The 71,072-nt window shown below is 39.1% G+C and overlaps 1 protein-coding gene across 1 annotated transcript; it reads left to right on the top strand.

The window, feature by feature from the left end:
* The first annotated feature begins 13,813 nt into the window (after window positions 1–13,813).
* TXNRD1 (thioredoxin reductase 1) lies at window positions 13,814–49,199 on the top strand. The gene is made up of 14 exons (XM_070947708.1): window positions 13,814–13,924; window positions 20,099–20,218; window positions 25,602–25,674; window positions 26,934–27,053; window positions 27,648–27,793; window positions 29,982–30,097; window positions 32,324–32,549; window positions 34,288–34,380; window positions 35,422–35,498; window positions 38,724–38,880; window positions 39,259–39,366; window positions 41,237–41,332; window positions 43,671–43,805; window positions 48,479–49,199. Exons 1-14 carry the CDS (start codon window positions 13,856–13,858, stop codon window positions 48,539–48,541), a joined length of 1,599 nt encoding a protein of 532 aa, XP_070803809.1. The 5' UTR covers window positions 13,814–13,855; the 3' UTR covers window positions 48,542–49,199.
* Window positions 49,200–71,072: the final 21,873 nt, after the last annotated feature.

The raw sequence follows: 71,072 nt of genomic DNA, 5'->3' as shown, positions 1-71,072 counted from the left end.
TCCACGATTTCAATGTCACTGCAAAGGCAAAAGGCCACTCCCCTCTTTGTGAGTCTATGATAATTCGCCACGGCCAACTCACTGCAGGACAAAAGTTACAATAATATTAAAGAACGAATGGAATAGAATCATTAAAGAAAGGATGCAAAAAGAGGGAAGGAATGAAATGTGAATGGCAAAAATTAAAATATTTTTAAATTTTATTTTAAATAATTAAATAGAATTGTTAAATTTCCCCACAGCAGGTTGCCCCACAGTGAATTGGCTATGGCGAATTGTCCTGCAGCAAGTTGGCCATGGTGAGTTGGCCATAGCAAGTTGGCCATGGCACTTTGGCCACAGTGAGTTGGCTGTGGCGAGTTGTCCCATTCCACCTCTTTCCATATGGCATTCAATTGATGGGCTACCTACATGTGGCTCTGAGTGCCCTTACTTGGAGGGCCCTGTGTGGCATTCAAAAATGTTAGATATGGCCACTAAAAGTTGTTTCCATTTGTGAGGTTTTGTGAAAGGAGAGAAACCTTCTGAAGTATAGAGCCAGAGAGGAACATACAGTAACTGTATTTGATTTATCTATTTACTTAAAGTACTGTATTTTTCGAAGTATAAGATGCACCGGACTATAAGACGCACCTATCTTTTTTGGTGAGGAAAAGAAGAAAAAGAAATCTCCCTCTGCCTCTGAGCAATTTTGCCTCGTTGCAGCAAGGGAAAGCTTGATTTGCACAAGGGAAAAAAAATCTGCTCCAGCAATTTTCTTCCTTTCAGCAAGCAGCAGAGCCCTACAGAAAACAGCTGAGAGCAAATCAGCTGAGAGTCAGGAGGCCGATCCAATCAACTTGTGCTAATTAGGCTAAACTGAAGCTGAAAGGAGCTGTTTTTTCTTGCTGTTTACTGTAAAGAGATAACTGCTGGGGGACAGAGGCTAAAGGATGGGGGCCAGTGGGTGGGTGGGGCTACATTTGGTGTATAAGACACACCTAAATTTTCATCCTCTTTTAGCAGTGGTGGGATTCAGCCAGTTCGCATCACTTCGGGAGAATCGGTTGTTAACTTTCTGAGCAGTTTGGTGAACTGGTTGTTGGAAGAAATCATTCCAACACCATCACCCTATTGGGGGTTCCAACACCTTGTGACCCAAAGGAGTGGGGAAAGAGTATTTAATGTTAATTAAATATGAATTTCATGAAACTTATGCAGTACCATCCTTAACATACAACTAAGAAGCCAAACACGATCCCTAGTAAAAGTTGTGGATTTTGTTATTCTAAACAGCAGGCTCACACAATTTTCTTTATAAAACCTATGCCACAATATCTTACAATATCAAAACATGTTTTAAAAGAAAGGCAACTATGTTCATCATTTCCAAAGCTATATTTAAGCAATAGCTTTAGTTAGTAAACTTGCATGGCATTCAGACTTTTGAGTTCTGTTTAAGACTTCATCAAGAAAAATGGTGCAAGAGAAGAAGAAATTGCTGTTGTTCTCATTGTATATTGATTATAATATTAACCCGCAAAAAGGGAGGGTATGTTTTAAAAATTCTAGTTGCTAATCTTAATGAAATGTTGTGCTTTATGTAGGTGAAGGATCTGTTCAAGTCCATGGGTGTTTCTTATTTCGTTCTTGAACTTGACCAAATTGGTAAGATTATTCATATTCAAGTATCATTATACTTAAATAAAAATTTCTATCCTAATGTCCTTCATATATGTTAGGTCATCTTCTTCCATAAAAAAATCTTGTTTAACATGTTTTGAAGGCCATCACATGGAAAAATGAATGTAAATGCAACACTAAGAGCCTTGGTAGTACAGTGGTCTAAGGCACCCTGTTATTAAGCTGGTTATTAAGACCAGCTGCCTGCAATTACTGCAGGTTCGAATCTCGCCAAGGCTCAAGGTTGACTCAGCCTTCCATCCTTTCTAAGGTAGGTAAATTGAGGACCCAGTTGTGGGGGCAATAAGATGACTTTGTATAAATATACAAAAGGATGAAGGCTATTGCTGAGCACATTGTAAGCCACCCTGAGTCTCTGGAGAAGGGCGGCATATAAATCAAATTTAAAAAAAACAAACAACAACAAAAAAAACTAAGGCCAGACTGCCCATTTTCTCAAACTGAAGGATTATTTTTCATTCAAAGTGAGAATGATGAGCACTCAAGACATACAGACTTGAGTTATGCATCATGGTAGGTCATCTGACTTAAAAAATGGTTAGTGGAACAAGATGCATTCATCTGGATTCATATAAAAGGCAAGCTATTAAGTATAATAACTGGGTTTATACAACACGTTAAGTCAAAATTAAACACAGTAAATCACTATGATTTAGCCTGATAAGCCAGCGTAAATATATGGGAGAAGCTAATTTTCTAGTTGTTGCTGTACTACAACATTCAGACGTCAGCCAAAAGGGCCATTAGTGAGAAATGCTGAAAGTTGTACTTCAGCATCATCTGTTGAGCCAATATGTTTATACAAAGAGGTAATCTTTTTCAAGATTTTTTTGATAAAGAGATGGTGTTATTCCTCTTGTAACTGTTTATAGTTAAAAAGATTAATTTAAAGAAGTGAAGTTTAACATCTATACTAAAATCAAGACAGTATAATAATATTCTTTTTTGGGTGATTTGAAGCCAAAAGAGAAAAGGGGAGAAAGAGAAGGAGAGAGAGAAAGCAATATCCAGGGGCGTGTGATGCAGTTATACAAGCAGTTAAGGAAAACAGTTTTTTTGGTTGCTTCTGAGAGGGAATTAGAATGAACACTCAGACAGTGTAATGGTATGTGGGAATGACCTTGGAGAGAGAAGGAAGAGCCATAGACCAGGCCAGGGGTGTCAAACTCAAGGCCCGTGGGCCAGATCCGGCCTGTAGGGTGCTTAGATCTGGCCCGTGGGGCTGCCCTGGGAACAGCGAATGATTGACCGGTGGTGCCTCTGCCAGGAAAAACGGAGCTCGGGAGAACCGCATGTGCCCCCTGAGCTCCGTTTTTGCTGGCAGAGGGCTGCAGGAGGCCATTGTGGTAAAAAAACGGAGCTTGGGGGGGCCATGCGTCGTCCCCTGAGCTCCATTTTTACTGGCCGAGGGCTGCAGGAGGCTGTCATGGCCAAAAATGGAGCTTGGGGAGAGCCAGCTGGCTGGAGAATTCTGGGAGTTGAAGTCCACAAGTCTTAAAGCTGCCAAGTTTGAAGACCTCTGATTTAAGCAGACTCAGGTGACATGACTGCCTTGTTGAACTCTTCCGGCATAGCAGTTTTGGTGGCATGACATTCAGGCCAAGGTTACTTCTTCAGCTTTTGACCTGAGATAGTAAAGAAACTGGTTCAGGACTCATGATATTAGGCCAAGTTCCAGCCTTAGCCCTGAAGGTGCCTCATGCAAGCCCAGGGTGCTATAATTAGACGCTGTGCTAATTACAGACAGTCTGAGCAGGATTAGTGAGATGGTGGTGGTGGTGGTGGTATGATTTTAATCAACAGCTGAAATGCTGACTATATATATATATATAAATGTGCCAGCTTTTCTTTATATGGATTTCCCTCCATTTTATTTTCCGGATGGCAGTAGCTGTCCCCAATTCTGGTGCTCTTTGAATGTATTGAATTACTAATTTGATCATCCATGCAGGCTAAAAAGTTGAAAGAAGTTGATGGCCAGAACATGTGGAGGCGAATGCAACTAGATACAAGTGTTCAACCAGAGGCTCAAAAACCAGTTTATGTTTTAGAGTAGGAACTAGACAAATAAGGTTATCAAATAGCCAGTACACCTTTATACGATCTCTTAAACCTTAGGACATCATGTTGCAAATAGTAGTTGCTAGAAATACTAGGTAGGGTACCATGCTTAAGGTGTAGGTGTGTGTGTGTGTGTGTGTGAGAGAGAGAGAGAGAGAGAGAGAAAGAGAGAGAGAGAGAGAGAGAGAGAGAGAGAGAGAGAGAGAGAGTCAGCCACTTGATCTAGGAGGATCTTCTTGCAGTTTTAAGAACTTTTGTTGTAAAGGCTGAAGTTCAGCTACCTAATTTTGATCCAAAAGATCTTTCCTAGTAAATGAAATTGAGAACAAAAATAGGAAGTACGGTACAGAAATTGCTCAATTGTTTCAGAGTGCTAATATTATCAGGCAGGAAACGCTTTAAAGGGAAAAGAATTCACACACAGCAGTACAGAACACACTTCTTTAGTGAGCACCTTTGATAAATTATTTTTGCACTGTCATGCTGCCACTGGCAGTTTGCACAATGCATAGGGGTGGCACTGTGAAAATTCCACACTAGGCTGTCACAGCATTTCTACGCAGGAACATATTTTATGGGGAGAGGTGGAACATTTTATTTAAAATTGTTTCACAGGAAAGATCTTCAGATAAATAACAAAAAACCCGATATATACTTCTAAGAAGGATTTAAAATCCAGGCTGTTAAAATAGCCTTAGAAAAGCCTTAGTTTTGTTATTGTTGTTGCTGTATTTATCAGAAAAATTTACTGTACTTTTTAAAAGATATGTGCGTGTGTGTATGAATGACATTATTACAGTCTCACAAAATGTTATTAACTTCTTATTTAGTAACTGGTATGCTGATGAAACCAGTTATACATCTCTAGACTGGCCCGAACATTTGATTGTTGTCAAGAACTCTTCCTAGTGCCCGAAGGCTGTGAGGGTCAGGATCAGGGGTATCAAATTTGCGTTGTCATGGTTGTGTCACGTGAGATATCACGACTTTTCTCCCCTTCGCTAAACTGGATGTGGGTGTGGCCAGCACGTGACACGTCTGGGCTGTGGGCCGCGAGTTTGACACCCCTGGTCTGGATAAAGGAGAAAAAGCTTCAGCTCAATCCTGGCAAGGCTGAGTGGCTGTGGATTTTAAGGTTTTCTGGTTCTCAGGATTTTCCATCTTTAACTCTGGCTGGAGATGTATAAGTAGTCCTTGATGTAGTGACTGTTGGAAATTACAACAGCACTGAAAAAAGTGATCATTTTTCACACTTATGACCATTGCAGCATCCCCATAATCATGTGATCAAAATTCAGATACTTGGTAACTGACTCATATTTGTGACGGTTGCCGTGTTCTGGGGTCATGTGATCCTCTTTTGCGACCTTCTGACGAGCAGTGAAGCCAGATTCACTTAACAACCATGTGACTAATTTAACTACTGCTGTGGTTCATTTAACAATACAGGTCATAAAATGGGATGAGAAAGGTCGTAAATGGGGACAAAACTCACTTAATGGTCTCACTTAGCAACAGAAATTTTGGGCTCTATTGTGGTCATAAATCAAGGACCATTTTTATATCCTTGGCCAGAGTTGGTACACTGTATTAGGGTCCTCCTGAATCTCAGCTCCTGCTCAGTGTATATAAATAGTTTAACGAGACAATTTTCAATATTAAAGATGTCATTGTGATGTTGAATTATATACTAAAACTTTATCAGGAATTATGGCTGTATTGTGCTGGGGTGGAGGTGGAAGTAGCTAAAGGAATTATATTGAGATATGGGAAAAATTAACATTATTCCAAATGTTAAGGAATGGCTTTTAGAAAGGCACGACTCTCCTAGCTTGGAAAGGGCAACATTTCCTACTAATCAAAGGATAAATCTATATGCACTATTTGCCAGAGTTTTGATGATACTTTTCAATCATTTTCATCATATATTTTGCATTGATCATACTGTAGTATTATATGGTATAAATTAGTAAGCCAGTGACTATTCATATGTTTAATATCTGATTTTAATAACTAAGTTTTTAATATAAATTTTATGAGTTTTTTTCTTTTCATTTTTTTAAAAAAAATCCTTTTAAAAACCTCTCTGGGAGGGGACTCCATTTTTTTTTTCATTTTAAAGATTATTATATTTAGCTGTTGTTCTTTTTTTGTCTTCTGGAAATATTCTGTATTTTATAAAATACAATGAACATTACAAAACCAGACAAATCCTGAAGACCTGGCTGTTTCCCCGGGCATTTGGATCAGGTGATTAGATGAGCTTTGCTGTGCTTTTTTCCGCTGTGAGTCTGGTTATTGTTTGTCTTTGGATGCCTGAGGTTATGTCATGGGGTTTGTGTGTGTGCGCGTGTGTGTGCGGACGCGTATGTATGTGTAAGTGTGTGTGTGTGTGTGTGTTTTCAATCCTTACATGCAAGCCAGTGACTTGTGTGAGATGGGAGTCTTTATAAATCATATAAATAAACTAAATAAACAAATAACACCATACCACCATCCTCGGCCCAACATGTTTTTTGATGATACAAAGATGGTTACCTCTCTCATCCACAATTAAATTCTGGAAGAGGCCAGCTTTATTTCAGCTTTATAGAATTCTTTATTGGCCAAGTGTGATTGGACACACAAGGAATTTGTCTTTGGTGCATATGCTCTCAGTGTACATAAAAAGACAACATACATTTGTCAAGAATCATAAGATATAACACTTAATGATAGTCATAGGGTACAAATAAGCAATCAAATCATACTAGGAAACAATATACATCGTATGAATACAAGCAACAAAGTTACAGTCATGCAGTCATAAGTGAGAGGAGATAGGTGATAGGAACGATGAGAAGATTAATAGTAATAGTAATGCAGACTTAGTGAATAGTTTGACAGTGTGGAGGAAATTATTTGTTTAGCAGAGTGATGGCGTTCGGGAAAAAACTGTTCTTGTGTCTAATTGTTCTGGTGTGCAGAACAACTATAGCGTTGTTTTGAGAGTAGGAGTTGAAACAATTTACGTCCAGGATGCAAGGGGTCTGTAAATATTTTCACAGCCCTCTTTTTGACTCGTGCTGTGTACAGGTCCTCAATGGAAGGCAGGTTGGTAGTAATTGTTTTTTCTAAAGTTCTAATTATCCTCTGAAGTCTGTGTCTGTCTTATTGGGTTGCAGAACCAAACCAGACAGTTATAGAGGTGCAGATGACAGACTCAGATATGACGATGCATTAAGTAGCAACTCCTGGAAGCCAGGATTTCTGGTGTCCTGGTTAACTGACTTTGGGTCATAGCAAAAAGGTCTGGAAGACAATAGTGATACTAAATACTAAGGTTGCCTTCCCCAAGAATGGTGCACCCTCTGTCTCCCACCATATCTCCCTCTATCCATCCCCATCCTGTTAACTTACCTGCCCCTTCTCACCATTCCCCAGTCTCCCCCAACCCTAGCTGTTCCACCCTCATTGCCAAAGGCTCCATCACTCCATCCAGCATATCAACCGTGCAGACAGAGATGAGCACCAAACTCAGAGAGGCTTCTGCCTCGCCCTCAGCACTCCTTATGCCTAAACTAAGGAGTGCTGAGTAGCACCAGCTACTTTATCACTCTTTTCCATGAGCTTGCATCAACTTACAATCAGTGGTGAAATGTAAAATTTGTTACTACCGGTTCTGTGGGTGTGGCTTGGTGGGGGGTATAATGTGGGCATGGTCAACTTTTCAAAAAAAAAACTTTTAAAACCATTTTTTTCTACAACCTTTTTGGCCAAAGAGATTGTAAAAAATGCTTTTGAAAGCCTCTGACGATCCCAGCTGAGTTGCCTGATCGGCAGAGGCTTTTTTTCTTTTAAAAACATTTCTTCTACAACCACTTTGGCCGAAGAGGTTATATTGCCTCCCACTGGCCAGTTCGCTCCCACAGAGAGGGCCTCCTCAGGGTGCCGTCGGCCAGACAATGTCGGCTGGCGACCCCCAGGGGGAGAGCCTTCTCTGTGGTGGCACCTACCCTCTGGAACAATCTACCCCCAGAGATACGAGTGATCCCAGACCTCCGGACTTTTCGTCGGGCCCTTAAAACCTACTTCTTTCAGTTAGCCGGGCTGTCCTGATTTTATGATAGGTTTTTAAAATTTGAAATTGGTTTTAAATTGAAATGTTTTAAATTATGGGCCAAATTTATATAATTATTTTAAATCTATTTTAACTTTTGTGTATAAAGTGTTTTACTTTGGCTGTTCACCGTCCTGAGTCTGAAAGGAGAAAGGCAGTATAGAAATCTGAAAAATAAATAAATAAATAAATAAATAAAAGAAAAAAGACTTTTAAAAGCTTCTGCCGATCAGGCAACTCAGCTGGGATCGTCAGAGGCTTTTAAAAGCATTTTTTCTACAACCTCTTCGGCCGAAGAGGTTGTAGAAAAATGTTTTAAAAAACCTCTGACGATCCCAGCTGAGTTGCCTGATTGGCAGAGGCTATTTTTTTTTTTTTACTTTTAAAAGCATTTTTTCAGCCAAAGAGGTTGTAGAAAAAATGCTTTTAAAAATAATAAAAAAAAAGCCTATGATTATTGTGCAGCTCAGCATGGGAGGGCAGGGATTTTTGCTACCGGTTCCCCGAACCACCCGTCTCCATTGCTACCGGATTGGGTGATCTGGTCCGAACCGGGAGCATTTCACCCGTGCTTACAACCCTAACCAAAATAGAAAAAGGGAACTGAATGGAAAGGATTTTGTTACTCTGCAAGATGGAACAAAAGAACCAGGTGTGGATATCGTTGAAATTGGCAAAAGGGCTACACAATCCTGATCAAGTTAAGCCAAAATAGTGTAAAAGTATCCCAGCAAACCAAAAAGAACAAGACAAAACTCCAAGTTATATCAAGGGTAGTATAGAGATGGCTCGTTCTTCAAAAATTTAAAAGCCTACATTATTTTTTTCCCCTGCCATTATATACTAGTCAGAACGCCCTAGTTATAAGGCAGAGAGCTGAAAAACCCACAAGTTATTGTAGGTGCAAAACAGAAGTATGCTTTTATGTGAGAATTATGTGATACCCCTGATATTGGGTAGCCTGGAATACTGAGGGATGTACTCCCCATTTTGCAATTGCTATAGATATGCCACTGAAATTTTTTTTTGGGGGGGGAATTGCCAGTGGGTTTTTTAAAAAGAAAAAATAAGAGTGGAAATGAATGTGTTAAACATCCCTTTAGTCCCGTCTCTGTCTTTCAATATGAATGCCTCTAAATTGTTCAACCCTGCTGTGTACAAACACAGCTAGCATTGCAGATCAGTTCACTTGGTGATGTTAAACAAACCAAGAGTTTTTAGTCTTTCAGTTAAAAAATGGAACTCATTTAAAACTGTTCTACTTTGCCAGCTTGCACTTCAGTAAGAATGATTGAGCTAATGACTGTGGAATGCTTTAAGTTTAAAGCTTAAACACACATGGAATGTTGCTATCTATCAATCTATCTATCCAGGGGTTTTGGTAGGGAGGGATTAAAAAATGATGCCCCCCCCCCTCCACCTTGCATTTGAAGCCTGACCATTTTTTACACGTAGTGCAATGCAGAAAAAGGACTGAGGCTTGGATCTCATGGCTGTGACTGCCACCCTGACTTTTTTGACCATCTATGCAACTGTCATTTCACAACGCACTGTAAGAATTACCATAATAATAATAATGGAAATGCCTATATAGGTAGCCCTCAATTTACAACTATTTGTTTAGGGACCATTCAAAGTTACAACAGCAGTGAAAAAAGTACTGGTCCTCACGCTTACAATTGTTCATTCCCCCAGTCATGTAATCAAAATGAGTGCTTGGCAGCCATCCTATATTTACAATTGTTGCAGCCTCCCAGGGTCATTAAATCATCATTTGTGACCTTCCCAGTTGGCTTCTAACAAGCAAGGTTAATGGGGCGGGGGGGGGAGATGGATTCGCTTAATGGCTGTGTGATTCACTTAACAACTGCAGTGATTTGCTTAACAACCATGGCAAAAGTCATAACATCGAGTATACTTAACTGCGCACTTTAAGAATGGAAATTCTAGTCCTAATTGCAGTTTTAAGCTGAGGACTACTGTAGTGGCCAAAATTGTGGAAACCTTTTGGGAAAAGTGTATTTTTGAGGTTTGATGGCTAATAACACTTTTTTTGGGGAGTTTCAATATAATCATAGTCCACTGCTGGAATGGCCTAGGAATAGCCCAGACATTAACCCAATTGAAAAATCGATGGAGCCGACTAAAGAAACTTGTTAGTCAGAAGCGACTCAGCAATAAAACTCACTTAATAAAAGCGATCATTCAATCTTGGTTTTTATTTATTTATTTATTTGTCATATTTCTATGCCGCCCACTCTCCAAAGACTCTGGACGGCTTACACCAAAGACAGTATACTAAATAGCATATTGCCCCCAACAATCTGGGTCCTTAATTTACCCACCTTGGAAGGATGGAAGGCTGAGTCAACCTTGAGCCGGTGAGATTTGATCCGCTGATCTGCTGAACTAGCAGTCAGCTGAAGTAGCTGCAGTACTGCACTCTAACCACTCTGCCACCTCAACTCTTCACATTATAACAGCTGCAGAACTAAAAGACTTGGTTCACTCCATGGGAAGACGTTGTAAGGCTGTAATTGATGCTAAAGGTTACTCAACTATTAACTGACATGGTGATATTTTTTGTATATCTTGTTTTTTCTACATGTTTCACTTTTCTTCCTCATACTGAAACTGCTATTCTAATAGCAAATCCTTCATAAAAGTTATTACATTAGATTCTTGATTAAATTATCTTTCCATTGATATATAATTTTATGGTACTACTAAAAAAAAAGTGGTGTTACCCTGTTCCCCCCGAAAATAAGACCCAACAGGAAAACAAGTCCTAGCATGATTTTTTACAATGCTCGTAATATACTGTAAGCCCTACCTCCAGAAAATAAGCCCTAATGCATCTTTTGGAGCAAAAATTAATATAAGACCCGGTCTTATTTTCGGGGAAACACAATATTAGTTAGTTTTAGAAAATACATGTTTCCCAAAAGGTTTCTACAATTTTGACCACTACTGTAACTGTATGTTCCTCCTTTCTTATATTTATGGGATAAATGAAGTTGTGTCCTTTTGATCTGGGAGCTTGCTATTGTTATAAGCTTTTTTTGTTTTGTTTTGTTTTTTTGCTTTTTCATACAGCTGCTGGCAGAACTGGCCCAGTTCAAAACAGAATAGCAGTTCAAAACAGAATAGCATGATTAAAAACCTTCATACAGTGCAGTGCTTTATATCCCTGTGCCTCTTCCTCTGTTCTGCAATTTCAGGAAGGTGGCAGAAAATTGCTTAATTAAAACAAGTTCATTGAGTGTACAAATATTTGCCAGTTGTAAAACTGTTTACATAATGTGAAGCTTTATATGTTTCCCATCTCCTGACTTGGCCACCAATAGTTGAAAGTAACTTCCTTTTAGCAATTTGAAGTTAAAAATCACCCTATGGATGAAATTGATTTATACTAAAGTTGTGGATCTCATATAAAAGTTCCAGTTGTAGAAAATAATTTTATAAACAATAACTCAGATGAAGACTACCAGCAACACAATGATTTTCTTCATTTGATGTGTACATATGTATCCAGCAGATTAAACTGATATTAAGCCACAGGAGAAACAGCCCCTGTAGCAAGGAAAAAGAATGTTTGGAGTCACAGGATCTCATTCCTAGCTTGAGTGTCTTGAATTTTCTCAAAAAAATGGAGCCAAGGAAAAAAGATTTTCTTTTTACCACATCCTGTACTGGGGTATAAACAGTCACAAACAATCCATTCACCAGAAGCCAGCTGGTAAGGTTTTCTTCCTGACACGTCCATGATCCACCCCACCCTGTAATCCACCCCAAACTTACTACTTTTGCCCCTTTGTCTGGTTGGATTGCATCACCCAGTGTGTTTGCTTTCTGTAAATGGCTGTTGGACCTGGAAGCATTCTTAGAAAATGAAAGGTATGGTAGAAGCTTCCTATTTTAATTTTTTTTTACATTTGTAATTAAGAGAGGAATAAATATATAATCATCAACAAACCATCCTCCTCCTATCACCTATGATACATCATCAGGGGTGGAGATGTCCGTGTCCATGTGTCCGTCCATGTGTGTCTGTGTGTGTGTGTGTGTAAGATGTTAGCCACAACATTCTGATTGACAAACGTAGTTGGGGGCTGGATTTTAACAGTGTAATTGCAGCTTCCATTTTAACTTCTTTAACCCTCTCAAAGGTCCCAAAGGCATATTTGGTGTTCAGGATTATTCCATAATGCTAACTAACTAATGCTAGCATATTCCAAGTCATCTATCCCTTTAATACATTTTATACTACAGTTCATCTTTGTATCCAGGATAACGTATAATTAATTTGTACATTTTTTTCCCCTCTGTCAGCCTCCCGTGCATCAGCTGGGAGGGCTGCATGGATAATCAGCAGTACAGGTAGTCCTTCACTTACGACCACAGTTGAGCCCAAAATTTATGTTGTTAAGTGAGAATTTGTTAAGTGAGTTTTGCCCCATTTTACAACCTTTCTTGCCATGGTTGTTCAGTGAATCATTACAGTTGTTAATAACATTGTTAAACGAATCTGGATTCCCCATTGACTTTGCTTGTCAGAAGGTCACAAAAGCTGATCACCTGATCTCTGGACACTGCAACTTCATAAATATGAACCAGATGCCAAGCATCCAAATTTTGATCACATGACCATGGGGATGCTCCATGGTCGTAAGTGTGAAGAACGGTCATAAGTCCCTTTTTTCAGTGCTGTTATAACTCTGAACAGTCACTAAATGAACTGTTGTAATTCGAGGACTATCTGTAGTTATTTACCCTTAGCAAACCACGCTGTCTGATCACAGCCATTGCTTTATTGCCAATTATTTTGGTGCCAGTATGCCTGACTGTTACCTCTCTATCAACATCTCACAATCTGCATCTTTTTGGTCTTGCTCTTTCTTCAATAAAACGGTTAGTATTAAAAGAACGCCTCTACATCAATGATATTTTTGTATGATCTTTACTGTCTGTTATTTTTGTCCTTTTGAAGGCATTTTCTCTGACGGCACACTTTTTGTTAACTTTGGTTCATAATGTTTTGTATATACAGTTAGTTGTTGGTCAGAAACTTAACATGTTATGTGAACTCAGCCAACTGCAACTCATTCAATAAATCATGGTAAACCGCAACTTGTCATATGACATGAACACGTGCATCATTCTACGCTATAATGTACTTTGTCTTGTTTTGGCTTAGTGTGTTGAATGAACACAACCTCTATACTCTTCCGGTAGGAAAACATTCTGATTTCATAGTATTTTGTTAGGAGGAGAAAATGCCAGACTTCAAGCTCTGTCCAAAGAGGTTAACATCCCAAATCCTCAAGAGATTTTTTTTTTTTTAAAAAATGTCTTTTTTATGCCAGAAAGAAATTGGACAAATTGCACATTCCAGCTTCCTGGTTCCTGGGTACAGAAATGCAGCCTTAGGACAGCATATGCTAGGCGTGGTTTGGAGTGCAAAGCCCATAATCCCCAGCCAGTATGTCTCAAGAGTTGTGGGAAATGGATTCCAACAGTTCAAGCCGGTCCTCTTCTTGAACTCAATAATAATAATAAACTCAAAGGGTTCCGCTTCCGAACGGCCGGTGGGCGCGCAAAATTGCAGGTCAGCTGCGCTTGGAAATGGCTACTATAGGATGACGCCTACATTGCTGGGGCTTCTGCAATTGCCCCAAAGCGCTAAGTACAGTCTTGAAATCTGAAGTTGGGAGATCAGATTTGTGACGTGAAGCAAGGAGTGGGGGGGGGGGGAGAGAAACAAAACAAAAACCAGCAAGTCATGCTTACTGGCGAGTGACTCACGGACGCCTTTAAGTAACTTTGCCAAGAATCGCGGCCGGCGCAAGAGCGAAAGGTTGGGCGGGGAGAGTCCCGCCCCCTCCCGGCGGGGCCTCTACCGTCTAATCCATAAAAAGGCGGAGCTCCTAGCCGGCGCGTTTCTTCCTCTCTCGCCTGTTTTGTGTTGCAGAACATGGGCATCAACTGAGAAACGCGCTCTTTGAACTCACGATGGAGCCTTCCTTGCCTGCCGTGTTTCTCCGAAAGCAGTATGTAGGCGGCTACGACCGGACTGTGAAGGTAGGGAACCGCGGTGATTTAGTGTGCGGTGGGGGTTGGCTCTACTACCCCTCTGAAACTTGGGGTTTTCCAGATGTTTGGGGCGACAGCTCCCGTTTATAGCACGCTGGGTTGAGATGTTGAAGTAAAACGATCGGATGGAGTGGGGGGGAGAAGCAGCTGGCTTAATGCTATGTGCGTTCTAGCCGAACTAAGTCTCAAGCAACCTCCGTTGATTTCGGGGTCGTTACCTTCCGCTTTTCCTTGAAGGTACGGGTCCCATTGAACTCCATGGGACTTCTGATAGGAGTTCAGAGAAAGGTGGCTTTCCCCCTCCTGCCAATCTGCTTTGAGTGATCTGCCCTCTCTAGCGGATCTGTCCAGGGGTGAAATCCAGCAGGTTCTGACGGATTCTGGAGAACCGGTAGTGGAAATTTTGAGCAATTCGGAGAACCAGTAGCGGACATTTTGAGTAGTCCAGGAAACTGGCAAATACCACCTCTGGCTGGTCCCAGAGTTGGGGGGGGGAATGAAGATTTTGCAATATCCTTCCCCTAGGAGGAGGAATGGGGAGGGAATGGGGATTTTGCAGTATCCTTCCCCTGGAGTGGGGTGGGAATGGAGATTTTGCGGTATCCTTCCCCTGGAGTGGGGTGGGAATGAAGATTTTGCAGTATCTTTCCCCTGCCATGCCCACCAAGCCACACCACGCCCACCAAACCATGCCCACAGAACCGGTAGTAAAAAAATTTGGATTTCACCACTGGATCTGCCCTCTTGCTCTCCGATGGAGGTTGTAATCAGAATCCAGAGTCACAGCTCTTTGGACACTTGACGCTGTAGAGTAGAAACTCTGCAGGCATTTGGGGGGGGGAGGAGGATGTACAGGCTTTCAAACCTTTCACAAAGTAAATTGGTTGCTGATGCCACATCTGTACGCATAAGTTCTGAGAGAACCGAAGGCATAGCAAAGAGAGTAACAGGTTGGTAGCAATTTGAGTTTCAGGAGGATGTGGAACAATACTGGGCTGTTTAAGATTTTGAAGGAGCTAAAAGGTTGCATTACACCTTAATTGGTTAGGATGCTCTAATATTACTTTGTCCTTATTTTGGGTCCTGATGTCAAGCCTGGGTCCATTAATTCTTTTGCACAAAACTTGAGCCTTTTAGTAAAATGCCTTAGTCTGGAAAAACTGTTACTATACTTCTGGGTTTTTTTAGTAGTACATCTTAAAATGTCCCATTCCATTTCACGTCTTAATAAAAATACTGCTAAACTACACAGTTCATCTACTCTACTTGTTTTGTCTATAAATTGGCTTGTACTGGTAGTGTGTGTGTGTGTGTGTGTGTGTGTGTGTATGGGGGTGGGGGGGGAGGAGCACATTTATGTATACTTTATAATTCTTTATTCCCTTCATGTAGCAAACACAACTGCCTTGGTCTTGGGTATATTGAATTTCAGGTACATTTTCAATCATAGAATCAATTTTAACATACACTGCAAATCATTAGGATTCTTAGCCAATACCCTGGCACCATCTGCCTTCAAAAGTGCAGTACATGTACTTTCATACCTCCAATCCCACAGGACTTTTAACATCGCCCAAGCATCCCTTATACAGTTATCCACAAATGCATTAAACAATCACCCTGGCCTTATTCCTTATTGTGATTGGTCAGTTGCTAAGTCGTGTCCAACTCTTTGCAAACCCATGGACCATAGCACGCCAGGACCCTCCTCCATTGTCTCTCAGAGTTTGCCCAAATTCATGTTTGTTGACTTGATATTATCTAACCATCTTCTGCTGTCCACTTTTCCATTTGCTTCCACTTTTTCCCAACATCAGGGTCTTTTCCATTGAGTCCTCTCGTCTCATTTGGTGGCCACAGTATTTGAGCTTCAGCTTCCCTGCTCAGTACCAATCAATTTATAAAACATCTTGTTTATTCTCACTCATGCTTTACTCCCATTGTATACTACCTGTATCCCATTCAACAGCCAACCTTGATTCTATGTTTGTGCATAATATTTTGTCAGACAGACTTATTTCATTCATCACATGGTTTCTTTACATTGTGCAATATTTTCTCACATCCATACTTTTCACAGTGATCTGTTGAAGCTCCAAAATATCTCTGGCATAATGTCACTCTATTCTCCAAATTTTGCATATTATCATAATCTTTTGTACCTTTCAATCACAGTCCTGCCAAAGCCCTTGTTTGGGCACAAGGCTGCCCTGGAAACAGTGGCACGCGGTGCCTCTGGCAGCAAAAACGGAGCTCGGGTAGGCCACGCAAGGCCTACCGGGCTCTGTTTTCAGCCGCAATGGCCTCCTGCAGCCCTCTGGCAGCAAAAACAGAGCCTGGGGAGTGACGTCGAGCTGGCGACACCCACCCCGGCCCCCTAAGATCAAACACAACCCTGATGCGGCCCTCAATGAAATCGAGTTTGACACCCCTGCTATAGGCCATTCAATTTATAATTAAACCTGCATATCATTTCTGCTTACAATCAGGTCCCCTTTAGATCTATGCTTTCCTTTCCTTTCTTTTACTTTTGTGGACACAAAGCCTACCTATTTTTTCCCCATTCTGTTTACTCTTCCATGTCTTTTACCACTTCATCCTCTTGCTTTCCAAAGTTCCATATATCACTGTCATAAGATAAGCTTATTATCATAACTTTGTGTAGTGCTTTTTCATAAGATAAATGAAATAAGGGGTGTATCAGTCAGTTTTGCCAATTTTGTTTAGTATCTTACAGGTACAACCAAATTTAAATTTATATACTGCCCATCTCATTACCCAACCAGCTCTGAGTGGTTGACAACACAATAAAAACAAGAATATATATAAAAAAACACTTTAAAAATATCTAGTACAAAGGGTGATATGTCAATATGCAGCTACATTGCTGACCTTATAGGTGTAATTGCTGATTTAATCTTGGGGGTTGTGGAAATTAGTGGAAGACTTTATCTGTTCAAAAGGATATTTATTGAAAGATAATTTTTAAAAAGAAGAATGGCAGCTAATTTATCTACGTGGATTAAGAGCCAAATTCTTCTTTGATTTAGCACTGCACCTTGAGTTAATCAGGTTTGTGAAGCATGAGCAAATATTTCTGCTTTTATAGAGTATTTTTATATGAATTGTTCCTTAAAACTACACTGAACTCTTTCTTTTAACAGTCAGTTAAGTCTTTTCCCCCCATAAACATTACCTTTCTTCACCAAACAACTTGGGTCTATGACAGCTTCCTTACCCTTTCATATTAATCCCATGATTTCTAGGAGAAGCTTATTAAGTCTTCATGTGCATATCAAAGAATTAACATTATGGAAGCATTTTTTACACCAGTTTTTGACCAAGTGCCTGCAGCTATTGGAAAATGCACGGAATATACCTCAGACTACAATCCCTACTCTAGTAAACTAGATACTCAAGCTTGGTAATTATTTAGGATGCCTTGATATTCCTGAGATACAATCCCACTTTGTTTATGGATGCAATGAGTCAGTGAAGTGAATTATATTTAAGATTAATAACCCATTCTCTCTTCTGCTTACCAGTGTTTTTGCAAAGGAAATTGTAGACCAGAATTACAGCCTTATTAGATGCAGGTGCACCTATCTTTCCCTGTATAAACCATTTAAAGAGCCTGCTGATTATCAGAGGAAAGAAGTAGAGGCGGAAAGGAAAATATTGATTAAATCTTAGGGAGGAAGGGATGTACTTGATTGTAATCGCTCTTCCTAGCTTCCTTTCTGTTTGAACAGTGTGGAACAGTAAAATATTATATCTAAACATATATAAGTTTTGTTAAAACAAGTTTCTAAACAGAGTAATTGCCCATAAACCTTTTATTTTATAGATGATCCTGGTAAGGTACAGTTGCATTCCCAGTGGAAGTTTTGGAAGTTTAAGTAGCTTCCTTCCCAGAGATACCCCTTAGTGGAGTTTGATTTTAGAGGCTTCTCCTGTTACGCATTACAATGGGGCCAAGCCAGGGGTGAAATGGTTCAGACGGGATCGCCTGATCCGGTAGCGATGGAGGCAGGTGGTTTGGAGAACCGGTAGCAAAAATTCCTGCCCCCCTCCCCATTGCCCAGCTGAGCCGCCCAATCATCAGAGGCTTTTTAAAAAAATTTTAAAAGCATTTTTTCTACAACCTCTTTGGCTGAAGAGGTTATAGAAAAAATGTTTTTAAAAGGAAAAAAGCCTCTGCCTATCAGGCAAGTCAGCTGGGATCGTCAGAGGCTTTAAAAGCATTTTTTAAAATGAAAAAATGGTTTTAAAAGTAAAAAAGAAAAAGTTGGCCATGCCCACTCAGTCATATTACCCCCAAGCCACGCTCACAGAACCGGTAGTAACAAATTTTACATTTTATCACTGGGCCAAGTTCCTTTTAGCTCTCATCTATCTAAGACGGGTGTTAAACTCACATCGTAATATCATCGTCAAGTGACATATCATGACTTTCCCCTCCTTCTCTAAACCAGGGTGGGAGAGGCCAGCATGTGACGCATCTGGCCCGTAGCCCAAGAGTTTGATACCCCTGATCTAAGAGATTATTTCTTAGCAAATGACAACATTTCTGAGTACTGTATATAGAGCATCATTCAAAATGAGAAAACAGCATTATTTAAAGATACATCGCTGTATATATGTTCAGGCTATAAAATGCATATATATAATATATAAAATATAAACTGCTTTTTTGTTATTTCAAGGGTTTATGGAAGCTGTATCTTGTATCAACTGAAATATTTTTGTCTGCAGAAACAGAGAGGCACCATAAGTTAAAAAAGACTAAATGGGTAAACAAAAGGCTAAACCATATAATGAACAATTGAGGGAATTAGGTATCTTTAGTCCAACAAAGAGAAGGACTAACAGTGACATGATAGTAGAATTTCAGTACGGAGGAACTATGACAGAGAAGAGAGGGTTGACCTATTCTTTAAAGCATCTGAGGGCAAGATAAGTAACGGAGGGAAGGTCATTAAACAGAGATCCAATCTAGAACTAGGGAGAAATTTCCTGACAGTGAGAACAATTAACCAGTGGAACAGCTTGCCTCCGGAAGTTTGTGGGTGTTACACCCCTGGGGGTTTTGAAGAAGAGATTGGACAGCCATTTGTCCAGAATAGTATAGGGCAGTGATAGCAAACCTTTTTGCTGTTGCATGCCAAAAGCAGGGGGAGTGCGGGGAGGTCACCCATGTGTGCGCCCACACCCATAATTCAATGCGCCCCGGCCCTGCGCATGCGCACGTGCCCCCACTGCTTTTAGCACGTGATGACACAGTGGGCCCGGTAGGCCCGTTTTTCACCATCCCCAGGCTCCAGAGGCTTTCTAGGAGCCTGGGGAGGGCGAAAACGGCCTTCCCCACCCCCCTGAAGGCCCTCCGGAGGCCGGAAACAGCCCATTTCCCAACTTCCAGTGGGACCGAAAGGCCCAAATATCAGCTGGCCGGCACACACATATATGCTGGAGCTGAACTACAGCAACTCTTGCGTGCCCACTGATATGGCTCCGTGTGCCACCTGTGGCACCCGTGCCATAGGTTCACCATCACGGGTATAGGGTCTCCCGTTCAAGCATGGGGTTGAACCAGATCTTCAAGGTCCCTTCCAATCCTATTATGCTATGTTCTATCAAAGAGCAGTATTTATATAACTAATGCATGTAGACCCTAATATGCAGAACCTCAATCCATTTATTTGGAGCATTTAAGGAATGAGCTACACATGACGTAAATCACTGTAGGCTGGGATGGCATATCTACCTTGCAGGTATTTGGAAGGCAAGGTGGTAGAGAAGTCTTCACGTTTGTCTCACAATAGTTCAAATAAAGATGGAATTAAACATTGCCAGTTGTTCAGGGGTGAGAAATTATTTTCATGTAGAAGACTTTAGGCCCAATTTCTAGAGACATTGGGAGATATGAGAGTAGAGGACAAATGTAATTTGGAAAGTACCAAAAGTTGGGGAGATTGCATTCAATTGCATTAAGCCATGTAGTTTAATGATCTTTTCCTAGTAGTGTCCAAATTACTCCCCACCTCTAAATTCACCTTTTTCCCCCTCCTGATTTCTTTTCATGAAGTAGTAATTTTTCCACTTCACCTTTGAGTTATAGTGCTGCTTTGGACATTGATCAGTTTCTCTATTTTCTGTGTTCAGACATACCGTGAAGGAGCTTTTCTTAAACTACTTGAAGGAAACAGGCAAACAAAACAGGCTTCATATGACTATGATCTGATTGTCATTGGAGGAGGTTCTGGTGGATTGGCAGCTTCAAAGGTAAGATCAGCCAAGCTAGATTCACAAAAAACATTCTGATAGCTAGAATTTGTTCCAATATGTTTTAGCAAAGTCTAGAAAATGAGCTCTCTCTTGATAAGCTACAGATTGGTTTGTGGAATGCAGAACACATTTTACATTCAATTCAGACAGCTTTCCTAATTGGCTTCCAGCCATCTAGGTTAGCTGTACTAAGAAATCCAGTAATTTTAATTGCAACACATCTGGAAGACACCAGATTGGAGAACTGTGCTATATAATCAATGTGGCAGGGGAAGTTACTATACAGCCTTGTGGAAAACCTCAAACGATTCCATATAGAATAGATCCATGTAAAGGAGTGTTTCTCAAATACTTTGAGAATCCCTCTAAAAAAAAATGATACAAACCCAACGAAAGAGCAGAATTACATTGAACTGAAATCTAGCCATGTCTCCTGATAGTTATCAGTTGAATATATACTAAGGTCTGCCCTTTTCAGCCTTCCAGATATTTTAGCAATGGCTTTTCACCATAATCTTTGGCAACTGGAGAGCAAAAGACTGGAAAAACTCATCTAAAGAGAATTATTTGAAACATATTTAATTAATAAACCATTAATCTTGTTTTAGAATCTGTTAAAATAAATGAAAAATAATTAGCTGTCTATTATTTTACCTTCGTGGGGAAATGTGTAACAATATTTTCCCTTTAATTGTTTTGGTATGAATAAAATGTGCAATGTATTAATAGTTTTGAAGGATAAAAGATTTGAATTCCCTTTTCATCTAAAGTATTGTATTTATATTTTTAAATAAAATATGTATCCAGCTGCATTGGAAACATGGTTGCCAGCAATAAATGCCTGAAGTGGGACAGATTGAAAATAAAAATTGAAATATACCAACAGCACAGCAGCTATATTATCTTTGATCCTTAGTACAATGTAATTTTCTAGAAGAAACTTTCTTGCTTCATTTACATTCTCCTTCCCAATAGTAATTAAAATGGACTTATGGGTATTGGTGGTCCAGATAAGGTTCATGCTCATCTGAGTGGTTGATAGCTTGAAAGATTAGTCTGGTTGATTCATTATAATGTCTTGTGTATTTCATTGGGGTTTTGGTGTATTTTGGTTTGTTGGAGAAAGCACACTATTTCAACCTACTACTAGAATGTGAAACTCTCCTCCTGAACTTTGTTCATCTTTAAATCCTTCCATCAACTAGAAGACCAATTCAAAGTTAACATAAAACCATAGCATTATATTTCAATAATATGTTAAGTTAATATATATTGAGTTGGACCATCTAATTTAGAATTGCTTACGGAAAGTGCCTCAGGATTTCAGGCAGGAAATCTTTTCAGTGCTAATTAAAGAAGTCAGAACTTGATCCTTCAACCATTCATACTTAGACGGAGTAGTCCATGACTAAATTATGGCTTTGCAATTTTCCAAGCTTGGATAGACATAAAAAATTAAAGCTAGAAGCGTACTTCCTTCATAAATTGTCCATTTTATACAGTCATGGTCATAACTCTTCTATCATCCCTAGCATAACACTTGTAGTGACGATATCCATTCTAAGCCAGTTCTACAGATATTTTACTGTAGTGGCTTTGTTCCCAACATAAAAATAATACAGAAACTCATGTTTCAAATAGAGTCCTGCAGCACTTTTAAAGAATATAACAAATATATTTTTGCTGGCAAGGTAGTAATCCTTCTGAATCTGCCAGGATCCCTGTTTCTGCCTCTGAATCTGAAGCTAGTTTGATTTTCAAAGAATAACCAGATAGGATATAACATCAGTACTACTCCTAAAATAGGAGAGCCATCAAAATAATAAACATTTGCCGTAGTTAAGTAGAAGAATGGGTATTCTGGAAAATACAGGCGTTATGATAGTTTTAGCTTCTTGCTAAGTTAGGAGTGATTGTGATCCCAGGTACTTTGAAAATACAGGAAGCAGTATTTGGTTTTGGGCTTCCCATATATCTAGAAGTTACCTTGTAAGTAACCAAACTGGACAGGTTTTCTGCCAATAAACAAGCAACTTGACATCCCTACAAAATACAAGTTAGTGGGAAGCATTTTTGTCTGGATTTTCTAGGAGATCTAGGCCACATTTTAATTCCAAAGAAGGGATGGGTTGACTTTCAAAGGGAGGCTGCTACATCAAACTGCTGAGTTAGTATCATATCTGCAAGCTTGGGTTTAACTAAGATTAGCTTGATTAGCTTCCCAAATTAATTGTCCCTTTTTAAATTGTGGTATAACATAAAATAGATGTCTTGCCTTTGTTTATTCCATAGTAATTAACAAGGATCACAGGGTTTTTTTTCTTTTTGTGTGTTTAGATTTTTTTTTGTTGCATAATAACGTGGGACTCCTGTCTCTTGTATTATTGTCTACCCTGATTCTCCTTTTTTTATATAACTGCATACAACTGGCTTGTATATCAATAGCCAGATTAGACATACATTTAATAAAATAGGCCCTGATCTTCAAAATTTAAGCCACAATAAACATGGCGACTTTTACTATTGGGCTGATACGTGTATGCTTTTTTTGTTTTTGGCTGCAATGATGAATTCTTCAGGAATTTGAAACGTCCACATCCCATCAGAGTCTCATGGATGGGTGGGGAAGGAAGAACGATTCCTTCCATTTGTCAGTGAATGTAGCTTTGTTTAGAAACTTTGTTTAGATCCAAGTTTCAAGAGTCCTTTGTCAAAATGCTGCATCAGTTGCTCTTATCAGCATACCCATATTTATGCGCATGGCAGCAACTGTGTTGTGAACTGCGTAGACTAGGAATCATTGGTCAACTTTTCAATTTTCCATGAAGCTAAGTTATTTTGAAGGGCTGTTACCTAGCCACAAACTAAACTAATAACTTACCTAGCTATGCACAAATGGAAAAGGGGTAATGCACAATTATGAACTTGTATTTCACTTCATGATGTGATGGACTCAAATTATATACTTTATGATTTGTCCAATGACTTCATGATGCATGCATTGTCATTAAAGTGTTCATATGACTTTGATTAGATGCACATGATTTACTCCTGGAAGTCTAGACAACGTTGGTTCTGGAACATCTGCCTGGTAGATGCCAATAGATGTTGGAACAATTCTTAGAAATAACAAGTATTAGACTTTTAAATAGTCCCTAATCCTATCAAATACCTTTGATACCTATTAAAGCCCAATTAAATATTCCACTTTTTAGATGGGAAATGAGTATACTTAATATCTTTCTTTTCCAAATAATTGTGATGTGATGGTCAAGGTATTACTCCCAATGTGAACCGAGGACCCATATCAGTTGTCTGTTTAAAATCTTCATGACCCCTGTCTGTTAAGATGCTTTTTATTGCAAACAAGGTGAGGACGTGTTAGTAATTCAGGTATTGGACTGGAACCTGTAAGACTCAGATTGTATGTCTCACTCACAGAGGTTCATTCTCTGACTTCAGACTGGTCACAATTTATCAACCCAACCTCCTTCATAGAATGTAAGAAAAAATAGGAGTATTGGGCATGTAACTGAAATACTTTGGCCACCTAATGAGAAGGAAGGACTCACTGGAGAAGAGCCTAATTGCTGGGAAAGATTGAGGGCAAAAGAAGAAGGGGACGACAGAAATTGAGGTGGCTGGATGGAGTCACTGAAGCAGTAGGCGTGAGCTTAAATGGACTCCAGTGGATGGTAGAGGACAGGAAAGCCTGGAGGAACATTGTCCATGGGGTCGCCATGGGTTGGACATGACTTTGCAACTAACAACAACAATTGGGCATGTAGCCTTGACTGCTGTAAGAAAGGTGGGATAGAAAACTAACAAAGAGAAATGTGGGAAGTGATTAGGAGCTTTTCCCAAACCAAGGATTGGCAGCTTCATTTTTTTCCAAACATGGTTCCTTTGAGGATTGACCTTTAAAAAGGAAAGAGAAGAAACACTGACTAATGAGCAGTTTGTTCCTCTAACTTGTGGTAAACCATTTGGGATTAGCATATTCACCATTGCTGGGTGGGTTTATATGTAATGATTCATCTGAATTTGTAGGTAAAGGCAAATACTGAGGTCACCTGCCAAATACCTCAGGGGTCAAAGGTATTTGACTCCTTTATGTCTCACGATAAAGCTCATTTTAAACAGTGTTTTGGAGTATTGTCATTTTATATAGCATGTGACCAAGTTAGTGGAAAGACTTCTCATCCTTTGATAGAATTGTGGTAATTTAGGCAGGCAAATTATTGCTTGACATTTAATTACTACTGAGTTGTTAGATTAGTTGTTAGATTCCCAGCCCCCCAATTTCTTTGCCACCACAATGCTCAGCTAACAATTGCTGTTCTCACTCAAGTAAATGCTATGAATCTTAAAGAGAAGATGGAAAGGAGGAATTGTTAGAACCTCACAGTGCTAAAAGACTTCCGATCAAGTCAATCTGATGAGCCTGTTTTGTCTATTTTGTAAATATACTTTACAAAAGTATATTTTAATAAGATAGTTTAAAAGTAACTTTAGTTGGAGAGAGCATTGGCTTGTTGTGGTGATTGTGGAGTAATCTAACATTTAAACAAACCTTTGTAATAATGTTGTACCAGTATGGGTCAGGAGCTTATATATTTCAAACAGCTTTCCCCAATTCAGAGCTCTGTAGTTCCCAGCCAACACAAACTTTTAACTACAACACATCTGAAGAGCTACAATTTATAGGAGTCTAATCCAGAATAACAGCACTTGGATAGTAATGATGTATTATGACCATTGTACCAAAACTGTTATAGTGGAATTATATCTTCCATTTTTGATTGGCGTGCTCAGTTTTTCCACTGGCAACTCATCCTTATTTTCACAATTACTTGTTCTTGAGAAAGAATGGATGTTTTCAATTTTCAAAATAGAGTGGATAATTTGTGGCCTTAAAGTAGAAAACAGAAGGAAGGAGATATTAGAAGAGAAGAAAGATAAGGTATGAATGATACCTACTGGGGTAATAAAATGTCTATGAGCAAACAAACAACCTTAGAGAGTACCAAGAACTCCACAGTTCATCTTCGAGTTACAAATATATCCATCTGTTAAATAGATGAGGGAAATTAACAGTTTTACAACTCAGTTATTAGACACACATCGATAAGCTCATTTTCCAAAATAACAATATCGTCTATGCATCAGAGATATCAACAGATTTGAGATAATTTAGAGTTTTGTTAAAAATAAATTTTAAAAACCCTTCAAGAAAAAGTGAGGAAATGATTGTGTGAACATGTTTATAAACATCAGATATAAATCAATTCGAGGTGGTAGGGAGGGAAAAAAGAAAAATCAGGAATAGAGGGCAGTGGCATGGCCACTTCACATTTTTCTCTTTATTGGTTTTTTTTAGGAAGCAGCCATACTTGGCAAGAATGTATTGGTTCTGGATTTTGTCGTCCCTACTCCTTTAGGAACAACTTGGGGTAAGTTGATGGCTCTCAGTCTTAGTACAAATCAGTTGTAAGTACCCCAAATCAGTTTTGATTTTACAACAACATTAAGTATTGTACCTTATGATTCTTGATGAATGTATCTTGTCTTTTATGTACAGTGAGAGCATATGCACCAAAGACAAATTCCTTGTGTGTCCAATCACACTTGGCCAATAAAGAATTCTATTCTATTCTATTCTATTCTATTCTATTCTATTCTATTCTATTCTATTCTATTCTATTCTATTCTATTCTATTCTATTCTATTCTATTCTTTCTTATTCCTTATACTTCTGAACAATTTTTGTGTTTCATCTGCACATTACAGAAATAAGGTATGAAGAAATACCACATTGGGCTGTACTCATACATTACACTAATTTACTTTGCTTGGTTTTGACCTATAATATCCCAGGCACCGTAGTTTGTAAACTATGATTTATACTTAATAGCATGCTGCATGAATTCAGCAAATTGCTATTTATTCAACAGACCTTGTACGCTCTGGATTAATGCAATATGTGAAACCAGCTACATTCTTTGGGATTTTTTTATTAGATTCATATCTGATTTTTGTATAGAAGCTGAAGGCAGCATTTATTTATTGGTTCGATTTATATGCCGCCCTTTCTCCGGAGACTCAGGGCAGCTTACAATGCGTTAAACAATAGCCTTCATACTTTTGTATATACCTGCTTAGTAGGGCTTTCGGCACCCCCTAAGTGGTGTTCTTTTTTTATACAAAGTCAGCTTATTGTCCCCACAATACGGGTCCTCATTTTACCTACCTCGAAAGGATGGAAGGCTGAGTCAACCTTGAGCCTGGTGAGATTTGAACTTGCAGTAATTACAGGCAGCTGGTGCTACTTAATAGCACTTTAGTCTGCTGCACCACCAAGGAGGAATGAGCGTACATCATTCCTCCTCCCAGTTCCTCCCCACAGTAATAATTCTATGAGGTAGATTGGGTTGAGAGACGGTGGCTGGTTCAAAGTCACCCAGTGAACTTTCCTGGCTGATTAGAATGAGAAGTGGATTAGAATTTGGGTTTCTCTGCTCCCAATCCAGCACCTTAACCATTGTACCACACTGGCTCTCAAGAGTTCAGCTTGGCTTTCATATAACAGAACTGAAAGGTCTCCCACATTGCTTGGATGTTGGAGATTCTCACCTACAAAGTTGCCAGTGAATTACTTCCCTGTTTTCTGCATTGTACACCTGGTATGATCCTGGTATGCTTCCTTTTACAGGTCTTGGAGGAACTTGTGTAAATGTAGGCTGCATCCCTAAAAAGCTGATGCATCAGACAGCTTTGCTTGGCCAAGCCATAAAAGATGCACCCATGTTTGGGTGGCAGCTGGGTGACAAACGTAAGGATGTAAAATTCCATTTCTGTGAATGTTATACTATTATTTGGGGGGAATGACATGGGAATAGGAAGATGGTGGGTGGGATGCACAGTGGGATAAAAGGCAAAATTAAAGTGCAGGGAGAAGGGATCGGTTGAATGAACGGTGTGTGGGTTACGTTTAATTTAAAGATTTAATACCATGGGCATAAATGCCACCTCCGAACTGGGGTATACAGAAGCAATTCTCCAATGTGCTTAAAGCACAGAGCTCAGTGCAGAGCCCTCACAAATGTTATGAAAACTGATAACAATCTCTGTAATAATTTATTTGAAGCAAGCATGAAATAAAATCTTGAGTGGCTTAAGAGGAAGATGGCTCACTACTTGCACATTTCTGACTATATTTACCAATATTATTCTTTGCACCATGTCAGCAAAGCTTAATAAACCAGGGAGAATTTAATATAATTTTCAGAAAGGAAAGCATTACCAAAATCATATGTACCTGCAGTGATATAATCATGTAACACTCTAATGAGGTTTTTAGTTGCAGAAAGTTAAAGACTCGGGTGAATGCTAGATTCTTTTTTTTTTTTCCTCCTTTGATCCTTAGCCATAAAGCACAGCTGGAGCTCTTTGACAGAAGCTGTTCAGAATCATATTGGCTCTCTGAATTGGGGATATAGAGTGTCCCTCCGAGAAAATAAGGTCACATATGAAAATGCTTACGGAGAGTTCATTGGACCACACACAATTAAGGTACTAGATTTCTTTTGAAAGCTTTGTTACATTACTTGTTTTCCATTGGATCTCTTATATTTTTTTACTTGTGTGAGAAGTTGGTGTGGAGCGTATCTGTTAAATGACAAGATCCTACTGTATGCTTGTCTGATACCAGGGATTCTTCTCCATTTTCTGAAAGAGTAGACTGAAGGTATCTTTCTATCAGTTGGGCCAATTCAGTGAATTGGCTTCTGTTATTTAGCAGCAAGGAAGTGCCTTAATTCTTTGTCTGATCTTGGATTAAATATAAAGCAAAGCTGGGTTCAAGATCTTAAGTCTTAGGAACCAGAATCAGCATAGAGTCTTGGGACCATTTTTTTTTCTTCTGCTCAGTTGTGTTTGATTCTTGGCGATTTCCTGGACAAGTCCTTTTTCTTGGCAAGGATTTTCAGAAAAGGTTCAGAAACTGCCTGTTTCCAAAGGCTGAGAGAAAAGTAGGTGTAGTGGTTAATGCATCGGGCCAGAAACCAGGAAACTGTGAGTTCTAATTCCATCTTAGACAGCTGGGTGACCTTGGGCCAGTCATTCATAGTCCTAGGAAGTAGGCAAATGGCAAGGTTGAGGCCAAATTACTGCCTCTTATTGCTGACTTGACAATATACACACCCAGTGCATGTGCATAGAGAAAAAATGTATAGGAGATAAAATTCAATGGAGCTGCTGGCATTTAGAGCCGTGGTGGTGCAGTGGTTAGAATCCAGTATTGCTGGCTGACTCTGCCCACTGCCAGGAATTCGATCCTCATCGGCTCAAGGTTGACTCAACCTTCCATCCTTCTGAGGTCAATAAAATGAGGATCCAGATTGTAAACCACTTAGAGAATGCTGAAAAGCACTATGTTGTGGTATATAAGCCTAAGTGCAATTGCTATTGCTATTTGGTATAGCTGTTAAAAAGTACGTAGCAAAAATATTAATGGTAACAAATATCTGTATCAAAGGTGGACAGCAGAGACATCTGGATTTTCTTATAGAGCAATTTCTCTATGATTTACTGTAGATGAGCAAGAATTCTCCATACACCATAAAAAAAAAGCTGGGCATGAATATAACTGGAATTGAATGTGTAGCTGGAAAAAATGGGAGTTTGGTTTAGTTGGAGTACTCAGAAAATATTTTTTAGATCAGAATTCTTTTGTCCAAAGGGGATATTGTTGTGTTTGGCTGTGCTTGTCGAAGCATTTGGCTTCTAATACAAAACAAGAGAGATTCTCCAAAGCTGAAGGCTAACTGACCCAGTCTTCCCTTTGTGGGGAAGACACTGCTTGTTGATCAGAAAGGTCGGCAGTTCAGCTGTTCGAATCCCTAGTACAGGTCTCCTGCATGAGGGGGTTGGACTAGAACTACATGATCTCCAAGGTCCCTTCCAACTCTGTTACTGTTAAACTGTTTTTCCTGAGCCATGAACATTTTACTTGCTTTAAAAAACTGCCTTCTGATCTAAAATAGTACGTCCTCAGCCTATAATTACAGCATAATGGAAAAAGAATGGCCTAGCCAGGTCCTAGATCTTGCCATAAACTGAAATACCAACTAGTCTCTATCCATGCAGGCATCACTCTTAATAACATCATCTGTATCTTCAAAGTAGGTTCATTCATCTGCCTGTCTTAACATTAGTTATTTAGGAAATGTGTCTGCTGCCCAATCCCTTAATAGTTCTGGGCAGCCTTTGAGGTATATAATGTATACTATTATTTGCCAGCAGTATCTTTATGTAATTTCAGTTGGAGGGCCAAATCAGTCTCTATGGAAAAGAAATAATGGATGTAGCTGACAACAATGTGGTTGATGCCCATAAATTTGGAGGTGGTGGGAGAGATTTTATACTTTGAAAAAAGCTAGTTTAATAATTCTGGGGAAGGAAGACTACAGAAGGAAGATAAACTTGCAACAGGGCTAATGCAATGAAAGAGTTTTCAAGATTGCTGCCATGGGAGGTAAAGAGTAGATGGGGAATATTTCCTTCTTTGTTACTACCAGAATGTCTGAGTATAGTTTTTAAGCCATGTCAATTGGGCAAATGCCTTATTTGTGTCAGTAGTTATGTCTACAGACAGCCTTTTGTCTAATCTTGGCTCAATGAAAAGTGAGTTTGCTGCATTATAAGGAGAATGATTTCCTATCTCAGGGTCCAGACAAAAAACTTGCTCTGTTATTTACAGACAACAAATAATAAAGGGGTAGAGAAAACTTACACAGCAGAAAGATTCCTGATTGCCACTGGAGAAAGACCTCGCTATCTCAACATTCCAGGAGACAAAGAATATTGCATCACCAGGTAACATAAAATAAATGAATTTATGTGTTTTGTACTGCCTGACGGCACTCAAGGCAATTGAGTAAAATGTAGCATTTGGGAGACAAGGTTGCTCCTTAATAGAACTCTTGTGGTAAAATTGTTCCTTATTGAAAATATTTCTTTTTCATCCTCAGAGGACCAGTTTTCAGGTCTTTTCTTGGAGATGCTATTGTGGAGTACCATAAATTGCATTTGAGGACTTTCATAAAATAACCTGGAGATTGTAACTGAGAATTTTGAAGGTTACAGTCCCAAGAAATCATTAAAACAAAGCCATGTGACTAACCTTCTGAATTTGTCTACCAACATTTAAAGCCATTTTTGCATCGGCTATATGCGTAGAACCTACCTTGCTCATCTTCATTAAAAATACATATTCGGTTTTTACAAAGGTCTATTTTGTACAGCCAAAAGCAAAATGCATAAAGGAAGGGGAGGTGAGGGAAGGGGAAAAGCTGAGTTATATTTGCATCGTTCAAAAATTCCAGGAGTGAGAAAATTGCCCTGAATTAATGGATATAAAAAGTAATGGCATGCAAAATGTTGAGAATTTGTAATGTGTTGAGCTTTCAGGTTTGAAACAACTGTTTTGAGTTTGAAAGAGTCTTATTATGAGCTTGCAATACTGGTTTCCAGATTAAAATAATGCTGTTTTGAGCTCAGAGCCCTTCCAATAAGGTTGGAACAACCTGTTTTGAAACAGATATTTTCCAAATGAAAACTTGATGCATGCACCTTTTGAAAAGGCAAGGGAGATGGCTAGGCTCCAGTTCAGAATATACAGCCTATGGGACACACTTAGCTTTCCAGTCCCGTCTTGGTGATCTCTAGGTTACATCACTGAAATTCAAAGGTGAGCATCAAATTGCAACTTAAAAAGTTTCTAATAGGTCTAATAAGATAAAAAAAGCAGGTTCTAAAATAGAGTGGAAGAGGAGATTTATAATTCTAGCTCTCTAGCTCTCTTCAATCCAATGTTATTGTTCTAGACCAGTGTTTCTCAACCTTGGCAACTTTCAGACTAGGAGACTTCAACTCCCAGAACTCTCCAGGCAGCCAGGCTGGCTGAGAAATTGTGGCAATTGAAGTCCATGTATCTGAAAGTTGCCAAGGTTGAGAAATACTGGTCTAGACATTGACCAAAATAGTCCATTTTTATTCCTCTGCCAAAGACATTTCCTCAGGCTCTATGACGTTACTCACTGGGAGATAAACAACAATCCCCAAATAAAGAAATAGTTAGAAAACAGGGCTCTTACTGATGTTCATAGAAAGTTGTTAAGTTTTGAATGAGAGGAGTGGTGCCAGAAAAATAACACCGTGACATTTTTTTTGATTAGAGCAAAGTTATACAGAACATTTGTCTCTGTAAAATACAACAGCAAAGCATCCAGATTGATTGTCTTTGAAAATATATTTCTTGAAATTATTCAAAGATTCTACCAAATGCCACCAGAAAAATATTCAGCATAGAAATGAACTTGGAGAAGGGTGTCCTTTTGATCAGTTTTATCCCTGAAAGGATAAGCCATCTGTCTGTTGACTTCAAAATCATCTGGAAATAAAATTTCCCATCTGTCCCTTCAGAGGGCAGAAAACTTTGATGAAAGAAAAGGCAACCAGGGACTCTTCAGTTGGTGAATGACAATTCCTGTATCTATGACTTTATCCCTGGTTCCAAGGGATGACTGAAATTTGCAGTTCAAAGAGAAATATAATAACCTTACTTTAACTGCTGAATCCTCTATTTCAGGGGTGTCAACTTGATTTCCTTGAGGGCCGCTTCAGGGTTGTGTTTGACCTTGGGGGGGTGAACGTGCCCAAGATGGGCATGGCCAGCTTGACATCACTCGTGTTGGGGGCGCCTGATGTGGCCTGAGCACTCTGCCAGTGAAAAGAGAACTCCGTTTTTAAAGGCAGAGGGTTGCAGGAGCCATCACGGCTGAAAACGGAGCTCGGGGGCTGTCACGGCCCTCCCAAGTTTCATTTTTGCTGGCAGGGGCATCACGGGCTGGTCCTTCGCTGTTTCCAGGGTGGCCCCCGTAGGCCAGTTCTAAGAACCCCGTGGGTCAGATCTGGATAACAGAGACCTCTGCTCTATGTTATATAGAAATTGCCCATCTCTCATCACAATTTACTTTTTTCCCCTGGATACATGCACTTAATATTTTTGTCTCTAAGTTAATTTATGTATATATTTTTCAGTGATGACCTCTTCTCACTGCCTTACTGCCCAGGAAAGACATTGGTGGTTGGAGCTTCTTACGTTGCTCTTGAATGTGCAGGATTTCTTGCTGGGCTTGGTTTAGATGTGACTGTCATGGTGCGTTCCATTCTCCTGAGAGGCTTTGATCAGGATATGGCAAATAAAATAGGAGAACATATGGAAGAGCATGGTGTAAAGTTCATAAGAAAATATGTACCCACTGAGGTAAGACTTGCCAAAAAGAAGTAATTTTAAAAGTGGCTTTCACGGTAACCTGCTTTGCGGTTCATATTCCTTCTTCCTAAGACTTCAAAAGTGCTTGCGGCTTTCACAACTTCTTTTATAAGTCACATATGTTTTAAACCAGAGAGCAGCAATATATTTGGATGACAGAGTATTCATGTTTTAAATATATAATTAATGTCAGCCTTGGGACTGCCTGGGGTGTGTTTGATATCGTACTGATTTCACTGGAAAACAAACTCGTTTTTCAGGAGTTGAAGGGCTTTAAAAGGTGGCAGTGGATGTTTTTTGTTGCTCACGCTTAGCACACCCATTTTTCTGCATCTAACAGCCTGCATTTACAATGGGAAAAAAATCATATTGTTGAAAATCAGATATTTCGATGGCACAATCTGCGGTTCCTCTTAAGGGCTGCAATTTGATGCCTGAGTCCATGTGCAATCCACGGAGTGACAATACAGTCCAATCCATATTGTAGAACATCAGAAGTTGTCTTTTACTAGGTTAAACTATTGTCTACTTCTCTTACTGCTAGTAGCTCACTCTTAATCCAGGGATAAACTCTTGACTACTCAATGACCTTAGTGCTTTATTCGTTCTTTGACGTGTCTTTGAGGTGTTTTTTCTCCCATCAGGGCTGAACACTTAAAAAGTGACAAGGCAACTTTGGTTTAGAACATTGGCATTACTTTTTCCCAATATTCATCATATGTAGATTTTCCCTTCATGATATAAGTAGCTAGATGCGTTAAGCCACTGGTGGCAGACATAAATCCCAAGTGGCTTATTATATTCTTAGGCAGAAATCAACTTTGAGGCATTAGGCAGAATTCCATGTGTCTGTGGAATGTTATAGACACAAATGAATACATGTTTAAATTACATTTTTCTCAAAGTCTGCCTCCGAGGTATCATGGAAGCCAATTTGATATAGTGGTTGGAATTTCATAATAGGCAGGGAAAAATCTAGATTCAAGACCCAAATGGACCATAAAGCTCAAAATGTTGTGCCATTTTCTTCCTCATGCCTTCCTACATCATTAGTTGGTTTTGAGGGTAAAATAAACAAGTAACTGAAAATATGTCTTTCTTAAGGGACAGATCAGGCTATGAACATAATGAATAAATATCAAATAATGGAAAAACATAGCTTGCAAGATAATCTCTTGTGAGATTCTGGCCTATGACCCAAAGGACATTACTGACCTCTGTTCTTAGATTTTCTAACTCAGACCTGGTGTACTCTTCCTACACTCAGCGCCAATTATTTGAACCATCATCAGGCTAAGAAAGAATATTTAAATACAGCAGTATAAAAAAGTTTCTTGGTGGACTAGGAATGGGAAATTGATGAGAACCTAGATTTTAAAATGCTGGTCGTATCTTTTTGCAAGAGACATGGCTGCCTCCCCTGTGCCCAGGCCATTTTTAAGGAGATGTGGATTGAAGTGGTCACATGAACAGCTTCCTAAATTTAGTATTACTAGATTCAAAATTGGTTTCTTTCTGTTCAAACTTCTGGTTTCTTTGGAGGGAAACAAGAGCAGAAAGAAAAATAGGTAGATCCATTGCAGGAAATGTCTTGAAAAATGATCATAACAGCTGTTTTCTTTAAATCACAAGATAATAACTAAAATATAAGCATATAGAAGAAACACTGATTAAAGTTTATCACTATCTCCTTTTTGAAGTTAATATTTAATTTATAAAAATATTGCAGATTCAACAGATTAAGGCAGGGACTCCTGGACTGCTAAAAGTTACAGCTCAGGCTACAGAGAACTCTGAAATAATTGAAGGAGAATACAATACAGTAAGTATTTTGCATTTGTTATTTTAGTTTCAATTAAACTGTAAAATGCCTCTGACAAGAATAGGCAAAGGAATGACGAACAAGATGCTTCCTCGGTCAATGTCATGATGGCTTCAATCATATTGGTGAAGGATAGATTCTTTCAAAATGTTGACGACCACAAACTAATTTAAAAGGACGCATAACAGGCTGAACTACTTGCGTTGATCTTCCATCAGTGAACAATCACAAAACTCAGGAACAGCTGCTGGCTTCTTAACATTCAAGATCTGCTTCCTGAGTTGATTGTCTAGAACTAGTGTAGTTTTCAGTGCTTTTGAACATTACAAAGCTGAATCAGTTGCTTAGTTTTTCCCTACCTATGTCCAACTATATTCACTTCCTGACACTTGGGTGCTATGTTGGAAAAACATAAACCACATATACATAAATAACAATAATAAAAGTAAAAAGTTGGCAGCAACTTAAGGAAATGCCAAACATTGTTGGCATTGTTTGACTGTAGTGGACAACTATTTTGTGGCCAAAATGGGGCCACAATTAATGCAAGAGTAGGGGCCACAGTGAGATATTAATGGAACAGTCATTTAGGTTTCATGGATATGAATGGGACTGGATTTTGTAACATTTTTATATCACTTTGGATATAGTGATTGGGGAATTCTTTCCTTTGGTCTTTTGATTGTACAAATGAAGTTTACCTAACTATCTTCGTATCTTTCCAGCCTCATAACAATAAGAAATTGAAATTCCACAATGCTGATGGCAGAATTATGTTAAGGGCTCAAAAAACTGTATAAGAGACAAATGAAATCTTAGAGATACAAGATGCCGAACTCTGCAGTGTAATCTGATTCACACTAGTGCTTGATCATAAAATTGTGACATTAAAGCTATTGCATACTAATATTAGTTGAAACTGCTATGCTATGTACATTTTTCACAACTTAATTGTGACTTATATCTTGTTGAGTATTCACAAAAATCCTCATAAACTTCCTAGGATAAGTGGACTTAAATTAAAATATTGCTGTTCTTCAGGTGTTGCTAGCAATAGGAAGAGATGCCTGCACAAAAAAAATTGGCCTACAGAAAGTTGGAGTGAGGATCAATGAAAAGTAAGGCTAAATTTCTTGTCTGTTCATTATAATATGTCTCTTTCTTGCAACATCAATCTTGAAGTCTTTATGCATATAATTTTTCAAGGAAACGTACATTTCTTTTCTGAAACATAACTGCTGCAGCAAGAATGACACCATAATTACAGCTTCTTATTACTGGATATGCCAAAAGGGCAAACTTAGCAATAATTAAAATGCTAATGATTAACATTCTGCCATTAAGTCTTTGGTGTTATCTCACCTTGCCAGATGTATTGGGCAAAGAAAACCCTGAGCAATATTTTTTATTTTGTTCTATTTTCTTGGTGCTTTTGATGGGGTGCAGAGCTTATTTTTTTTTAGTAGTTTTTATAAGAGGAAAAACATGAAAAATACAGCTTTTCAGTTGCAGCATTATAATAATTATAGCCCTCCCCAGCCATATGTTTGAGACGAGTGGCTACATGAATTCAATTAATCAATTATTTAATAAATAAAGAAAACTTGAGGATTGCAGATTTCCCCCCATTCTATACAGCTACGTCTTAAAGGCACAAAGTCAAATCTCCAAGAACTTGAAATTCTCTAGCTATAATTTCTTTTCTGATTTATTACTGTGATGTTCTACTAACTACAGAGTTCCCCAATCTTTTCGGCTTTGCAGATGGGTGGAGGGGGGGAAGGGGATAGTTCCGTGTGAGCAGTGGGCAAGCACATGCGTGCAGCTCCATTTGCGTGAACAGCAGACACACACACTCACACAGTTCATTCACATGGAGTGTGCATACTGCTTACGCGAGTGGGAATGCGCTTGCCAGCCCACCACTTCCATGGCTCGGTTCCAAAACGCTCAAGGCCCGAAAGTGGGCTACAGCCCAGGGATTGGGGACCCTTGTTTTATTATATGGACTTTTGCCTTGACAGCCACGATTCTGCTTGATTTATGTTCAGACAGATTTGTAAAATTCAGAGCTTTTGATCCAGACTCTTAGCCAATTGTTTGAGCATCCTAAGCCACAGCTTTCAAAAACCTGTGTGGTGTGTCCAATATTCCATTGATGCCATCACCATTCATTTCTTTTTGCCATCAGGCAACCCCACATGGTCTTCCTGACTATATCCAACTTTGAATGCTAAGGCAATGTTAATAGTGAGAGTAACAAGTCCAAATATTTTTTTCCTACCACATCTTTAGTAATAAAGTTACAGTTATTCTTCTTATGGCCTCTAAGAACCTCAGAAAGGCATGTCTAGTGGTGAGAGATAGATGCGGCCCAAGATTCTTTGTCTTTTGTGTGGTTTGGGATGTGTGTATGTTAAAGTGGGGAAAAGTTCACATATCCCTTAAGTGAACATAACCCTTAATGTCTGGATTACATGTAGCCCGTGGATTATACACCAAAGATATACAGGAATCTCAGAAATCTCTAATCCAAATAGCAGTTGAGATATAGTCATATATAGTTTCAATGAGGCTTATCTACCCATCTATGAGACCATATCTATTATAAGTATCACATTACTTATAGGAAGCAATCTTCTCTTGCGTCAGAATTTTGTTCCATCCAATGGCATCTGCAGGAAGTGGTCAAAATAGGCAAGTGGTAGATGTGGCATCATGATGCTAACCCTGCCCCTTTTGTGTGAATGTTACACACTTAACAAAGGAGGCAAGGCTTGCATTGTGATACTGTGCTCACTTTGTTGCCTAATTTTACAGACACATGAACAGCCATGGATGCTATAGCGAATGCTGTAAACCATGACTGCAGGTATCTTTAGTATTTCAGGTAGGAAAATCAGTAACAGCCTGGTTTCTGTGAATTTGAAAAACGTGATTCTTTTTTGAGCCATGGTGGTACAGTGGTTAGAATGCAGTACTGCAGGCTGCTTCTGCTGCCTGCCGGCTACCTGCAATTTGGCAGTTCAAATCTCACCGGCTCAGACTTCCATCCTTCCAAGGTCGGTAAAATGAGTATCCAAATTATTGGGGGCAATATGCTGACTCTGTAAACTGCTTAGAGAGCACTGTAAAGCACTGTGAAGCGGTATATAAGTCTAAGTGCTATTGCTATTTGACTATCCCTGGCTTGGAAATGGTTGCAGCCTTCAACATAATAGGTCTGCTTTTAACAGCATTTTAGGGTACAAATAGAGGTAGTCCTTGACGTATGACCACAATTGAGCCCAACATTTCTGCTGTTAAGTGAGACATTTGTTAACTGAGTTATGCCCCATTTTACAACCTTTTTGTTCACAGTTGTTAAGTGAATCACTGCAATTGATAAGTTGGGAACATGGTTGTTAAGTGAATCTGGTTTTTCCATGGACTTTGCTTGTGAGAAGGGCCCAAAAGGTGATCCTCATGACCTTGGGTCACAGCAACGGTCATAAGTATGAATCAATTGCCAGTCATCTGAATTTTGGTCACATGATCATGGGGATGCTGCAAAGGTTGTAACTGTGAAAAACTGTTATAAGTCACATTTTTCAGTGGCGTTGTAACTTTGAACAGTCACTAAATGGACTGTTGTAAGTTGAGGGCTACTTGTATTTGCATACAGGAAGTCCTCAACTTTCAGCAGTTCATTTAACGACTGTTCAAAGTTACAACAATACTGAAAAAAATGACTTACGACCATTTTTCACACTTCTGAGCCTGGTGGCATCCCCATGGTCATGTGATCAAAATTCAGACACTCGGCAACTGACTCATATTTATGATGGTTGCAGTGCGGCGAGGTAGTGGGATCATCTTTTGACAAGCAAGTCAATGGAGAAGTCAGACTCACTTAACAACCGTGTTACTAACTTAACAACCGCAGTGATTCACTTAAAAATGTGGTCGTAAAATGGAGGAAAATCCACTTAACATATGTCTCACTTAGCAACAGAAATTTTGGGCTCAATTGTGGTTGTAAGTCAAGGACCACCTGTATATGCTCTGGTTTTGTCTTCATGCTTTATTCTGCTTCTGCTACTGAGATCTGCAAAATAATATCCTGATGAAAATGCCAGAGCCAGTGAAGAGTAGCACTTAAGGGGGGTTCAGACAGGGATGTGATGCAAGAAACTGCATTCTTGTTTTGTTTGTTCGAATCACCAGTTTTTCTCTACTAGTGTTTCTCTCCAAAGTGCATGTTATGGTCCCTTTTTAATGAGATTATGATTCTTTTAATTAGCAATCAAAAACCTTGCATGTGGATCATTTTCTTTTCTCTCTCTCATCCAATCATCTTCTAGTACAGGAAAAATCCCGGTTAATGACCGGGAACAAACAAACGTGCCTTACATCTATGCTATTGGAGATGTCCTGGAAGGCAAACCAGAACTCACCCCGGTGGCAATTCAGGCGGGTCGGCTGTTGGTGAGGAGGCTTTATGCTGGAGCATATACAAAGGTAAGCCAGTGCTTATCATTATGGTTGTAAAAGCAATGGATTTGCATTTTTGTTTTAAATTTATGCACATGTTGTTGGTAGCTAACATTCATAAACTTACAGCAACAGTCCCAAGTGAAATTCTTCCAGATGTTTTGAACTACAACTCTCTTCGGACTATAGCCACCATTGCCGGTAGTTAGGGATGATGGGCATTACAGTCCAGCAACATCTGAGGAAAATAAACCGGGGAGAGATTTAGTGGTGTTCTTTTTCTAAGTTTGTGATCGCCCTTGAATTAAATGCTCCTACTTTAAAACCATCTAATGCTCTGAGATATTATATGCTTGTGGTTCTGACAACTGTAATCTCTTATCTCCAAATATTTTTCCTTGACAGTGTGATTATATAAACGTCCCCACTACAGTATTCACTCCTTTGGAATATGGAGCCTGTGGTTACTCAGAAGAAAAAGCAATTGAAAGATATGGCAATAACAGGATTGAGGTATTTTTGGAAACTGCTAATGTAGACTATGGCTTGTTTGATTTCTTTTCTGTTGTGACATGAAATTCAGAAATGTTTTTTGCATTCCAAGTCTCCCGATGATGCCAATCAAGTGAATGATTGTTATTTACTTCTCCCTTGAGGGCAAATTCCTTCTGCACGTTATATGATTGTTACTTTTATTCTGCGTGTGATGGGATCTACCTCTATAAAACAAGCAGGTGGTTGGATCTGAAAATCAAATTCTTGTGTTTTTAAAGAAAAACACCATACTGTGTGCAGAGCAGTTATCTTTTTGATAAGCAATATGGGGTCTTGGCTGGTGCCAGAGTCAGCTGGACATGGCTCAGAAAAGGGAATTTCCCCCCCCCCCATCTCTCCTAGGCAGGTCTCCATGATAATCCATAATCAACTCTTATTGACTTTGTTACAAATGCCCTGGGTCCAGCAGCAGCAGCCAACAACACAGGGTCTAAAACAGTGATGGCTAATCTTTTCTTCCTCGGGTGCCGAAAGCGCACGTGTGCGTGCTACAGCACACACGCGAGTGTCCACACCCATAATGCAATGCCCCCTGTGTCCCCCACACCCCTCCACATGTGTGCACGACCCCCTGCGCTTGCCCAACTTTCCTGCATGCGCGTGCAACCCTCCCCCGTGTTCCCCCCACCCCCTGAGCATGCGCGTGTGACCCCCCAGCACCCCATTTTGGGCTTAGCAGGCCTCCCTGAAGCCTTCTGGGACCAAAAACGGGCTGTGGGGGGGTATATCACACACACCCCGCGCATGTGCGCACGACCTAGGCCGACGCTCGCGTGCCCGCAGAGATGGTTCCACGTGCCACCTGTGGCATGCACGCCATAGTTTCACCATCACAGGTCTAAAAGGTCTCCCGTAGGGGCCTGAGAATGAGCTCAAGGGCCTGGAATGTGCCACAAGGGGGGAAAAAAAACCCTCTGGCTTCATCCCATCTATTTCACTAAATTTTCCCATACCCATAGTTACTAGGATGTTGCAGCCTCCCCCACTCTCTAAAACCTTCCCCTGTCCAAATTGGTCCATGCCTAAGTCTATAGACACCCCACCCCCCAATAATGTGCAGTAATCTCAGCCCAGGATGCTTCTGTTTTGTTTGTTGCAATCCCCAGTATTTCCAGTAAGCCCACTAGTTGGAGATATTGCATATTATTGTCCAACATATTTGGATGGCAACCAGGTTAGGAAAGGCTTATGTTCGTGTAAGTTTTCATTGGAATTAATGGTGTGTCAGGAATCTAAGAAAGAATATCTAGATCTTCCTCATTTATCAGTTAAAAGAACAGCTTCCTTACCATTTAGATCAGTGATGGAATGTAGTGAGGAGGTGGATTCCCAGGAAGGAGGGGTGCATTCCAGAGGAGTAAATGACAATTTACTCCAGATATTATGTGCAAAAGAGAGAGGATGAAGACAACCCTTCCCTAATAGTTCATGGAGTGTATGGTACAGTAGAGTCAAATAGTATAGTACTCAGTTTGACAAGATTTTGTCTATAGGTGTGGAACACCAAAATAATTCAGCTTGGAAGAAGCCAGGCTGGGGAACTTTGGGAGTTGAAGTCCAATCATCTTTAAGTGGCTACAGTTGAGAAACACTGATTTAGAGAAAGGCCATTAGTTAAGAAATGAAATGTCTCTGCCTTAACTAAGCTAGAAAAAAAATAAGTTCTAAAATAAAAGCAACCCAGTTGCTGAACTTCCTGTAACTTTGCTCCTGTTCTTTTTCAGTAAATCTTGTTAAATGAAATGACGAAGGGTGCTGCTGACGTGAGCTTGACAGTTGGCTGAAATTCAGCATCAGTATTTATATATCATTTTTTTTCCTTTTTCAGGTTTACCACAGTTACTTCTGGCCACTGGAGTGGACAGTCCCATCCCGGGACAACAACAAATGCTATGCAAAAATTATTTGCATTCTTACAGATAGGGTATGCCAAGAACACTTTGCTTTTTTCCTGCAAAACGATCAGCATTCTGCAGAAGGAGGAAAGGGAATGTTAATATTCATTTTGCACGCACTGTGACTCACCACCTGATTGCTTTCTCTCTCTCTCTCTCAAGTATACCTGAGATGCTAATTGAATCTATGTCATCTTCAGATCCTTAAATTGGAGCTATCTGGAGCTGAGGATGAAACTGCTGCCTTCATTTAGCAGGCATCAATGAGATCTTGAAAGTATTAGCTGGTTAAAATCCACCCGCAAATCCACTTCTAAATTATAGAGTCATTGTATAATAACACCTTGGCTAGGCTTTGCAACCATTAAATAGTATCCCTCTTTAACTTTGCTCAGTCCTTGGTTAATACTGGGAATGTTTTAATTTGTGAGATATAACAACAGCTGGAACTCAAAATACCGTGGAACAACTATTGTATCCTGAGGCTCAAAAGCTGTTTGTGTTAGGTAGGGCAAGTGGGCCTTAATCTCTGTGGAACCTTCCCACAGTTTCCACTGCAGTTAAGTTGGACACATATTTTCTAATCTAAATCAGCTGTTCCCTTATTTGCAGTTTTTCAGAAATTTGACTCCTAAATTGGATGTGATAACTTGAAAGTTTCAGGCCTGCAACCAGCAATGTGAACCATTTTACTCAGTCCTGCTGAGGGCCCCTTCTCTGATGCTGCTGTCAAAATGCAGCAGTTGGCATAAAGAGCCAGCCATTCAAAATTGCCCATTTATTCCAGGACATTTTTCCCCCCTAAAATATTAGAATATATGATATTTTAATTAAAGGAGTTGTGAAGTCCTAATTGCTCAGAAATGATTGGATTTTGATACCGTTCTGTAGCTTGCCTCTATTATGTCACTTTTCTTCAGTATTTCAGGAAAAACACTGAAAGTCTTAGCAGCCAAAGGAATTCTGTCTAGCCTTCCATGACATATGGTTCAGGAATGTATAATTTTTTCCAGATTAACAACCAACCTTGGTACACTACTTAAACTGTGTCATATCAAGAATTATACTCTAAAAGGAAACAGGCCATGACAGTGGTGGGATTCAAAAATTTTTACTACCAGTTCTATGGGTGTGGCTTGGTGGACGTAGCGTGGCTTGGCATGGCAGGGGAAGGATACTGCAAAATCTCCATTCCTTCCCCACTCCAGGGGAAGGTTACTGCAAAATCCTCATTTCCTCCCGATCAGCTGGGACTCGTGACGCAGAGAATAGATGGGGGCGGGGCCAGTCAGAGGTGGTATTTACTGGTTCTCTGAACTACTCAAAATTTCCGCTACTGATTCTTTAGAACTGGTCAGAACCTGCTGAATGCCACCCCGGACCAGGACAAAGTATGATTTGTACCAGGAAAAAAATGACTTGTGTACAGTAGGAGTAAGGAGTTGAATCTTGACCAGAGAATCAGAACTTCTGATAAATGGTCAATCACATATGAGGGGGCAAAACTATAGAATGTGCAAGGCCAGCCCCAGGTTTGAGGTCCCTCAGATCCATATTCTTTTCTTTATTTCAAAGAATGAGGTGCTTTTTCTCATTTAGGCAAAGCCAGGGAGCTATATCCAGTATGAAATCCACTAGGACATTTCCATGTGGTAACTTAAAAGTTTTCAATAGATAATGTAACAATCCTGTCTAAGTTCATAAAGCTGCAAGAACTGCTACCTGAGTGGGAACAGCAAACCGAGAACCGAGTTCCATGTTGATTACGGACAGATTGGCTGGATTATTTGATAGAAAGCCTCTTTTTTTTTCCTGAATTGGCAAAATGCATGATAAAAATTAACTGACAATTTGCTGCCCTTTCCTGATTCTGAGGGCAGACTCCATGGCTTCCAGATTTTCTATTTCTTTGTGAAATCTTTATCACCCTCAAGCCAATTGCTATGGTTTGAGGGAGATAAAGGGTTAGGTTGAATATCCAGCCGGGCTTCTTCAAATCACATTATCTCTAAACCGTCTCACTGTCACTTTTAATAACCAAAAGCCTTTCAGGTTGAAAACAAGAGATGATGGTTAAGTGATCGTTGTTTTTTTAAAGAAATGCTTTATCTATATATCAAGTAGCTAGTAATTACTTCCTGGCTTTATATTTAGGATAAAAATGGCCTGTCATCTTTTGCATCATTTTTGGTAATTTATAAAACTTCTTAGTTGAATTAAAATATATCCTTTGTGCAATTTTCCAACTAGAATATATGGAACAGAAAAAGTCCAATGACAGTACTCTTAGGAATGAGCAATCTTTAGACAAGGTGGACAAAATAATTGACTCAGTTAAGTCCTTTTTTTGCTCCTCTTGTTCCCTAGAATCGAATTATTGGTTTCCATGTGCTTGGTCCCAATGCTGGAGAAATTACTCAGGGATTTGCAGCAGCCATCAAATGTGGAATAACGAAAGAACAGTTGGACAGCACAATAGGAATCCATCCAGTCTGTGCGGAGGTGGGTATCTGGAGCGGGTTGGCAAAAAGCCTATATTTTCATAGACATTTTATTATTTTGGAGAGCAATTTTGATAAACACTTTTTTCTTCTCCTTTACTATAATCAGTTGGCTGTCCTGCGATGGGAAAAGTGTGGAGCAGGGGTCTCCAACCTTGGCAACTTTAAGACTTGTGGACTTCAACTCTCAGAATTCTGGGAATTGAAGTCTACAAGTCTTAAAGTTGCCAAGGTTGGAGACCCCTGGTGTAGAGGAACAATTAAGGTGTTCGACTTGCACAAGGAAGTTTGAGGTTCAAGACTCCTTTGAAACTGACAGGGACCAGTGAAAATGAAGGTCAATCCCCCTGTAACTGATTTAAGCTCCTGGAGAAAGTGTGGAATTGAAACCTAAAGAACTCCTCAATAACAGAACTTATGTTTTCCCTGTGAAAGCTCTTGGGTTTAATTTTTGGTATTTCAAGAGAGGTCTTGGAAAGTCTCCTATTAAACCCCTACAGAGTTTCTGTCAGTCAGTTTGATGCTCAGCTAAAAAAGGTCTTGAGTTTAGATTTGCAAGGCTTAACAGAAGTGCTTCACATTTACCTTCAAAGTTTCATGCCAGCATGAGATCCCTGTAATACTGAATTGTGAATTCTCCTGTGAATCCGTGAAGCTGCAGTCTAAATGAGTCATACCTAAGTTAGTATCGACAGCAAACAAATGTCAAGAAAACACAGGCTATTCCTGATCTGAGTGTTCCTGTTACTTGCCCCAGCTCCTGCAAACTTAGCAGTTTGAAAGTATTCAAATGTGAGTAGATAAATAGGTACCACTTCAGCGGGAATGTAACAGCTTTCTGTATGCCTTGATGTATAGTCATGATGGCCACAAGACCACGGAAATGTCTTCGGACAATGCTGGCTCCCTTGGCTAAGAAATTGAGATGGGCACCAGCCCCTAGAATTGGACATGACTGGACAGGGGAAACCTTTACCTTCAGCTTTATAGAGAAATTTTTAAAAAAATATTGAAAGAAGGCAGTGCTAGTATTGTTCCTAGCAGCAATACTTTTGTATTGTTGCTAGGAGGACAATATAATTATAATTAGGCACAATGGGTGTTATTTTTATATTTGGTGTACCTAATTTCAGATATTTTTTTTTATTTACTGTACAATTGTTTGATTTTTGTATTGTATTTATTGTATTTAATTAATTAATCTGTTTTAGACTTGCTATTGAAAATTAACACTGAGTGCCAAGAAACCGCAGCATGAAATCATTTCTGTTTTTATTCTTGTTGTCTTACATCTTAGACAACAGATTGTACATTTTAGACTCACCTGATTGTATCACTGATATACTAATAGTAGGTTAAAAGAAGAAAGCACACAATCTAACCCAAGATCTTTATTTTGTTTCCCATAGAAACATCTTTAAAAGTTTGATCTGAAAAAATAATAATAAATTATTTTCTTCAAATGCCCTGTGTTGGGAGAAATCCAGGAAAGACCCCTAAAAGCAGAATATCTTTGCAGATGGTACAGAAGAGAGAATCATCTGGATGATTTCTCTCAACATTAAAATGGAAATATTAGTTGTATCCTTGGAAAATTACATGTTAGAGTAGCAAAAAATGGATTGAAATTATATGTGAATCTAAATGAAAACAAAAGAGAATGAATCTATTGTCTTTCCTTCTCCCCCTCCTCCTAGCAGATCTGCAAAAGTAGAATTTAAAGATGTGCAGAATTTTAGGTATGAAATTTTGCAGAACACTTCATTTTGCATTCACATAAATTAGAATGTAATTATTACACTTAAGAGAACTTTTAGCACTAGCAGTGCCAAAAATCTTTTAATAGTATTCAAAAATGAGAATAAATATTTCATAGAAATCAGTATACTGCAATAATTAATTTGGATTTAAGCAAAGTTAAATAAATGGCTATATTTAAAAAGCCAGCAGCTACTAATAATGCTATTCAAAGCCAGAGACGGAGGAAGATTTTCAGTCTGCTGAAACCTATCCTTAATATTTTCAGGTGCACTAAACTTATTTGCATGGCTAAGATATGCAGATGCTGTATCCTGTTCCTATTCATTTTCTCCAAAAGGTGGCTTTGATGCCAGCTAATTGCCTTGCTTTGAACCTTTTAGATTGAATTGTGTTTAATTTCCTGTCAACTCTGTATTTAGATGTCCTGATAGCAAGGTTGCCCAAGAATTAACCGAAGACAGCCATATTTGTTGTCATTTCCTCATCAATTTGTTATCTGAGTTTAGGATTGAAAAAGCATCCTAAACACTTCCAACGCTGTGTGAAAAGCTATAACTGCTCAGTCTAGTGAGCAAATCTAATCCATAAATCTAATATTTTCATAAATATCAAGGGCCATTTGCCGCAGCCTGATGTGTTCATGTGACGTTTTTGTTTGCAGTTTTCTTCTGATCCATCCAGGGCTGACCTCAAATCTAATTCCACCTCTTGGGACTATAGATTTGAGTTCTGCCACAGCTTCAGATCCAAGCATAGTGGTCCTTTAGGCAATATATTGTAGAGTCTTCTACATCTCTTAAAAAAAAACGTAACAGTTGAAGGAAGTGCAAATAAAAATGGTGCGAGGAACATGCTTTACACAAGCAGAGCCTCATAAAATTCATAATCTTATATACACTAATCCAACTAGCCTTGCTTAGCTTCTAAGCCTAGATTAAAAAACAACAACCAGGAACTGCTCTCTTATTTGTCTTAATAGGATTAGTACTTGGATGGGAATCCAGAGGGCAGTGTTTCTCGATTTAGAGACTTTAAGATGCCTAGACTTAACTTTCCTGAGGAATTCTTCCCTTGTTGAAGTCCAGCTACCTTAAAGTTGCTAAGGCTGTAAGCTAAATTGGGAAGTAAACAAACAAACAAACAAACAAAAGAAACCAAACCAAACCAGGATGGAAAAATGCAATAGCAACCACTACCATATCATTACCAAGAAGGCAACATGGGCTTTTTTATGCAGCCACCAAACTCAAGTTTTGTGTCTTAGTGGACAACCAGTTAAATATGAGCCAGCAGTGTGTGGCGGCAGCCAAAAAAGCCAACACAATCCTAAATTGCATTAACAGAGGGATTCAATCAACATCAAGTGAGGTACTAATACCACTCTATAAAGCCTTAGTAAGACCACACCTAGAATACTGCATCCAGTTTTGGTCACCACACTATAAAAAAGATGTTGAGACTCTAGAAAAAGTGTAGAGAAGAGCAACCAGGATGATTAGGGGACTGGAGACTAAAACATATGAAGAATGGTTACAGGAACTGGGCATGACTTGTCTAGTGAAGAGAAGGACCAGGGGAGACATGATAGCAGTGTTCCAATATTTGAGGGGCTGCCCAGAGAGGAAAAGATCAAGCTATTTTCCAAAGCACCTGAAGGCCAGACAAGGAATAATGAATGGAAAATGATCAAGGAGAGATTCAACTTAGAAATAAGGAGAAATTTTCTGACAGAACAATCAACCAATGGAACAGCTTGCCTTCGGAAGTTGTGGGAGCCTCATCACTGGAGGCTTTCAAGAAGAGATTGGACTGCCATCTGTCAGAAATGGTGTAGGTTCTCCTGCTTGGGCAGGGGGTTGGACTAGATGATTTACAAGGTCTCTTCCAACTCTATTAATCTGTTAAATTCATCTTGAAAGAAGCTTAGTTTGGCCTCACATGTTCCATATGAACTGGCAGTGATTTCCAATGACATCAGGTAGAGGTTTTCCCATCTCTATTTGTAAATGGTGGAATCTGGGACTTTCTGTATATAAAGCATATTCTTTGCCACTGAAATGCAAGACCCATATTCTCCTGTGAAATAGGGATTGCTTCTATTTGTGAGGATGCCTGAACGTCTTTTCAGATTGACACATCAGATCCTATGAGCATGAAGTTGTCCCATGTTCCCTCCCATATCCCTTAGGTCTCTTGAAAATATTTCTTAGCCAATGTTTACATTTTTAGAAAAGGAAACACTGCTCAGCCCTTGTTGATTTTGTCCACCCGAATATTTGTACACAACATATGAAAGACTCACTTGTTTCGCTGCCACACATGATGATTCTGTGTGAAGTTTGCCTTTGATAAAGCGTAATCTTCCAAAATGTTTTTAATGAGATATATTGCGCTGGTTCTCAGCCAGCAAAAGCCTTTAAGACAAGGGGACTCAATTCTCTAATTTCAGTGCAAATTTAAGTAGATAATCATTCCTCTACACTAAGCCATGGCTTGTTTTGACTGACTTCCACAGATTGGTAAGTCACAAACCATGATTTACAAACCTCAATGCCTGTTTCAGACATGAAAAGATCATCCATGCAAGAAATATTAAACATGACTTAGTAATAAGCAAGTCCCATTAGTCTTTCTAAACAGTCTTTACAATATGAAGAATAGACCAAAGTATTGCGTATATGAGGATTCTAAAAATCTGAAAAGTTCTCATAATAAAATCTCAGTCCCATATGCTGCTTTGGCTAATTAAAACCAATCTCAAAGTCAGACTAGTTATTTGTGGATATAGAAGGCCACACATCCACAGAGAAATGCTTCTTAGAATTGAGCAAATCAATGTAACTTTCCATATCCAGGAAAGCTTTTCTAAATCATATCCATGTCTTGTGTTTTTCTCCCCTTTTGTCTTTTTAGATATTCACTACATTGTCGGTGACAAAGCGTTCTGGTGGAAATGTTGTTCAGTCTGGATGCTGAGGTTAAAGTCACCCGCTGTTTGCCATTGCCAAAGACTGACTTTCATCACTGTTGCAACCTTCAGAAGTCCGCAGCTGGGATGTAAGAACCATTTAAACCTGCTTTCCTTTCAGCTTCAGCCGGCAAAGGAAGCAGATGAAGAGCACTGAAAGCTGCAAATGAATTGTGATGATTGCATGGCAACTGGCATGACAGCGGGATAGGCCCATGATCAAGATGCTGCTGGCAAAGCATTGGCAAGATGCGTCTATGAAGTCGTAGCCTAAAACCAGTTTCTCTGGTAGGCAACGATGGAACAATTGCCAGCACAGCTTGAAACTTTTTCCTCTCATTGGAATAAAGAGACTTAGCTTCACTTTCATGATTTTTATAGACCCTCCATCAACACAAATCTATCTGGATTTCTAACAGAAACAAATGACCCAAGTTCTGAAGAAATAAATATGCTTCTAATATTGAACAGCAGATCATTGTGCCCTCTCAAATTCTGTACAATTGAAAGGGATACGGTGTCACTGTTATTCCTGTTTAGAAACTGTGCTGTATCTCAGATGCTAATTACATTAAGTCATTTCGACAGGAAAAATCCTCCCCTCCTCCATCATCAAAGCAAACCATGTCTGAATTATTTATATAAAAGACTATATAGAAAGAGATCTATAAATGTGTTCCTGAAAGCTTTTCTGGTTCATAATGTTCCTTTGTGCCTTCTGAAGTACTTTTTTTTCCCTTGATGTGCTGGATATTAATGTGCTCTGTTTAAATCGACTGCATCTCATTTCCACACACATATCACCCTGTTCAATTGTGACTGAAGAAAAATGGGCAGTCTGTGGCCAGATTATTTTTGTAAGTAATCAGTTACTCTATTGCAGGATTCTCTAATCCAGGGGTCTCCAACCTTGGCAACTTTAAGCCTGGAGGACTTCAACTCCCAACAAAGCTTGCTGGGGAATTCTCGGAGTTGAAGTCCTCCAGGCTTAAAGTTGCCAAGGTTGGAGACCCCTGCTCTAATTAGTTTATTGCAGGACTCTCCCAAGTCTCTGAGAGAATTTTAGAGAAAAAAATGGTATTTGTCATTTCTGATATAGTCCTGTCTCCTTGGTACCTCTTAAGGGTTTCTTAAAATAAATATTCCTTCTCCCCTAAATCTGGGAGGTGCAAAAGTTCAAATCCACATGTAAAGGTCCAATTAAACTGATTTATTGCTAAACAGCCTATGCCCAGGAATCTTCTTAACTAATGGTTAGTATCTGCTTGGAGTTAGATAAGGGTCCACTGAATTCAAGTGTGGGGGAGTTGAATTTTGCTGTTTGTGACTACATATGGATTTTAGGCTGATCCCTCTTTTAATTTCACCCCCAGGTTCTGCCACTCCTCCTCCTATACAATCCCAATATAAATCAAAACTTTCTGCATAAATGATTTAAGGGCACTGTGACTTATGTTCTGAGAATGACATGTGCCTCCCTCAGCAAAGTAGTGTGGGACATAGTTGCAGTGGTTTTCTTTATGTCCTGCTTCACATGTTATATTAGATCCTGGTTTGCTTAACCAGTTGCAATCAGTTGGGTTAATTCCATTGCTACAGCATAAACTGATATCATAGAGACTGATTATTCAATCTGTTGAAATAAATCATTATTTCATAACATGATTCATTTCATGTTTCATAACATGAAATAATCTTTGTTATTGCAGGTCATGCAATGCTAGTTATGTGATGCTAGTCTGTTTCCATTATTCAACTGGATTGAATTTAAAGGATCTTTCTTGGATTGGCTGTTGGCTTAGGAGTCAAATTGTTGGCTCAAAATTTATTCAATGTATCAATACAGAATATATAGTATATTATATATATTATATATATTTATATAATAGATAGATACCATAATAGATCAATAGATATAATAGAAAATCATTATATTTTGTAAAATATATATTATATTATACAAAAATATAATATAGCATGTTCTGTTTAGTGAGAGTCCAGTGTATGCCCAGAAAGTAATTTTTATAGAGAGGCACAGAAGAGCTTAATTGCTGTACAGAGGAGTCCTAATCTTGTCTTGCTGCTAAAACTCCATTCTTAATTCCCTGTCAGAAAACTGCTAATGGTTTTAAATATAGTTTTAGGAAGTGGAGATTAGATTTACTTCTACCTTCTGTTGGTACTAATTTGATCAAGGATGTAGGTCTATGTAGCATCAGGCAGACATGCTGAAATATAGACTATTATAGCAACTTTTGGTGTTACAAATTGACTGTTGGCATTACCAAAAAGACAAGATAATGTTCACTTCCTGCTGGTGAAGCAAGGATGGAAGCAAGAAAACTGGATTATATATCTATACTAATTGATATAACTACTTCAGAGCAAGTTTCATTTAACAAAGGTTCTTAATAGATATTTCCAGTAAAAGGCCTATTGGGCTGATTTTTTCTAATCTAAGGCTAAATAGATAATTAGCACAAAACTGAGCCCAAAATTCCCATTGCTAAACAAAACAGTTGTTAAGTGAGTTTTGCCCATTTTATGACCTTTCTTGCCATAGTTGTTAAGTGAATCACTGCAAATTAGTAACATGGTTGTTAATGGAATCTGGCCCTGATCATGTGACCATGGGGAGGCTGCAACAGTAGTAAGTGTGCAAAACGGTCATGAGACACTTTTTTCAGTAACTTGGAACAGTCTCTAAATGAATTGTAAGTCAAGGATTACTTGTATAGCCAAAAAAGCCAATAATTCATGTCATGTTGGTCCATGAATCTTCACCATGCATAGGTGTTGGATTTCAAGGGCACATCCCTCATTCTTTGAAGTATGCTTTTTGTGGATAAGACTTCTTATGTCATTGCAGAGCATCAGATAGTTTAGGATATTTTTGTAGAGCTTGGCTGACCTAAGTACCGGTTGCTTCACAACCTCTCTGGTATAGGACTTGCATTGTTGAATGTGTCTATGAGAATAGCTGAAGAACAATTTCAAGTAACATTTCAGCCAAAGACAATAATGACTAAGTGAGGTAAATGAAAAATGGAAACCACAATCATACAATCCCAGAGGTGTTTTTTTTCAAGAGGCAACTGGACTTTCTGGTTTTCCTTTGAAGATGTTTTGCTGAAGAAGCTTCTTGGATGAGAAGTGAAATGTCTTCCAGAAAGTCCAGTTGCTTCTTGAAAAAGCACCTTTGGGACAACCATGACCTGGATGACTGAGAATCTCCATAGACACAATCACGCAAGCACCTAACAGCTAGAGGTCCACACCCTGAAATTCCAGAACTTTATATGGCTTCTGGGAGCCTTGAATGTGATCCCTGGAATTCTTACTCCAGTAACATTGCTACTGAATCCTATTTTTAGATGTGCCAGGGGAAGATTATTTTTTTTAAAAGTAAGGAATAATATATAGAATTTCTATTTTTTTCTGTTTTTTGGAGTATAGCCTTGCCTTCCCCTCAAAAGTTAAATACAATCCTCAACATGGAATTTTATTTATTTATTTATTAAATTTTTATACCGCCCCCTCTCCCGAAGGACTCGGGGCGGTGAACAGCCAAGATTAAAAAACATACAATATAAACATTAAAATACATTTAAAACAAAATTAAATCCAAAATGGAATAGTTTTCATATATCCATTTCAGTATTTACTGTACTTTACACAGTGGTGCATAATCATTTAGTTCCCTGATAAGAACTTGGTGAGGCTCTCCAGAGTCTATTAAACTACAACTCCTAGCAAGCAATCCTAATCAAGGATGTGGGATCTAGGAGTTGTGATTACTTATATACAGGTAGTCCTCAACCTACAATTGCAATTGGGACCAGAATTTTCATTGCTAAACAGGATGGTTACTAAGTGAGTTGCAACTGATTTTATCTTTATTGCCACAGTTGTTAAGCAAATGATTGCAGTTTAAGTGAACCATGTAGTCATTAAACGAATCCAGCTTCCCCCATTGACTTTGCTTATTGGAAGGTGGATGAGAAGGTCACAAATAGTGATCACACCTGACCCCAAGATGCTATAATTTTTGTAAATACATGCCAGTTGCCTAGCTCCCAAATTCTAATCATGTGACTGGATGTGCTACAATGGTGTGACTGTGGAGATGCTACAAGGGTTGTGAGATCCTTTATTTTCAATGCTGTTGTGACTTTGAACAGTCACTAAACTAATTGTTATAAATCAAGGACTACCAGTAGTTCTGTTAGAAAATCACAGCAGAGACAAGATTAGAACAACCATTTTTGATTTGTAGCTTTTTAAAAACTCTCTTTAATAGAACAAGGAAATCTTAATGTTTGGATTATTACAGTACTCAGAATGTCAAAATAGAGATGGTCTTTTCCAACAATTCTAAAAACAGAAGCTTGCTCAAGAACAGCAACTATCAAACCAAAATCTCAAAGCAAAGTCCCTTTACGTTTTTGGAAATGCTTTCTACAGAATTTTTCCCCATCTAGTCTGAATTGTAGCTTATGAAATAAGCTGTCAGCTGACTCATCCACCATCTCCTTATTGTTCATGTCTGCTCTCTCTTCCATTCCTTTCCCAGCCTCCCGTAGCAGTTAAGTTCCACCCGCATGTATGGGCAGCATCTCTACCAATCTCATTTCTCAGGTGCAATGAAAGATACACTGCAGGGGCAGCAATTTTCAAGATGGCACTTGTGGAGGAGCCACATGTGTCCTAGTAGCATGGCTCACCATCATGCTGAGAACTGCCCCAGGTGCTTGGGTTAATTTGTGAGATTCCAGTTTCAGATTCAAGATTCCAATGTCTCAGAATGCCCTAGTCCTGCCATTCTGGGGAAGTGTGGTTGTGGAAGGTTTAAAATGTAACATCACACTTAATAATCTGGTACTGATTGCAGTTGATGTGCTGATGCTGGATTGCCAAAAAAGCTCCAGCAGGCCAGGAACATGGTAAATCATGCTAAATAATAAAATACTAGTGCATTCTTTGTGAATGAAAACAGTTACTCCTATGGCCAACCAGTCTTGACTTCATAGGAAGAGTTAGTGTGATGGTATGCTGATTATTTCAAAGATGAACCCAGGCTGCCCTTTATGTTTTCATTTTGATCATAGAGCTGTGATATGTTGTTAGTCTGTATTTCATGGTTGAAGTAATAGTCCAGGGCCATCTCTTTTTGTACCCTGTAAACATTGGTGTTGCAAAAGCAGTTAATAGGTGAAAAGTTGAGTTCTAAAATTTCTTTAATTTTGAATCATCTCTATACATTTTAAAGATGCAAGAGATTAGAAACAAATAGAAACAAATGAATGCATTTCAAAAAAAATTAGTGTCTTTGCTGAGGAATAGGAAGGGTAGATTTAAAATCAAGGACACTGGTCAAAGACACTATTGGCACAAGCTGTTTCCATAAATTATTTCATTTCTGAATTTATAAAGACAAGGATTTAAGTTAATTAGACATTTAAACAGACACACGGGATATACCTGGAGGCAGAGACAGGTTGGCATGTTGCTGAATGAGTGTATAACTTTTTCTGTTGCTGCTATTAATTCATTTGGGAATGATGGAGCCGGCAAGTGGAATAAGGTGTATGCAGTGCGGGAAAAATGTTAGAAGAATTTTGATGGATTAGACCAAAGATCAGTCTAGTCTGCCGACTTGTTTCACCAATCAGATGTCTCTGGAATGTCAATAAGAAGCAGAGTGGAATAGCAAACACTTCAGTCGCAAGACATCAGAAACATTGAGTATAGACACTCTGTTTAACAAAAACAGGCCTCTGTATAAGGCAACATCTTGTGGATACAATTTCACAATTCTACCAAAATCAGTAAAGAAAGAGAGGGAGGGAGGGACAGAGGGAGGGAGAGAAAGAGAGAGAAGCAAGGAGGAAGAGGAAGAGGAAGAACAAGAGGAAGAAGAAGAAGAAAAGACGACTGCTTCCAAAGCAGCCTTTCGCAACCTGGTCCCCTTCAATTGTCTATTGCTGTTGGGATGATGGAAATTGTTGTTTCATCACATCTGGAAGATTGCCATTTAGTAAGGCAACATTTGATCATGTATGACAGATTTGAGTCAGGAATGAATAGCCTCAGGAGGGTTATTCAGGCACATCTTCCTTTGATACCTATGCCATAATGCAATATGTTTCTTGTTCTACCTGTTAACTTGTGTACAGGCAGAATGAAAATAGGGATAGCAAAGATTTCTTCTGTTTCACCTTTTAATTCAGTTTAGATAATTTTGCACTTGTGTTAGTAGACAATATGAATAAGAGTTAGCATATAGCGTTAGGGTTCTTCGAGCATTTTTGGACTGCAAACATTTCTAAACTGGAAAGCACATTGAAGCTCAATGACTACCCAACATTTGCAGTTCTTCGATCATTGCATTGTAAGTGTCCAATCAAAATCTGTATGGAAAAATGGCCACTTATGGAAAGTTAACCCAAAAATAATGTATTGGTGAAAAGTAATACAATTGATGCACTGGGGGAATTATTTGTAAAGATAGAATATATGGCAAAATTGTGTACAAAAATACAACAGTACAGTATGCTTGTGGCTTGTTCCATACATTTTGGTTAGTGGTATGGAGGATTAACTTCAGGGTACTTTCAGTGCATCAAATTCCATAACACACATGCTAATATATATACACTTTAGTATTGCAGGCTAATTCACTGCCCACTACCTGGAGTTCAATCCTAACTGGCTCAAGTTTAACTCAGCCTAACTTCCTTCCGAGGGGGTAAAATGAGGACCCAGATTGTTGGGGACAACATGCTGACTCTGTAATCCCCTTAGAGATGGCTGTAAAGCACTATGAAGTGGTATATAAGTCTAAGTGCTATTGCTCTCTATATATTTATATATAGTGAAAATCTGAAGCATTCTTGCTTAGCATTGCCTATTACAAGAAGTTGATTTCTCAGCCTCATTGTTCCTATTGATGGAAGCTGCAAAGATGTAAAAGTGTGCCTTCTCTATCTGAGCTGTGTTCCTCTGTATACTGTCTTATCAAGGGTCAGCAACGGGGAACCTGCAAGCAATGCTAAAAGCATCCTTGTGTCCTCTGATGACTGTTTATTAGATTTCACACATCTCACAAAAACCTTCCTCAGGAAGATCAACATCTGACAAGAGAATATTGCAACTGAAATTGAGCTCAAGATAATTTGAGAACTTTATGTGAGGTTTGGAGACAAGACCATTAAAACCTCACCAGATATGGCAACAGTGGTGGGATTCAGCTAGTTCGGGCAGGTTCAGGTGAACTCGTAGCTAAATTGCTAGGGGGGCCCTCCCCTCCCCACTCCGCCCCTTTCAGGGGTCACCACGTGCCCCATTTTGGCTCCCAGGTAAGTGCAGGGAGGCCTACTAGGCCCAAAATGGGGCATGGGGGTGTGTGGCGCCCCCCGTGGTCCGTTTTCACTCCCAGGAGGGTTCAGGGAGGCCTACTAGGCCCAAAATGGGGCACCGGGGTGTGGCACCCCCCGCGGCCCGTTTTCACTCCCAGGAGGCTGCAGGGACGCCTACTAGGCCCAAAACAGATTTCTCGTCGGGCCCTAAAAACTTATTTTTTTCAGTTAGCCGGTCTGTCTTGATTTTAGGGTTAGTTTTAAAATTTTAATATTGATTTTAATTGACAAGTTTTAAATTATGGGCCAAATTTATAAATTATTTTAACTTTATTTTTAACTGTGATGTTATATATAGATGTTTTTTATCTTGGCTGTTCACCACCCTGAGTCCGAAAGGAGAAGGGCGGTATAGAAATTTGAATAATAAATAAATAATAAATAAAACGGGGCATGGGGGGGCAGCGCATCCCCCCTGTGGCCCGTTTTTGCTCCCAGGGGGGTGCAGGAGGCCACGTACTGCCTGTCACACCCCCTGAACACACACACCCAGCCGGTCATTAGGGCAGAGAACCGGTTGTTAAATTATTTGAATTCCACCACTTTATGGCAACATTAGAAGGAGGTACTAAGGACAAGAAAAAGATGGTGATCTCTACTATATATCCTTCCCTATAGATGACTTTGCTTCCAGCTATTTGCTTCTATAAATTTAGGACTATAGAATAGACTGGGAAGTAAAAAGAAAAAAATGCAGTGGCAAAGTAATTCTCTAGTTCCTTCTATGGTGGTTGCTTCCAACAAATCAATGTATGGCAGTAGTTAAGATGTCAGACTATCACCAGGAAGATTCAGCTTCAAATCTATCATCAACCATTGAAGGGCATTGGATGTCAAGCTCTTGAAATCTTGTTAAATGCAAAAGCCAGAGGCATCTTTAATTAGATTATTGAAAGGAAAAGCGGATTGGGTTATAGAATTCTCAGCAACAGGCTTGGGCAGGAACACAAAATCTCTGGGTCATCTTGTGTTTGTATTCAAAGGACAGCTTTCGTCCTTTTGACTGATTAAACTGAGCCGTCCAGGTAATCAAAATGGGAATCTTTTTCAAACTCTGAATATATCATTACAGTGAGTAGCTTTGAGTTTGGAATTTTCTTTCTCAGAGAAAAAAAGGGAGAAACATAGAAAGTAGGAAATCACTAATATATCGTGGGTCAGTGATGGTTAACCTTTTTTGGACCGAGTGCCCAAAGTGTGCATGCACCCCCAAAATGCAATGCGCACATTCACCCTGCATGCACCCTACCAGTGGTGGGTTGCTACCACTTCACCCTGGATCGGGCAAACGGGTAGCGGCAGCAGTGGGAGGCTCTGCCCACCCACCCGAGCATGCGTATACCCACGAGCGAACCAGTAGCAATGGGTTTTGAAACCCGCCTCTGCACCCCACCCCCTGTGCATGCGCGGCAGAGACCCAAGACCAACTGGCCGGTAGGAGGCACACACGCACGCGTGGCAGAGCTGAGCTGGGGTGACGGCTCGCGTGCCCACAGAGAGGGCTCTGCATGCCATAAGTTTGCCACCACGGCCCTAGTGTCAACTTGCAAAGCTTTCAAGTTGCCATGAGCAGGAGGGAGGGAGAACTGAAGTGAATTCCATACATTTTTTCTGACCGCAATCAGAAGGAGGGTGTTAGGTTTCACAGCCAGCCAAAGTGGGTAATTGGAGAATGTGATTTATGACATGGCCAGAGACGAGGGGAGAGACAGGGTCATAGGGGAATGTAAATCTACATGGGATCAGTCCTAACTGCATCCGAGTATTGCTGGAATGTTGCTCCTAATAAATGACTATATTTCCTTTGAAGTTTGGATCATGGCTCATGAATTAATTAGGGCATCTTTCGGAAACTTGACACCTAGGTTCTTCAAGAAAAAATGGATATAAAACAATCAAGCAAACAAATATTATTTCCAAGAAAAGAACATATTTATGTTGTTGTGGTTCCCATGAGTTCAATTCAAGGGAAACTTATTAAACCTTTTAAAATCATTCAAAAATCTTTTCTTTTCTCCTTTTAAAAAGAACTCTTATTGGGATAAATATTCAATACTTTGGAAGAGTGCATATAAAAGAATTCCCAATTAAATGTAAATAAAATCATTCTATTTCCTTTCAAAAATCACACTGAAGTGTGTCTACGAAATTCTCCAGTTTCTTCCTAATTCCAAAATCACTTGGTTTAGAATCAGAGACAGGTAGTTTGATGACAAATATTCTGATTGTATGCACTGATTTATTCAAATAGCTTTATATACATTATATTATTGTCTGCATCCCTGTAGGATGTAATAGCTCAGAATATATTTATTTAGGAGACTTGTCTGAGGGATGCATAGCAGATACAAAGAAAATGTATTTTAAGCAGCAGCAATGATCTAATGCCTATAGATTGTTTTTGGCTTTGCACACAAGCATGCTGTATTAACACACATAAGGAAGATAGAAGAAACAGATTGTTCAGCTGTACAATTAATTAATAGAACAAGAAAATGCTTACACTAAAATAGTTCTGTTCAAGAGCATTAGGAGAAAACTCCAATGCTCCATCTTCTAAGCCTCAAATGTCACTGTTCTAATTATTGGAATAATGATTAGTGGACCAATTTGCATTAGAGAAGTAACATTTGGCAGAGAAATAGGACGGCACTGAAAAGGTGAGGTCATGTTGATCCAGGAAATGCTGGCAAAAGATGCTTGAGAAGGGATCTGATAGAGACTGGGGTAGGATAATTGGCTTTAAGGATTTTTCTGATCTGCTATGCTGTAGAGATGATGGATTTCAACCTTTGTAATCACAGACCAGTATTAGCCGGTAACTATGACAGTTAAAATCCCATAGACCTGAAGGTTAGATTGTCAGGAAAGATGGATAAATGGATGGGGAAAGGATTGTTTCATTCTGGATAGAGCAGACAGAGTAATCAGTGTGGCAGTTTTAACCAGGAAATAAAAAATACAGAGGATGCCATACATAGCTATTATGGGAATGGAATGCCAGCTCTGCCATGGCTTTCATCTCTTATTAAATTTATGACTCTTATTAAAACAGATAATTCAGTGTTCTCTAAATTTCAGAAAAATACATGCTTACAATAGTCATTAAAAGACATTTCCCTCTTCCACTCATGTGTCTGTTACTCACTTAAAACAGCAACTACAGTATATTTCAGTGCTTGAATCTGGAATAGAACCATTAAAATACAAAAAGACCATCAGATTCTTTCAAAGCAGGAGTTACAAGGAGATTGAGGACAGTGGTGGGATTCAATCGGTGTAACAACCAGTTTGCTTCGCGCGCGCTTTGCACCAGTGGTGAAATCCAAATTTTTTTAGTATTGGTTCTGTGGGCGTGGCTTGGTGGGCATGGTGTGGCTTGATGGGTGTGGCTTGGTGGGTGTCGCAGGGGAAGGATACTGCAAAATCTCCATTCCTTCCCCACTCCAGGGGAAGGATATTGCAAAATCTACATTCCCACCCCACTCTGGGACCAGCCAGAGGTGGTATTTTCCGGTTCTCCGAACTGCTCAAAATTTCCGCTGCCAGTTCTCCAGAACCTGTCAGAACCTGCTGGATTTCACTCCTACTTTGTGCCTGAAACAGGCGATCCGTGTGCGTGCAGTACATTTGAAAACAGCACTTTTTACTTTTATTCTGGTGAATAAAACAGCTGAGGCACGGCAATCCGTGCTGCTGTGGCGATCAGCTGGGCTTCAAACAAAGGAAATAAAGGTAGCTATAGCACAGGGGTGGGCAGGTGGGCACACCTGATCATCAGAGCGAACCGGTTTGCTCTCAACTGATCGTCAGAGCTATTCGTATGCCCGAACCGGTCCAAACCGGCAGAATCCCACCCCTGATTGGGGTGCACATTTCATTGTATGAACTCAGTTGTTATAACTTCTCATTTCTTTACTGTATAATTTCATTTGAGACTTGCCCGACCAATAGAATAAGTGATGGCAGACTCTGTGGGACAGCAGTGATGGTTTCCTACTTGTTTTTCCTGAATCTCAGGAGGATAGTCATTATCCTTTTGCTGAAGGACAATAGCCAAATAGCCTTTAGCAAAGAGCAAGCGTGTGTATGTATGTGTATGTGTTCACATATGCAAAAGACCATCTCTGTTATGGTCTTTGGTACAAGAAGAAGGATGCTATTATCAATCATATATGAATATGTCTCTATTTTGATGCCTGAAATATTAGCAGATAGCTATTTACCTATTGTACTAACCTATTCTACTGATCCCCACAATTACAATTTTTACTTATATACAGATAGTCCTTGACTTATGACCATAAATGAGACCAGAATTTCCACTGCTAAGTAAGGCAGTTATTAAGTGAATTGTTAGATTCATGCCTGATTTTACAACCTGGTTTGCCACGGTTGTTAAGCAAATGACTGCTGTTAAGTGAATCATGTGGTTAAGCTTTCTCCATTGACTTTGCCTGTCAGAAGCCAGTTGGGAAGGTCGCAATTGAAGATCACACATACCTGGAGATGCTACAATGTCACAGATTACATGCCAGTTGCCAGGCACCCAAATTTTGATCACATGACCATGGGAATGCTGCAATAGCCATGAGTGCGAGGACCAGGTCATAAGTCACTTATTTCAATGCTGTTGTAACTTTGAATGGTCCCTAAACAAATGTCTCTAAATTGAGGGCTACCTGTACACCAGAGGTGGGTTTCAGCAGGTTCTGACCAGTTCCGAAGAACCAGTAGCGGAAATTTTGAGTAGTTCGGAGAACCAGTAAATACCACCTCTGACTGGCCCTGCCCCCATCTATTTTCTGCCTCCCAAGTCCCAGCTGATTGGGAGGAAGTGGAGATTTTACAGTATCCTTCCCCGCCACGCCCACCAAGCCACGCCCACCAAGCCTTGCCATGCCCACCAAGCCACACCCACAGAACCGGTAGTAAAAAAATTTGAAGCCCACCATTGCTGTACACGAATATGGAGTCATACATATAATTTATTCTTTCTGTTTCATCCGTTTGTTTCCTCACAGCAAGCTGATTGCATCTTCTTCCATTAGATGGCACCCTGTATACATATTATGCAGTTCATCACAGAAGGGAGAGTGAAATGGCTCTCACTAAACAGGCAACAACGTACAAATAAATCTCCCTGTTCCTCTGAAGATATATTGAAAGGATGCAAATAAAATGCCATGTTTTATAAAACCATACACATTTATTCCACACCTTATCCTCATCATTAATTAACACAGTGAAATATTCCCTCATCCAGTATAAATATAGCAAAGATAATTTAAATAAATATATGGTGACATCTTAATTTAGCTTTACAGTGCAGTCTGTGATATGTCTGCCCAATCATATTATCATTGGATACAGCTGCTCTAAGAAGCTATGCCTTTAAATGTGTTTCCTGAGAATACACACAGTGCAATTTTCCAACATGGTATCTTATCTATAAAATTGGTACAATTAAGGGGCCAAATCTGAAAGATAACTAAATTCTCAGCTGGCTCCAATTCAAGAGATGCTGGAGGTCCCATCAACAATTCTTACTTCTTGCTCAGCTTCTAAATCCCTTTGTTTCTTTTCATCAGCCACTCACTTCATGATTTGATGCACAAGTTGCAAACATAATTTATCCCTATCTTATAACATGGTCAGTGTGCCAGCATGGATTTTATCATAGCTACATGCCCACACACAATTGGTAAAGATGAGGAGGTCACTTAAAAATGTTATTTAGAAAAAAAAAATGAAATGCTGGCCATGTTGTTCTGCGTCACTAGCTTTACAAGGGAAAATGAATTACTGGATTTATTTGTTTTGGCAGTTTTGCTCAGAGTCAAGGCAGTAATCTATGTCAAGGACTATCAAGTCTGCCTTTCTCCAAGCCCAGTTTTCCAGCAAATGCATCTGTCCTTAAATCCATCTCTAAAGATAAGATGCAACCATTCTCACTCCTAGATTTATCATCTATACAGAGATGAACCAGGGCCAAATTCAGCTCCTATGTATGCCTTTAAATTCAGCCCACTGTTACTTCTTCAAGCTATTTAAATTTATAGCATCTTAACTGGCAACAGTGAAGCTTCTTCTTCTTCTTCTTCTTCTTCTTCTTCTTCTTCTTCTTCTTCTTCTTCTTCTTCTTCTTCTTCTTCTTCTTCTTCTTCTTCTTCTTCTGCTTCTTCTTCTTCTTCTTCTTCTTCGGCTCACTACTCTGAGTAGGAATGGAGAAATCTGAGGGTTAAATCAAAAGGTACCAAGGATTCTAGTTTACCAACCAAGCTCTATAATATGGACGGCAGAAGATGGGATCCCCAATTAGTGCCAGTTCTGGCAACTCATCAACAGATATCATAATAATAAAAATGATAACAATACTAGATGTTGTTAGAAAATTGGAGAAAAAGGGATTCAATTGAGTGCACTAAAGTACAATGAAAAATGGAATTGCTAGCAAAAAAGATGCCATCCAGCTTTGATGTGAGATGATGGAGGGGATACTCATTTCAAAAAAGAGGAAGATAAAAGCACTGTAGCAGCTTTTAACTGTAGATAAGTAACTTAGGCATTTCTATCACCTTGTTATTTTCTAAATAAAGCTCATATTTGTTTTACTTTCATGCAAGCACCAAATTCAAGAAAACTTTCTCAAAAAAGTTATAAGAATGCTTTTAGCCAGTATAAAGGTATAGAAATAGCTTTAGCATAAATCTCTGAGAAGAGAAGAGCCTCTGGGAAAGATTGAGGGCAAAAGAAGAAGGGGATGACAGAGAATGAGGTTGCTGGTTGGTCACTGAAGCAGTAGGTGTGAGCTTAAATGGACTCCAGAGGATGGTAGAGGACAGGAAGGCCTGGAGGAATGTTGTCCATGGGGTCGCGATGGGTCAGACATGACTTCGCAACTAACAACAACAACAATTCATCTCTGAAGGCATTCATTCCACTGTTCTGTAAGGTCCCTGGCTTTTCAACCACAGTATGGCTTTTCTGTGTCATTTCCTACTCAAATCACCCTTGGCTATAACTTGACTATAATAACCACCAGATCATACTTGTCTTCTCTATTTTTTCTCTCTCTTCCAAGCAAGAGTCACATTCCCTTTATTCTGATATGAGTAAACTTTTCATTAAGGGGAGATGCTTATTTACTCAACATATTCACATTGTAATATAGTGTTTTAGTTTTTTTAGGAGTTTAGGCCTAGAGCTGAATTTAGGCAATGTCTAACTAATAAGTACATCAACATGCTTCTACAGCAGGGGTGCCAAGCTCAGGGTGCCACGATGGTGTCACGTGACATATCGGAACTTTCTCCCCCTTTGTTAAACCGGGTGTGGGCGTGGCCAGCACGTGATGCATCTCGCCCGCGGCCCACGAGTTTGACAACCCTGTTCTATAGAATCTAATATTATGGGTTGATCGATGTCCACTATTGTAGAAATGCAATATACAATAGTATGTTCTATAAGTAGAATGTACATGATGTTACACTGAAGCACTCACATAAAACTACTATGAACATTGTCTTTAAAAAGTAAGTTTGTAATGTTAACATATATTTTTTTGAGAAAAAAACAGACAGAAAGGGGAACTATATAAGATATCTTCAAATGGTAGAGGAATGGTTAAAAATTCCTAGGAACCTGTTATAGCATTTTAGCTAAATCAAAATCTATCTTGAGATGACCTTTAAGGGCATTGAGAGTGCAGGAAGGATGTGCAGAAAACATCACCAAAATCCCCTTCTTTTCTTCTTTACCACTTTAGTTGTCCTGCCATATTGCTTCTCTAGGGATTCTGAATTTATTGAGTGCATGTGTCTTATGCTTTGCATTGGCAGCTGGACTCAAGACAAAATAATAGCCACAAGCTGACGAAAAGGATAAATTAAGGATGGAAGGATATCTTTAGAAGTGACAACTGAATTAATTCCTTTGGGAGTTTCAATGCCAAGAATGTATTTTACTTGGAGACAAGATCTGTCTCAACCTGGGCCAATCAAACACTTTACTGCCATCTGGTGCTTGCTGCCTATGGTGGATTCTTTATCTTGCAATCAGTTTTTAATTTTATGAAATTACTTAATTGGGGTAGGGGGGTGTTACTGCCCAAAAATATAATGATTGGGACAATAAAAACAAAAATAAAACTGCCAATAATTCTCTTTGTTCTTAATATTTTGCCCAGTTCTTTTATCCTACAACAGAAATTAATAAAAATGTTTTTTTTTTAAACTGAGGGAGAAAAAGTCCAGACAATTTCCATGGAAGAATGAATAGTGTCCCCATAATATTTATTGTGTATTTCTAATTGTGTTGATTGCATTATTAGCGGCATATTACTTATTCTTTGATTTTTTTGTTTTCATAAGAATTGTCAACTAATTCAAGACGTTATAGTTGATTAATCAAATGAATTTAAGTCAATTCATTAAACTTGCCTAACAAAGCAATAGTTCAGCCTAAAACAAAAAGTAAAATTACAAGTCAAAAAAACAAATCCAGAGTTTAGTCGCTTACTACCAGTAGTAGCAGCACTGATGACAATTACTCCTCCACAAGTGAAGGACTGGAAAAATATGACAAACATATTATTTTAGAAGGTGTAAGGACAGCTGGCTGAGAATTCTGGGAGTTGAAATTCATTATATTTGGCACATACCCTGGATGGATCTGGCTGTTATAGCTCCATCTGTTTCAAAGGTAATTCTGAGTTGGATGCATGTTAAAGAAAAACATCTTTTATTTGCCATGTTTGCACTGTAATCTTATGCTACACACTAACATGTCTAATTATAGGAGAATTAAGTATAATAGTCATGTGCATTTATAGCTGCCTTTATACTGTGTATGCATACCATGAGTTACTTATAAAGGGGGATTAACCAGAGATTAGTGCAGCTGCCCCTTATACTTTATATCTGAGGAACTGACTTGTCTTCTTAAGTCTCATTACAGAAAAAAAATTGTAGTTTTTAACTTGTAGAGAATAGGAGAGAAAAATGTATCAACAGGCTATTGTGCCTCTGCAAGAATCAAAGGTAGGAATTCTAGTAGATTTTTTATTTATTTGTTTGTTGGTTAATAGAAAACTTTGATGAATAAGATTAGTGGGGGGGGGGGAGTAAAAGAAACATCAATACCTTTTCAACTGGACATTCTGTCCTTCTTATGACATGGACCCTTTTGCCAGGAATTGCCTTCTAGGACAGGGGTCTCCAACCTTGGCAACTTTAAGCCTGGCGGACTTCAACTCCCAGAATTCCCCCGCCAGTTGGCAGAATCTTTAAGGGTTCTGCAGAGGGAATTAAAAAAAAAAGATTTTTCTTTCTCCTGCCATTATTTTTTATATATATAAATAATTCAAGGCAGCAAGGATATCTAATACTTCTCCCTCCTTCTAGTTTTCCCACAACAACACATGTATGAGGCAGGAGTAGAACTCACAATCTCCTAGTTTCCCAGCTGGCGGGGGAATTCTGGGAGTTGAAGTCCGCCAGGCTTAAAGTTGCCAAGGTTGGAGACCCCTATTCTAGGAAGAATCCTGACAAACACTTATATTCTAATTTTGTCTCTGTTGCTAAGAATCTGTGATTGACTTTTTTTTATCTCTTGCATCCTGATCTTCATCCCCCTTTCTGTAAATAAAACAGTGGGCAAAGGCTATGGTGTTACCAGTCTTTATAAATCCCCACAAAGACGAATTTTACGGCAAAACAATTCATCTATATTCATTAAAACATTCTGGTTTTTTCCAATGAAATAAACAAAGGCTAAGAAGACTTAGTACATATTGTACACAGTACACATTCCCAATGCAACAATTTGAGTGTCATCTTCAACAGCTGTGAATAGCCACTGTTAGAAGAGTAATCATAGTTTTCTGAACCTTCTACAGTTGTAATTGGTAATGTTCTTTTTTCTTTTTCTCCCTTAAAATGTTACCAGCAAATGCTTCCCCTACTTAGTTGCTGCATCAGGATAATGGGTAAAAAGCATGGGAACAAATATTGGCAATCCAGCTTTTTTCAAAAACACTTAGTTTCATTATCTATGTAGAACTGTGATGCTACTTGTCTGTATTTTGTATATTTCATCCCACTGATTTACAAATAGCCTTCATCTGTTGCCTAACATTTAGTAGCTAGTTGCTGGGAACAGTGAAAAAAAAAATCACCCTTCCAGCAACCTTCTTTCAGATGAATGGGGAATATGGTTATTCTATTCATAACAACATTCCAAAGCAGAATATTCAGAATCATTTTGTGTTTATTTAACTTGCCCACATTAATGAATAATGCTTTGCAAAGTTTCTGGCTGGGTATAATGTGTGAAGTGATTCTAGTTTGCATTACCTCATAAGACTTCCATGTGATTCATAATTTCTCTTCCTTCCCTTGAAATATTGCCTCTTGTTATTTAAATGTTAAAAGTACCATATTTTCTTTAGCAGATGGAGGAAAGTAGGGAAGTTGCACGTAATTAGAAGCAGAAGTGATTTTATTACTTGTACATCTGCTTTTCTATTTTCTCCTTAAATTGACCTTTGGGGGGGAACCTTATTCATTCCAATACTATAGAACAACATCAGTGGTGGGATTCAAATTCTTTTACTATCGGTTCTGTGGGTGTGGCTTGGTGGGCATGGCAGGGGAAGGATACTGTAAAATCTCCATTTCCATCCCACTCCAGGGGAAGAATACTGTAAAATCTCCATTCCCTCCCCACCCCACTAACCTGCTTTCCAGCTCCCTGCGCAAGGCAACAAAAGAAGACACAGCTGATCAGCTGGGACTCAATCATCTGGGACTTGGGAGGCAGAGAATAGATGGGGGCGAGGCCAGTCAGAGGTGGTATTTGCCGGTTCTCCAAATTTCTCCAAATTTCCGCTACTAGTTCTCCAGAACCAGTCAGAACCGGCTGAATACCACCTCTGAACAACATGATGAGAACCAACTAAAACTGGGATAAATATAAATTAGTTTAGATCCATTCTTGTCATATCAGTGTTCAGTGACTCTTCACGCAGGTGGCTCTCATTCAATATCCTTCATGAAAAGGTGGCTCTCATTCAATAGATGAGGCAGGTGGCTCTCATTCAATATCCTTGCAAGATACAGGTAGTTCTTGACTTACAACCATCTATTTAGTGACGGTTCAAAGTTACAACAACACTGAAAAACTTATGACCATTTTCACACTAATGACCATTGCAGCATCCCCATGGTCATGTGATTTATATTTGGATGCTTGACAACTGGTTCATATTTATTTGTAACCTATGACTATCATTAAGTGTTGTACCTTATGATTCTTGATGAACGTATCTTTTATTTTATGAACACTGAGAGCATATGCACCAAGACAAATTCCTTGTGTGTCCAATCACACTTGGCCAATAAAGAATTCTATTCTATTCTATTCTATGACTGTTGCTGTGTCCCAAGGTCATGTGATCACCTTTTGTGACCTTCTGAAAGCAAAGTCACTGGGAAAGCCAGATTCACTTAACAACTGTGTTACTAATTTAACAACAGCTGTGATTCACTTAACAAATATGGCAAGAAAAGTCATAAAACGGAGCAAAACTCATGTAACAAATTTCTCACTTAGCAACAGAAATTTTGTGCTCAATTGTCATTGTATGTCAAGGAGTACCTGTACATAGTATGTTGTACTACTGAAGAGTTAATAAACTGAAGCAGTGTTTCTCAACCTTGGCCGCTGGACGATGTGTGGACTTCAACTCCCAGAATTCCCCAGCACTGCTGGCTGGGGAATTCTGGGAGTTGAAGTCCACACATCATCCAGCGGCCAAGGTTGAGAAACACTGATCTGAAGAGAGGTTTTCTGCTTAAACCTTAAACCTGATATTTTATCATTTGTCTTCATTGATTCAGAGCCCTATCCCCTTAAACTACAAGATATCTATCATATTGCTCTTAAATCACCTTTTTCAAGTTATATTTTAATTATTCATTATGAAGTATGATCTCCACATTGCTTATCAATATTATTGCTCCCTGGACATTGTCTAGTTCAGCAGTATTGGAGATAGTACTAGAGATGAATTCTGACCAAGGCAAACGAGATCAACATCATCACTTGTGATCTGGACACCAGAATTATTTTGATGCAGCCTTGAATTTCAATAACTTTTCAGCCGCAGTATCTATTGCTGAGTTTTGCTAGTGGTTTTCTTAAACTCAGTAACAGTAACAGAGTTGGAAGGGACCTTGGAGGTCATTTACTCCAACCCCCTGCTCATGCAGGAGACCTGAACTAGGGATTTGAAGTGCTGAACTACCAACCTTTCTGATTGACAAGCTCAGAATCTTAGCCACTGAACCACCTAGTCAGGTCAACTCCTAAATCCATTTCACACGTTCTGGCCATGCCCAGAAAGAGCGACTTTTCTGCTGTGAAACCCACCCTATGGAACTTCATATCTCCCAAGTGATAAGATTTGCCCTCTCACCCTGCTGGCCTTTTGTAAGATACTGAAAACCTGGTTGTGTTACCAAGCCTGGCATCCTGATAGTATGGGTGGAGGCCATGGGTGGTGAAATTCATTTTTTTTTTTACTACCGGTTCTGTGGGCATGGCTTGGAGGGCATGGTTGGTGTGGCTTGGTGGGCATGGCTTGGTGGGTATGGCAGGGGAAGGATATTGCAAAATCCCCATTCCCAGCCAGAGGTGGTATTTGCTGGTTTTCCGAACTACTCAAAATTTCTGCTACCGGTTCTCCAGAACCTGTCAGAACCTGCTGGATTTCACCCCAGGTGGAGCCCGTTTCTTTCTGTTCTTGCTGCTGTTATTTTTATGTTGTTTCGGTTTTTAAAAATTGGATGTTTTTTTTTAAATCTTTTTATTTTGTTTTTAACAGCTAGCTTTTCAGAATCATGCCTATGAGATGGGTGGCCGTATAAATATATTAAATGAATGAATGAATGAATGAATGAATGAATGAATGAATGAATAAATAAATAAATAAATAAATAAATAAATAAATAAATAAATAAATACTGTGTTTCCCCAAAAATAAGACCCTGTCTTATATTTTTTTGAACTCTGAAATAAGTGCTTGGCCTTTATGCCATGCGCTCAAAAACCCGATTGGGTTTATTATTAGGGGATGTCTTGTTTTGGGGAAAACAGGATAAATATGTAAATGCTGCTATAGCAACTTCAGTGCAATAGATTTTTTCTCCCCTACACATTGCAGTTACTCTGTTGAAATTTATTTTCATTCAATCCTTCCAGCTTGGGACAGAGTGCATATTAACCATTGAAAAACAATTTGCAAATGGAAACACCACGCGAATAATAAACAATTGGATACTAGTATTTCACTTGTTGTAGATCTTTCATTTTGAGGCAAAAACTAGACATTACATCAGATTCAGGGTCACCTCCAAAAGCAACAGTTCCGTGCCCGAGGCTTTTTCTTTTCTTTTCTCCATAGTATATAGAGTTTTCTCAACTTTGGCAACTTTAAACTATGTGGACTCCAACTCCCAGAATTCCCCCGTCAGCATATCCCCGCCCCTACACATTTCTATATCCATGCCTTTTTACTGTTCCTAACTAATGTTAGGACTTTGTATCTGTCCTTTGAAATTCATCTTGCTGGTCCATTATTCCAAACCAGTCTGATCTTCTTTTCTGATAGGGTTTCCAGATTAGATTGGTTTGACATGATTTATGATTGAGAAATTCCATTGTTCTGGAAAGCAGTGGATTCTTTTCTAAATGCTTAATCAACTGCTAGTCTAGTACTGATATCAAGCTAATTGGTTTGTGCTCATTTGTATCCTCTTTCCCCCTCCCCTTTGAAGCCCAAGGTTGTCTTATGTTGACCTTTCATTGGCAGTACAGATGGAAAAAACTACTTGTGCACCTAAATCCTTTACTTTCTTGCCTAGCTGCTCGTAATCACTCAATATTGTTTTCAAGTCCTTTTTGTATCATTTGTCCCTACATGTAGTAGTAGAAAAGGATAGTAATCTGTGGGTTTTATTATTTTGGTTAGGTTCTCAGCCACATCTTTGATTTTAGCTCCAGGAAGACAACATACCTTTCTGGATTGACTGTCTGGTCTACAGATGGCTGGTTCTGTTCCCTTGAGAATTGAATCTCCTATCACCAACACTCGCCTTTTTTTTCCCTAGGAAGGTTTGGGGTATTTTTCTATCTACCACCGAAGTATTTGACAGTGCTACTTTTTAAGGTGCTACTTTACTTTACTTTGATGATGCTTTTTTTCTATGTGCCTGCATGTTTTCTTCCAGGGAGAGTCCATGAAATTGATTGCCTAGCACCAATGGGGCTGCATCAGAATGGGTTGGTTTGGACAGGGGTTTTGTACTAGGTTTGTGTTTTTTTCTATGAGTGACGTGTTTCCATCTGTCTTCTTCTTCTTCTAAGGGATCAATTCAATGGTCAGGTGACAGTGACCATTTTCCAGTTCTCCTGGCAATATAGCCATCTTGTTAAAGATTACAAAAAGAGGCTATGAAATGACTCTTTAAGAGTCTTTAGTTAAGTAATTGGTCTGGTTATGGAAGCTTAAATTTGTTTGAGATTCTCAACTGCCCTGTAACCATCAAACTGTCTTAGCTTGAGTTGTCATCCCTGTAATGCTATTAGTCATCATTTCATGCTAAACTATCCTGCTGGGCATAGATTCTTCCATGTGGAGTAAGGACTGTAACCAGCCCACATCATAACTACTTCAACCCTAAAATCCTCTGGCACTCAATGAAGTCTATAGGCTACTTGATCTATGGAGATCCCAAGGTCCTCTTGTTGTACAATATGAGATCATATTATTGAGATGGAAAGATAGGAATTAACAACAGCTTGTTCAAGTAAGCTACAATACTCCTTTCCTCCTTGTTCTATATATTTCTTAAAATCTACTCATCATTTTATTATCTGTTATCTTTTTGCAACCAGTATCTGTTTCAAATTCATAAGGTCTTTATTTGCATATCTACTGCATTCATCAACTGAATACCTTCAGCATGAACTTGCTATAGAAAATAAACTTAGTTTGGACTATAATAAATATTTGCAAAGCACAATAAATGAATATTAGCATAGTGAGATTCTAGATTTC

The sequence above is a fragment of the Pituophis catenifer genome, unplaced genomic scaffold (assembly GCF_029215685.1).
Source record: "Pituophis catenifer annectens isolate HBS135680 unplaced genomic scaffold, rPitCat1.0.hap2 SCAF_7, whole genome shotgun sequence".
Lineage (NCBI taxonomy): Eukaryota > Metazoa > Chordata > Lepidosauria > Squamata > Colubridae > Pituophis > Pituophis catenifer.
The sequence above is the reverse complement of the archived record's forward strand: the minus strand, read 5'-3'. Positions and strand labels throughout refer to the sequence as shown.

Bases quoted from the DNA above. Each gene is read 5' to 3' on its own strand.
- TXNRD1 (XM_070947708.1), top strand. From the start codon at position 13,856: ATGGAGCCTTCCTTGCCTGCCGTGTTTCTCCGAAAGCAGTATGTAGGC. The intron at 20,219-25,601 runs GTAAGATCAGCC...GGTTTTTTTTAG, and splicing joins GTGGATTGGCAGCTTCAAAG to GAAGCAGCCATACTTGGCAA. The intron at 27,054-27,647 runs GTAAGGATGTAA...TTTGATCCTTAG, and splicing joins GTGGCAGCTGGGTGACAAAC to CCATAAAGCACAGCTGGAGC.